The sequence below is a fragment of the Cricetulus griseus genome, assembly GCF_003668045.3.
Source record: "Cricetulus griseus strain 17A/GY chromosome 1 unlocalized genomic scaffold, alternate assembly CriGri-PICRH-1.0 chr1_1, whole genome shotgun sequence".
Taxonomy (NCBI): Eukaryota; Metazoa; Chordata; class Mammalia; order Rodentia; family Cricetidae; genus Cricetulus; species Cricetulus griseus.
The window spans coordinates 224,236,423-224,301,225 of NW_023276807.1; the positions used below are offsets into that span (position 1 = coordinate 224,236,423).

General features: G+C 44.2%; 1 protein-coding gene and 1 long non-coding RNA gene across 4 annotated transcripts; one reads left to right on the forward strand and one right to left on the reverse strand.

Moving 5' to 3' along the window:
* Positions 1 to 14,496: 14,496 nt before the first annotated feature.
* On the forward strand, positions 14,497 to 42,350 carry Entpd4 (ectonucleoside triphosphate diphosphohydrolase 4). 3 transcript variants are annotated; one of them, XM_027390247.2, is made up of 13 exons: positions 14,497 to 14,653; positions 22,955 to 23,048; positions 24,551 to 24,748; positions 25,448 to 25,653; positions 28,899 to 29,049; positions 29,927 to 30,030; positions 31,310 to 31,369; positions 31,596 to 31,750; positions 33,229 to 33,395; positions 36,717 to 37,041; positions 38,810 to 38,895; positions 39,607 to 39,768; positions 40,753 to 42,350. In XM_027390247.2, exons 2-13 carry the CDS (start codon positions 23,041 to 23,043, stop codon positions 40,970 to 40,972), a joined length of 1,842 nt encoding a protein of 613 aa, XP_027246048.1. In that variant the 5' UTR covers positions 14,497 to 14,653; positions 22,955 to 23,040; the 3' UTR covers positions 40,973 to 42,350. The 3 variants fall into 3 exon arrangements, with proteins under 3 accessions (XP_027246048.1, XP_027246050.1, XP_027246049.1); XM_027390249.2 differs by having other exon boundaries at positions 31,596 to 31,726; XM_027390248.2 differs by having other exon boundaries at positions 14,609 to 14,763.
* Positions 42,351 to 44,347: 1,997 nt separating this feature from the next.
* On the reverse strand, positions 44,348 to 48,397 carry LOC107977810. Its single transcript, XR_003480084.2, has 3 exons — positions 48,342 to 48,397; positions 44,907 to 45,045; positions 44,348 to 44,474 (listed from the first exon to the last, which is right to left on the reverse strand). It is a non-coding gene; the product is annotated as an uncharacterized LOC107977810 (long non-coding RNA).
* Positions 48,398 to 64,803: the final 16,406 nt, after the last annotated feature.

The window sequence follows — 64,803 nt, forward strand, 5'->3', positions numbered from 1 at the left end:
GCCCAGTAGGCGCTCCAAGTGGGCATAATGACTTGTTATCCCAGAGGGAGGGGTGGGGGACTCCAGGAGTCCTGTTAGGACCCTCAGATTCAAACCTCAGAAATCCCACTTAAACTAAACTATGAGAAAGAAAACAGTCTATTTGAAGTCAGTGGGCTGCTGGCTTGAGTCCTGTTTGGATGCAGAATACAAATCCTGCTCCCAGGAGCTCTCTCATAGCCTCCCTATCTGACTGAGCTCCCTTCTCAGCAGCCTCTCTCTCCTCACTTAACAACAGACAACCATCCAGCAGCTCCTTATGGATGTGGTCCCCATCTTGCTTTATCTTGGTCCTATCGAAATATACATTCCAACCTGGACTAGCCACACTGGCCAATGTGGTCACATCTCCAAGGGGCAGAACCCACAAGAACCACATGATGTCATGTGAGGAAATGGTTCTTCAAATGAAACGGCTGTCAGGGAATGGTGGTTGGATGCTGGGCACACAGCATCTGGTATGCTCATCACCTAGAACAAGATGGGATCAATGGTAGTCATTTTTAGTAAGTCCAGCAGTTGGTCACTCAAGAAGACAGAATCATAGTGGGTCGGCACGTAGTCCTGGAGCATTGTATGGGGTCTTGCCCATACCGCCATCTAGTGTTGTATCATGGCATAGCAGAGAAGCTAAGTGTAAAGCACCTGGATGGTGGCTCCCCCCATTCAGCTACAGAAAGGGTGGCAGGCTGAGAGACAAGGCATCATTGCACAGTAGCTTGATAGAAGTAGTGACATTTGGGAACACAAAGCTAAGATGTGAAAGCAGCCATTGACAAGTATAACTGGCATCCTGAAAGAGGGAAGAAACTCAGTCTATGGCTCTGGAATAGCACTACCTGCTCTGAGCAGAAACTAGAGGGAGAGTAGGGATTAAATGCCACTTAGAACTGTCTGGTGGAGGAGGGAATGCCTAGTGTGTATGAAGTAGTGATTCGATGACTCTAACTTAGAGATGTAAGGTGAAGGCTCCTTACACTGAGTATGGGGCCCAGACAGAATACTTCTGGATTTTAATTATGTAATTTTATTATACCTCGGAGGAGAAAGAAATCAACAGCCAAGTGGTGCAGAGACAATGGTATCTTCCCCCTTAACTTCTCTTTTCCAAGGTTTTTTTTTTTTTTCCTGTATCCAGGCACTCCCATTCCACCTCCAGGCAGCCAAGTGCTCTCCCAATGCTGCCTACACCCTAAGATCTGCCCCCCCACACACACACAGTGTCTCTGCTACATAATTGGTCCCCTTCTCCCCAGCTCCAGCATTCAACACAGCTCACTACTGGCAAAAGTCCAGTTATCAACTCATCCTGGATCTCTGCTTAAAAAATGATGTTTTGCCAGGTAGTGGTGGCACATGCCTTTAATCCCAGCACTCAGGAAGCAGAGGCAGCTCTGTGAGTTTGAGGCCAGACTGGTCTACAGAGTGAGTTCCAGGACAACCAGGTCTACTTGGAGAAACCCTGTCTCAAAAACAAAATTAAATAAAAAAAGATGTTTCACTCTAAACACCTCAAGTTCCACATTTTAGTCACTTCCCGAGTATTCCTTTCTGTGTTTGCTCTTAGTTTTTTAATTATTACTATTATATGTATGCATGATGGGGGAGGGGCTGTGACAGTGTGTGCTTTTGGATCATAAGACAACTTTGTGAACTTGGTTCTCTTCTACTTGTGGGTACTGGGGTGAAACTCAGGTTTCCAAGCTTGCAATGCAAGTGCCTTTACCTGCTGAGTCATTACACTGGTCCCTTTAGCTGTGTTTTAGTTTTGTTTCTACCAGTAAGATCACTAGAACTGTAACAGGCTCCTAGATATTAACACAACCGACTCCATGATGGAAGCACCATTTGGGCTGTAAAACTCAGCATGTACCACCTGCCAAAAATGAAAACAAAGACCTAATCTATCAAGTCCATGGTTATGGGAAGGTCTCTAAATATACTAACCTTGCTTTTTGGTTTCTGTAATTCTGTTCCTGGCTAACTATTCTTGTTAACTGAAGTTAAACTCACCCCGAGAAAGGCTCAGGCTACACTGGGATCCCAAACACCCAGTGTAGTCACTGACTGAGCAGTCTTCTCTGATGAATACCCCACAGGAACCATGTGAATTTTATAGGATATACTTCTTTGACCAGGAAGGATGTAGATAGGGTCTCTTGTGCATCCTGTAAGCCCAAGTTGATTTTGACTCAATATGTAGCCCTGCATGACTTTGAACTCCTCATCCTCTTGTCTCTGCCTCCTGAGCTCTGGGATCACAGGCATGCACTACCATGTTAGCCTAATACGATATTCTGAAACCTCCACAAAGATTTAAAAATAGTTAAAATCCATGTGCCCAAGCTCTAGTTGTGAGCTCGTTCCATTGTTTGTTAAAGACACACAAAGATGGCCACATTAAACCCTGTGATGTCCAGGAGGGAACAGTTGTAAATAAACAGGTTCTGGATCCCTCAGAAGTAGCAATGAGATCATGCGGCAACCTCTAATGAATGTCACACTCTGCTGTGCAAACTACATTGTGTCAAACATCGCCCTTAGCTCTTTCTGGTGAGTATTCTAGTTTCATTTAAAAAAGAGAGAGAGAGAGAGAGAGAGAGAGAGAGAAGTAGTAGTAGTAGAAGTAAGAACTCTGGGCACCAGCAAGATGCTCACTCAGCAATTTTAATCCCTGGAGCCCATGTAAAAGTGGGAAAAGAGATTCAACTCCATAAAATTGTCCTCTGATCTCCAGGCACACAGCATGGCATGCCTACCCTTTGGCATATCTCTCTCTCTCTCTCTCTCTCTCTCTCTCTCTCTCTCTCTCTCTCTTTCTCTCTCTCTCTCTCTCTCTCACACACACACACAGAGAGAGAGAGAGAGAAGAGAGAGAGAGAGACAGAGAGAGAGAGAGAGAGAGAGAGAGAGAGAGAGACAGAGAGAGAGAGAGAGAGAGAGAGAGAGAGAGAGAGAGAGAGAGAGATTTTAAAATAAGGACCTTAGGTCTGGAAAAAACTCTGCTCATAAAATAAGATCCAAACCTCAAACCCAAACCAGCCTTCCTCCTTTTGCCTACAAGCAAACAAACAAATCACAACGTATTTTCAGTAGAGAACAAATGTATTTTCAGTAGAGAAAGAGACACCTTTCCTTTTGGGACACATACCCACTGGGGAAATGGGAGGGGCATATTTTCCTTATGACTGCATCTAGGACATAGAACTAAAGCCTCCTATCTTAGCCCTGGTGGATTGAACACCAAACAGTAGTGGCCAGGTCTTCTCTGTGCAGAATTAGCATCTGAGAGTAGAAATGAAAAGATTGGAGTGAATGTCATGGAAAGCTGTCCAGTGCACAAGTGGACTTTCTTCCTAGGGAGTGCATTTACTATCCCTGAAAACTGTGTCTGGTGTTGATTTGGTTACCTCCTCTCAGAGGCATCCCTTGCTGGTTCCCTTGCTGAACCAAGGTACAGACACACAAACTCCAGTGACCTCTAGTGGCACATCCCTAGTCTCAGTGGAAGACCTCACACTACAGAGGTAATGCTCAGTTAGTTATGAATTCCAGCTCCCACCAAAGCATCTCAAAAGATGTCCATGTCACCAAAATCTATATCCCTGAGCCTAGAAGCCTCTCTTCACCACACTCATATCTTCCAGACTTCCAGAAAAGCCTCCAAATGCCCTGCCTTGCTCTCCTAATGTGTTTCCAATTACATTAGTCAACTAATCAAACAGCCTCTCCCTCTTCCTAAATACAGAGGGAGGCCAGCAAAACCTCAGCAGCCCTGGAAATGCAGGAACAAATGTATATGGGCCACAAAGTCCTGCCCATACCAACAAAGCCTGGAAAACAGGGCACTCTTAGCCATTTCTGTTGTCTGAGGAAGAGACTACCTTGAGGCCTCCTTTTTTTGCTCAGATCTCTTCTCCACCTTGTACCACAGTGCAGCATCACACCTTGGGCATGCCACAACCTTCTGAAAGAGGAAGGCTGCAGTGCAGGGCTTGAGAGTGGACCAAAACAAAACACTGGTTTTGTTGTGAGAATCTAGGTACAGGTCAGGCCACAGGGTCAGAGGCAATAGAGAACCCTCTTGGTATCTTAGGAATTGTGTGCATCAGCTGGGTGGTGAAGAGTTCTCTGGGGCCACACAGTAGTCAGTACTCCTTCCATCTCCAGTTACCTTTCAAGACCCCTGGAGCCAGTCATACATATACATACATACTAATATATATTAGTGATTTCCCAAAGCACATAAACCTATGGTAAATTTTAATCTATGAGTTAGGCACAGTAAGAGGTTCTATAAGTTAAAAATAAAATAGAACATTATAACCATATACCAGACTAGAACTGGTAGCATTACTTCTCTTGGGCTTTGGAATTGTTATCGAATACAATAAAGATGACCACAATAATCGATGTGATGACCTCTAAGTGATTAATGGGAAGGGAGTGTTCACAGCATAGATACACGTGGACAAAAATGGTGATCTGTATCCTGGGTGACAGAGCAGGATGGTGCAAGATTTCTTTGAACTACTCAGAGTGGTGTGCAATTTCAAACTTGTGAATTGTTTTTGGAATTTACCATTTGATATTTCAGACAGTGGTTGACCACAGATAACTGAAACCACAGCAAGTGAAACCTCTGGTTGGGGTGGGGGCCCGGTGGGACAGCATTTGTGCTTGATTTATCCAATGCAGCCACTCGTTACCTAACTGGATGAATAATGTTATGTGTTCCATGGTTGTATATATTCTTTAATTTAAAAGTTTCGCTTCCATTTCAGGTTTTGTAGTGGAAGTAATCCCTCTCTCTGTCCACCATCTCACATGGCAACAGTGAGCTTTGTTAAAGACCAGAAATAAGGAAGCTAGTTTGCAATTAAACTTGGGCACTCAAGCCCGTAAACCTCCACCTGGATTCCAAAAGTTTCCCTGGATTCCAAAAGAGATTAGGAAATAAATTGGTCTTAAAAAGTGAATTCATTTGCAGTTTGGACATAGGAGGAGAGAAAAGCTGTTTTCTCTCTGCGTCTTTGGCAGACTTACAGTTTATAGAAAGCATGATACAAAGGCCAGGTGATACTGATGTCAGATCGCTGAGAGCAACAGAGTCTTTCTTGGCTCTGGTGGGCTTAACCCAGGGGACTAGGGTACCCCATGATCAGAGGACCAGAAGCACACTGAGATAATGGCTCTCAAGCTGATGAGAAATAAGGAACTTGGACCAAGAGCTGAACAAAGTAAAAGTTTATTGAGACAAAATGAGAAAGACTCCCGAGAGTAGATGGGATCCCAAGAGAGGGTCACCCACTGAGCTGTGACATCTAGAGGCTTTTTATTGGACTTACAGTAGAAACTGAACAAAGACTAGGGTAATTATATTGGTTCTTTTCTGGGTATATCACGGGCTAAGCCAATGTGGGCTCATACATTATTTGTCCTATTGGTCCAAACAGGGAGATGATCACACGCTATTTACCCAATCATAGGAATAGTCACGTGCTTCGGTCATCTCGGTTCATTCTTTTCCTCCCTTGGCTTATCTTACTGATCTTTAATTAAACTATGTTCTCTCTTTGTTCCTAGGTTACATGCCTAGCTTGTAGTTGGCCATGGGCCCTTGCCGGAACAGGGAGCTAACTCCTATCCAATATACAGACTTGGCTGTGAGGCTCTTTATAGGGGAAGGCTGCTAGGCCTCAGGTTGCCTTCACTGACTCCAGCCTCTACATAGAGGAACACAGTGTCTCTCTTTAGAATCTAGAACGTCTCCTCTGCGCCCCCTGCCTCCAGGATTAGAGCCCATTCTCCCTCAGCATGGAATCACAGTCACATAATCGCCTTCTTAGGCTTTGGGCAGAGGGAGATCTGACTGCTGCTGGTTCTGAAGATGGAGGAAGGGGCCACAGATGAGACAAGGAACGCAGAAGCTGTCATCTCTGTAACCTACCTAATGTTTCCACCAATGTATCTGAAAAGTACCTTGCTTTACAAAATTCGTTGTTCTGTTACTGTTTTTTACAGCTCATGTGGAACTGCTTCCACATGGAAGATGGAATTTGAAGGAACCTGAATCTGTGTTCCTGGGTCATGGTCACATGGGCCTCATATTTGGTGCCAGAATGAATTTTTATCCCCTTTGAGGTTGGAGCTTTGCTTTTGCATAACAACATCAAGCCCCTTGTATTAACATTCATCAAGCTAGAGTGCTCCCTGCTCTTATAGGCTTTGGTATGCCGTTTTTATAACCATAAAGATGTAACTGATCTGTTTGGTGGCAGGTGGGGTGCTAGCATTGGGAGCCTATCACGCTGCTAAAACATGTTAAACCCTCTACTTAACCTTCTCATAACATCCTTCCAGGTCTAATCATTACACTAGAAAACCCAGGCACAGAGCAGGCAGAAATGTAAAACCTCTTGCCCCAGTCGTTGACAGCAGTGCTGGGAGGCAACTGATTCACTGAGGAGGAAGCAGGACTTTAAACATTGTTTAGTAACACAACAAACAACAGCCTGGCAGGTCAGAAGGCCAGCCCCTTTTCCAGCAAGGAGGCAGGAAGCCAGCTGTACACACAGGGCACTTCCCAGGTGGGGTCAGCTTTGGGAGGCCCCCCTGGAGAATGAACAGATGCTCTCTGGGTATATGAGAAACTTACCATGTTAAACCTGGCCCAGAGGGACAGCCACACCTGTCCCAGATCTGTCTCCCCTGATTCCATGAGGTTAACTGAAAGCAGGCGTGTCACATTGCCCCAGTTTCTATGCTACTATGTGTGAAAGGCCTCAGTTTCCCTGTGTGAAGCCTCGGGAGACTTCGGTTGTTGTCTGTGCTAGACTGACTGAAAAGAACCCCAGTTAAGGTCACATCATGACCATTTATGACCTAAAGACCTTTTCATGGTGATGCAGACACCAGTGTTACTGGACTTAAGGTCATAATCTGTGCCACAAGAAGCCAGCTTCAGTTACCTGTCTTGGATAAGTAGATTAATAGGTCTAAATTAATTGTAAAAGCAGAAAGGAGATTTTAATCCAATACGGCTACCCTAGGAGAGAGACAAAGAGGCCTAGCAGTCTTCCAAGTCCGTCTTCAGGGTTCTGAGCTGAGGTGAGGGTTTAAGTGGAGGGTAGTTTAACAAGTTCCAGGAGATAAGTTTCCTCTACAGCTGGTCCAGGCTTTAATCTTGCCCTTCTTTCAGCATTAGAGTTCTGGAGGAACTACAGTTTCTTCCAGTCCATTGTTTCAACAGTCTGACAGTCAAACAGAAGCACACAGTGTCTCTTTAGAACATCTTCATCTCGGCCAGCGGGTATACCAGGAACATTTAGACAACCATGTGACTATGAGGCATCTTTTTTTCTTCAAAGAAGTCTTCCTTGACAACTCACATTAGATTGTTCTTCTCATGTCTTGATTGGTTAATGCCCCCCTTCCCAAGTCTATGTCCACCCAGAGGCTATGAATGTGATCTCATGGGAAACAGGGTCTTTACAAATTCAATCAAGACTAGACTAGACTAGAGCAGGAACTAAATCCCATATGTATGATTAGTGTTTTTATAAAAAGAAAACAGGTTGTAGAGAATTAGAGGAGTATATACCCATATACTCTCCTCCAAGGCTCAAAGACCATTGCTGAAGAGAGGGATGAAAGAGAGTGAGAGCCAGTAACTACAAGGAGACATCTGGATAAGCCAGGCAACTGCATAGTGATTGTGACCACATGTACAAGACCTGTGCAAACCCAAGCCAGAGCAAATCCCAGCATGAAGAGGGAAGATGGGCACAAAGTTTCATCCCTAGCTGAAAGAGCTATTGTTAGTTGCTAGAAGAAGGGTAATTTGCTTTAGGATTTTCTCTAAGAGTGTAGCACTTAATTGAAGGCCACTCAATCAAAAATATTTGGGAGGCAGGCAGTGGTGGCACAGGCATTTAATCCCAGCACTCAGGAGGCAGAGGCAAGCCTGTGAGTTTGAGGCCAGTCTGATTTACAAAGCAAGTTCCAGGACAGGCCCCAAAGCTACTGAGAGACCCTGTCTTGAAAAACAAAACAACAAAAGAATATTTGAGTAGCACAAACTGACCTTGACAAAACTAGGTGGGAAAGTAAAGGGTGAAGCTGGGAAGAGTTGGGTGATGGAAGGTAAATATAGTTAAAACACACTGGTATTTCAAGGCATTCACGTGTGTGTGTGTGTGTGTGTGTGTGTGTGTGTGTACATATATATATATATATATATATTATATATATATATATATATAGTCAAACAAAAGATAGAAGGAACCTGATTGTTCTCTGACTTCCATAAGTGCACACATGTGCACACACACACACACACACACACACACACACACACACTCACACTCACACACACACACACACATCCCTATTCATGTGCATGTACCCACACATACAAACATGCACATAAATATACATGCACACATAAACATAATTTTCAAATGGAGAAATTTGTACAAAGCTAACAACAAATGGTGGTGGAGACTGAAGAGACACATCTACACCCCCCCCAGGAAAGACCAAGGGTACTGGGGGTTAGAAGAGAGGACAGAAGGATCCTCTCCTAGGATCTTCAGCTAATGCACCGCCACACTGGCACCTTGGTTTCTGTTGCTTGACGCTCCCTACTTCAGGGTAACTTGTGGTGGCATCTCTAAGAAATTAGTCCTTTATACAGTGTCACCTTTTCCTCTATGTTTTTCATCTTTCCAAATAACTGTTACATACTTATTACCAGAAAATAATGTGTGGTAGAATGATGTAAACTAGTCTAGAATATTAATAGAGGTTCCCTTAAAAGATACTTCCTAACCACTTATCTCTCTGAGTTCAAGGTCACACTGATCTGCAGAATGAACCCCAGGACAGCCAAGGCTACACCAAGAAACCCTGTCTTAAAAACCAATTACACTACATAATCCCAACCACTTCCTCAAATAATAAGATTTTTGTTGTTGCTGTTGTTGGTTTTGTTTTGTTTTTTGTTTTTTGTTTTGTTTTGTTTTTCCCAGACAGGGTTTCTCTGTGTAGCTTTGGAGCCTATCCTGGCACTCCTCTGGAGACCAGGCTGGCCTCAAACTCACAGAGATCCGCCTGCCTCTGCCTCCAGAGTGCTGGGATTAAAGGTGTGCGCCACCACCACCCGGCTTTTTGTTGTTTTGTTGTTGTTGTTTATTCGAGACAAGGTTTCTCTGTGGCTTTGGAGGTTGTCCTGGAACTAGTTCTTGTATACCAAATAGTAAGAATTTTAAAAGTCAGAATATTTTGAGGTACCCTGGTCCTTAAGTCAGAGCATCTTAGTGGCCACTTAGATCTGTGCCTAGATACAGCTGGTCTTAGATACACATCATTGGATTTTCTAATTGTAAATTATCCAAATTGGTGATTTTTAAATTTTTCATTAGCAACAGACTGTTAACAAACAACACAAAATTAGGAATCGAAACACTCATTTTGGAATCCATGAGTTCCCCTTGGGATCTTACACAATCACTCCAATCTCCCCAATTTCTAGGTTCCTTTATTGTTAAAGGAAGTAATAAAGAATGAGGTGGTTTCTTCTTTGGCTCTAATCTAATGTGGTTTTATGACTCTGTTACAGAGGAATAGTTCAAAGTTGGTACACTCTGCTTCCCATCCATGATTTACACTCATGGATTCAATCAACATTGGACTGAAAATATTTCTTATATATTGTATCAGTAGTAAACATGTACAGATTTTTTCCTTGTCCTTATTCTCTGACAATAAAATATAGCAACTGCATGCATAGACCTTATATCATATTAGGTCTTAAAAGCAATATAGAGATGAGTTATTCAACATATATGGATTTTGATAACCAAGGAAGTCCTGTAATTAATACTCCACAGATCCTGAGGGACAAAAGCCTTGGTCACTGCTATGAACAGCAGCTCTGTCTACCACTGGCAACAAAAAATGCAATTCAAGGATGGAGACAGGGAAAGCCCAAGTAGTCCTGTTCAGAGCCTCGGGCTTCTCCTCGAATGCTGCTGGCTCCTTGATATCCTCCACAGAAAAGAATTTCACAGTAAGTCAGAGTGGAGCAAAGTCAGAGAGTTTGTTGATTAAGTAGAAAAACAAGACTCAGTTGAAGAGACTCAAGGGCAGGCATCAGCCAGGTAAAGATAGAAATCAGAACCAGGAGATGAGGGGACCTTTCCTCATGTCTCCTCTATTTCCTATAAGCTATGTTAATTTCCTCTTATGGGACTTGAATGCCTTAAAGTTCAGGGCTGACCATGGCTGAAGATCAACGTTCTGAAGCCTGAGTGTGGGGCTGGGACACTAACCCTGACTATCCAGGAACTGAAAGTCTCCACCTACTTGATGGAAGGGAGGTGGAGAATGAGAAGGCCAGCTCTTGGACACTGGAGGGTCATCACTCCATGGGATTCTGGAAGAAATGATACAGTTTTCTGATACACTGGACTGTATAATCAATAAAGTATGGTGACAATTGTTATGCCTAGACTCAAAATCAACACCCAATATGAAAGGACCTTTTCCTACATGAGGAGCTTGAGAAACATGAATGCTAGTCATGACTCATGACTCATTGAACCACAAGACAGATGGGGCTGGAGAGATGGCTGAGCAGTTAAGAGTACTTGCTGCTGTTACAGAAGACCCTCCCCAGTACACAGAGTAGCTCACAGCTGTCTGAAACTGCAGTTCCGAGGGATCCAACACCCTCTCCTGACCTCTGTGGGCACCAGGCACACACATGGTGCACCGACATACATGCATACAAAACACTCATACACATTAAATAAAAAATCTGCAAAATGTATTTCATTTTATTATTTTGTGTATATGAGGCCAGAAGAGGGCACTGGATTCCCTGGAACTGGAGTTACAAATGTTTGTGAGCAGCCACGCTGGTGCTGGGGAGCAAACCCAGGTCCTCTGGAAGAGCAACCATGGTCTTAACCAACAAGTCATCACTCCAGCACCAAAATGAAATATTTAAAAGATAAAAAAAACAGCTCAAGACAGAGTCTGTCATATTTCCAGTTTAACTTACCAGTCAAGTGTGTAACAGTGTTCATCAACCAGATTGTGGAAATTTCATATACATACATATGTGTGTTGTGTGTATCTTTGGTCTGTTTGTGTTTTGATTGACCGGTTAATTGAGGTTAACTGAGGTCTCATGTGACAGGCTGGCTTTCAACTTGCTATGTAGCCAAGAGGCTGACCTTGATCCCCAATCCTCCTGCTTCACAATGCCAGAGAAAGCTTCTTTAATAGAGACTATTTTTCTGAGTACAGTCTGGGTCAACCTCAATTAAACAACTCCTCCACAGCTCCTCTTATTTGGCCAGATAATCACAGATACAGAGAGGGTATTTCCAGATTTGGGATGATTACAGAAAGATCACCTGTGATAGGACAGTTAGTTAGCTGACTCCCTTTCCAGAGGAACAAAGAAATCATTCCTTTGAAGAATACGGAAAATTCACCTGACATTTCAAATGGATCTCTGATGATGGTTGTAACCCAACCATATGACTAAAAGAAGTTGATTCTCTGATACTGAATAGATTTGGAGAGCTGAAACTAGATGGGCTTCTCTTAGTGGTTCCATGGTTTTGTGGTAGTAACCTCTGCCCATTGACAGATACTTCCAGAATGGATTGGTCAATGGACTTTAGTACATTCTTGGATGCAAGGACACTGGATAGAAACTGTAAGTCCTCCTGCAACTCTCCCTGCTGTATAACACAGACAGAAATCTGATTTCCATTGGCATAATCAACTAATTTCCAATTACATTCCTCAAATAGGATTAGTACATATACTGTGCCATCTGAGACTAGTAAGTACATACAAAAAGCCCTTAATGATCTACCTCAAGGATCTCACTGCTAAATTCAAAAGTTAACTTTCTGTTTGTTTGTTTTCTTTTTTATTCTCCATTTTGAGACAGGGTCTCTCTACATAGCCCTGGCTGTCCTGGAACTCACTATGTAGACCAGGTTGGCCTCAAACTCACAGAGATCCGCCTGCTTCTGCTTTCCAAATTGGGGTCAAATTGTGCATCACCACTTAAATGATGCTGACGACCACCCTACAAATTTATTTTGACTGAGCACAAGTGGGAACCTGTGCCATCTTTAATGTGGAATGCTGTGTATATTATACCACACGAGACTTACATACTGAAATTAAAGCAATGACACAGTGTTTTGAGTTTCAGTGACTGGTTAGCCTGATGGCTCTCAGATACAATGTAGTGAAAAAACGGCCCTCTTCTTTTAGCATTGCCCTTAAGACTAGCCATGACAATCTGCTCTATGGTCTACACAGTCCGATGTCACAGATAATAACATCTTTCCAGATTCCCAAAGAGTGATCCTCAAGTCTCTATGCTAACCTTCTCATGTTCCCCTTAGATCATACATGGGAAAACTTTCAAATCCAGAAAGTTCACTGTGCAAGTATAGGATCTGAACCAGATTCTCAGAACCTACATAAAAAAAGCTAGGTGTGGTGGTGGTGTGCAGTTGTAGCTCTAGAGAAGGGGAGGCAAAGTCAGGTAGATCCCTGGGCCTCAGTGGCCAGCCAGGGTAGCCAAATTAGTGAGCTCCACATACAATGAGTGACCTTGTCTCAAAATAAATAATAAATGAATGAACAAGCCAGACTAGATGGCATCCTGAGAAACAATAGCGTGCGCGCGCGTGCGCGCACACACACACACACACACACACACACACACACACACACACACACACACACACACGCTTACAATCCCTAGAAAGGCAGAAGCTACGCCATATACAGAACGCATATGCTTCAGGCATGTCAACTCAAGATTAAGAGATCAAAGTTTCAGAGCAGGGAATTGAAGCAGGATAGCTAGTTAGTAAATACAAGCAGACATGAAGCAGGGAAGGGTCCCCTCAATCCCCTGCTTCTCATTGTGTCTCTCCTGGATGAAGCCCCAGGAATCTCTTTGTAACTAACCAGCCACCTGCAAAAGAACTGCCCTCCCCTTTTGGAGAATCACCACAGACAAGACTGTTAAAATGGCAGTTCAACGTTTTTGTGACCTATGTACAAATAAGGGTCCTTTGGATCCTGGTTTCTATCTGTATTAGCATCCCCTTCTCTACCTGCAAGCCCGTATCACATACCTTTAAAAAGTCCCTTCTTCAAGGATAGAATTCTGAGGGTAACAAAAATAAATATACCAGCATATACTCTGTCAAATATCTAAACTTTGTTGTATGTGGGATAGCTTTAAGCCCAAGGTCACATATGCAGCTACTTCTGGTATACTGAGGAGTGCTCCTGTCCTGATGCTGGCACTGGAGTCTCTTCAACTGAGTCTTCTAAATCTGCTGACTTTGCTTCACTCTCACTCACTCTGAAATTCTTTTCTGTGGTGGAAACCAAGGAGCCAGCAGAATCTGAGTAGAAGCCACGAGGCTCTAAGCAGGACTGCTCAGGTTGTTCTGCCTGCAGTTTAACTGAATTTCAAGTCCAGTTGTGTAACATTACCAGAAAAAGGGCAGGTGACCCAAGCTGGTGCTAGACCAAGGATTCTTTTTTGAAGATGGAGAACTACTGGTTCTGTGTCAGCATGTTTTATTTGATAAATAGACTGTTATAAAGCTCTAAACAGAAAGGTATCTTCCTGTGTCTAACAGGATGGTTCCATCTATGTTCTATGCCCTTATTCCTAGGTCTCCACACAGCTCTGCAGCTTCAAAAGCAGTGAACTGAGATATGGAGAGGCCTTGAGCTAAGAACACATCATGGAGTCAGTATGCAAGTTCTACCTCATTTCTCCTCATAACTAGGGCACAGGATAAGTCATTGGCTTGGGAAAGAAAAAAAATTAACGACAAAGCACCTTCCAATTTGTGAAGCAAGACGTTACTGGCAGAATGGGAAAATATGCAGAACTGGAAGGTTGAGATGGCCCAGTGACTAAAAGTGCTTGTCATGTAAGCCTTGGGGACCTGAGTTCAATTCCTGTATCTTAGAGTGGAAGGAGAGACTCTTCTCCAGAAAGTTATCCTGGACATGTCCACACGCGAACTGCAGCACACGTGCCCCCTCATCGTGCACACAATAACAAATGAATGAATGAGTGAATGAATGAATGAATGAATGAATGATAGTATCCTAGTTTGAGCCACAAAGCATAGGCCTTGCTAGGCTGTGTTGTTTCCTGGAATCCTCTGTAACATGAAGAAAAGATAAACCGCGATCTCACCCTCACTTTGCGTCTTGGAGACTGCCAGGCCAGCCCGAGGTGGCCAGGAGCCACTTGAACCTCCTTCACTTAACCCCAAGAGAGCCCAGCGGGAGTGCAGGCTAGCGCTGGCTCGGTGCCAATCATCCGGCCGGCCCCGCCCCACGCAGGCCCGTTTCCTACCTTCCCCAGCGCGCGCGGTCTCGCTTCCTACGTGCGCGCGCCGGCGCGAGCTGTGACGTGACGCTGGCGGGTGCGCGCCGCGTGCCTCCCGGAAAGGAGCGGAATCTCAGGGAAGCTGGTGGCCGGGATGCGGTGCCCTCGTGGCCGCCCGCCCCCCCGGAGCCGCGGGCCTCCCAGCAGGTGAGGCCGGAGTCCCGAGGAGCTAGGGCAACGGGAGGCCGCGACCCTGTCCAGCCGTCCCCGCTGCTACATCCGGGCGCCGCGCCGCAGCCCCGTGACCCCGGTGACAGGTGCTTGTCCCCGGACACCGTGCCGGGTCTCCGGAGCTCCCTGACCCCCTGGCGATTGTGGGCTGAGGGAAAAGGGCTGTGGCTCCCGGGGCCGAATGACCCCTGCCCGCCGCCCGAAATCTGACACTGACGCATGGCAGTAGCATCATCGTGTATTTGCTCTGAGCTTTGGGGAAGTTTCCTGTTAGGTTTTTCCCGTGGAAAAATGGAGCTGATAGGGAGATAGAGTGGTGGTGCGCGGTTGTGTTTCTCAACTTGAGTCATACGTGGATTCCTTTGAAAGGGACACGTCTCCCCTTCTCAGGAATATAACCCCAGAACCTGCAGGACGCCGCAGACCCCGGCTAGGTAAACACAGGTGCGGAGACCATATGCCACTAGAAAACAAGAGATGCTTTATAAGTCAAGACCTGCGTGCTACACAGTAGACTAAAGGTCAATAACAATCCTAAATTAGAGGTCAGTAACAATCCCAAATTAATCACCCAGTTAACGTGAGGTTGCAGTCTTTAATGTATTCAACTTCTGTGAGAGAATATTACCTAAATTTTCATCCTTAGAGGGACCTGTATTATATCGTATTTTCGTCTGTATTGTGTTATGTTGGAGTTGTCTTTGTATCTGGTTTGCTAATTGTTTGACATAGATGCAGAACTGTGCTCATTTATACGAGTAGTTTGTTTTGTTTGCTTATCTTAGTGTTGATTTACCACCTGTTTTGAAATTTATATGTGTATGAGTGGATGGTGTGTGTGTGTGTGTGTGTGTGTGTGTGTGTGTGTGTGTGTGTGTGTGTGTTTTCGAGTATGTACATTTCTCACTCCGCGTCTAGAGTTGAGAGAGCAACTTTATAGGAAATGAACTCAAATAGTTAGGCTTGGACAGTGAATTACCAGCTGAGCTATCTTGCCAGCCTAGCCTACCATCTGTTTTTATTGCTCATTGAATCCATAGCTTACTTTCTTTTATACATACCAGGAAATGTGTGATCTGAGACTTTGAAAAGAGACAAACATGGGGATTGATCTAAAGATCTGTCTTCTCTATGTATTTGTTCAACATGTTTATATAAATTAGGCTACACATGAGTCGTGAGATTTGGAGTGGGGAAGACATTAGGAAGTATAACAAACTAAATCTAGATTTAAAAAAAATAGTGCCCAGTGACCTTGAAAGACCTGTAATAGTGCAAGCAGGATGTGAGGAGGGAGTAGCATTATTAAAACCTAGAGGCCAATATTAGAAGAGCTTGTGTGGAACAGGCCTGCCTTGCCAGAGCAAAGAGATACTGGGTGAGGCAAGAGCAGGTTGTTGATATTGCATCGGAACAGTTGATGGATTGAGGATTTCAAGTGCTTCACAGAGAAGCTGATATTGATCTGCAGGCTTTCAGGTTTTTCTCTGGGCACACTTTGAAGGGAGTGTTTCACAGAGAGTTTTGACAGTGAAGGCAGAGCGGCTTACCACAAGTTCTGTCTTGAAGTAATGTTTGCTGTGGTCACCCTAGATGTGTGGGATGCCCCATGAAGAACTGACAGGATCCTGCAGCTAGACAGGTGGCAAAGTTGGTGAGGTGTTTGCTGTGAAGTATGAGGACCCAAGTACAGATCCCAGCCAGCACTGGGGGAGGATGGGGAGCAGGAGATGCTTGGAGCTCATTGGGCTCCAGCTGATGGGCTCCAGATTCAGTGAGAGACCTTGTTTCAGAAATAAGTGGAGAGTGATTGAGAAAGATTGCCTGATGTTGACCTGGCCTACACACACACACACACACACACACACACACACACACACACTTGTATGTATATGAACATACACGGAAGAATTGACAGGAGTCATGAATGATGGAATGTTGATACAGAAATGAGACTCAAAGCTGAGGACCAAGTAACCATGTTAGCAGTGATACCACTTTTACTCCTGGAGAATTCAGAAGCTGACATATTTCACCCATACTTGGCTTAACTGACTTTAAGGTTTCAGGGCTTTGATAAACTGGATATATGGACCTGGGACTGGAGGAAAATCATTCTGGGGGAGACTGCAGAGCTGGTGCAGGGCAAGTGTGGTCTAAAGAAGGCTGTTCAAAGTGATGACCAGAATAGTACATGAGTCGTAGGGGTAGGAAAAGACTGACCAGGTCTTGCTACATAAAATAACCATTTGATATGAGTGTAGGGAGCATGCGTGCAGCTCTGTACATCTTCAACTTGTTTTGCTGTGCCTCTCACCAACAGCTGAGTCACTGCTTGCAGCAGCCTTCACCTGGAATCGCACTGGCAGTCAGTCATTTCTTACAGGCTCTTCCACTGTTTTCAACTGTTCAAGGCTCTCCTTTAGCCCTGTGATATTTAAATGATTCTGTTTTGAAGCACTCTGTGCCATCTCAAGTTTTCTGGCCCAGAAGTTGGACTCTTCTAGACCCTCACCTGTATTTGATTGGTTATATTCAAGTGCATTGTGATTATTGTCAGTTGTTAACTTGGTTAGATTGAGAAATTAATAAGGCATGCCACTTTCAGACATGTCTGAGGGAAACATGCAGGGTTGACAGAATGGGTTAGCACACCCTGAATATGAGGTACTACCCAGTAGGCTAGGAACAGAAATGGGGTCAAGAGAGGAAAGGAGAAAGCCAGTTAGGGCTAGCTCAGCAGAATTCTCTTTCTGCTTCCTGGCTGCCATGGTGTGCGCTGCTCTGGTATGACTCTGAAACTATGAGCTAAAAAAAAAAAAAAAAAAAAAAAAAGAGTCCTTTCACTGTAAAAGGCTTTCTCCCCAATGCTTATCACAAAGACAGAGTCCAACTAACCCGAGTCCCATAACACTTGCTTACTGTGTCTGTTTTCTCCTAATAAGCTTTGAGGCTGATGTGTATCTTTTTTTTTTTTTCCATAATGGGAGAGATGGGGCTGAAGAGATAGCTCAGCAGTTAAGAGTGCTTAGCTGCTCTTCCAGAGGACACAGGTTCAATTCCCAGCACCCATGTGGCAGCTCACATCTGTCTATAACTCCAGTTCCAGGGGATCTGACACCCTCCCTCAACATAATGGAGAGACTTACCAAGAAATTGTCCCATGGACCAGATGGGCTTTGTCTTAGCTACTGTTCTGTTGTTGTGAAGAGACACCGTGACCAAAGAAAGCAATTCTTATAAAACATTTAATTGAAGACATGGTTACAGTTTCAGAGGTTCAGTTCATTAACATCATGGCAGCACTTGTGGCACTGGAGCTGTAGCTGAGAGTTATATCCTGATCTAAAAGCAGAGAAAGAGAGTCTGGGCCTGACTTGGGCTTTAGAAACCTCAAAGCCACCCTCAGTGATACACTACTCCAACAAGACCACACCTACTAATCCTTCTCCAATAATTCCATTCCCTAGTGACTGAGCATTCAAATATATGAAGCTCATAGGAGCCATTCTTTTTGTTGTTGTTGTTGTTCATTTTTTATTTATTTTTTACACCCCAATCCCAGGTCCCCCTCCCTCTTTCCTTCCAGTCCCTCCACTTCCGCCCTACATCTGCTCTTACTTAGGGTAAGGCCTCCCCTAGAAAGTCTACTGAGTCTGTCCCATCATCTTGTTGAGGCAGAACCAAGGCACCTTTCCCCCAGCACCCCTGTGTCTAGGCTGGGAACGTATCTCTCCATATAGAATGGGCCATGGGAGCCATTCTTATTCAAACTATTGCAGGCTTTATTCCCTTAGTGATGCTCTGCTAGGGAGGACCCTGAGCTAAAATCACAAAGGTTCTTGCTCTCTCTGGTAATAGGTCTGGTGCAATTTAGAACTTGTTTGAAACATGAAAGCATTTTTAGGTGTTTGCCTGCCTGAGCTCTGGTGCCAAGATTCCTAGGTGCAGAAGCAGCAATTGGAATTTACATTTTAAGATCAGGTTATAGGGTTGTGACTTCTTGGCAACAGTCAACCTTAGGTGTGCCCTGAGTGAAAGTAATAAGTAATTTATGGACTGTCCTTTTAGTCAAAATCCTCTCATTCCTTAAAAGGAAAGTCCTGGGGATGAAGAAATTCAGTCATTCAGTGATTAGGAGTGCTTGCTGCGCTTCCAGAGAATTTGTAGTTCCCAGCACCCACATCAGGTGGCTCATAACCACTCCAGCTTCAAGGGATTTGATGCCCTCTTCTAATTGCCACAGGCATGCACACACATACACATAAAGAAAAATAAAATAAATCTTTTTTAAAATAAAAAAGTCCTAAGACAAATACCAGATGTCATAAAGTTTGCTAAGTATGCCGAGATCCTTGGTAAGGTGCATCTTAAAAATGTATTCTTTCTTCACCCCACCCAAATTCTTCCCCACCTCCACCTCCTATTGGCACCAGCCTCCTGGACTCCGAGCTCTCATAGCCAAGAGTCCATAGAATTTAACATTGATGTTAGTTGCCTTCTTCATCATTTCTTGGGTATTAGTGTTGTTTGGAATTTGGTCTGTTATGCTTATGGTTATGTTTATAGTGCTGAGCCATTAATGTCTTTTCTTCTCCCATGACTAGTTTATGTTTAATAGAAGCTTTAGTCATTTTCTTTTCTTTGGTTCTTAGCTCAATTGTAGCACACTGTCATTGATTCTTTTTGTGCTTGAATTGCAGTTCCTATGTCTTGAGGTTTGTTTTATTTATTTTCTTTTGTATCGATGAATTTTTCCCTGCATCTATGACTGCACTACATGCATACCTGATGCCCACAGAGGTCAGAAGAAGCCAAAAGCATTGGATTCTCTTGAGCTGGAGTTGCAGATGGTTGTGAGCTACCATGTGGGTCCTGGTACTAGAACCCAGGTCCTCTGCAAGGGGAACAAGTGCTCTCAGCTGCTGACCATCTCTCTAGCCCTTCTCTTGATTTTTTAAAGTAATCTTTCTTCATATTTCCAAACGAGGGAAGGCATCAGTCACAGATAGCTTGTCAAAACTAATTCTATAGTTTTTTCTGTTGATGAAGTTTATATGTGCACCTTAAAAACATAGGCAAGCCTAGGGAAAAAAGTACAGATGGTCATGTATCTGATTGCCACTCAGAAATAAACAGCACTGTTAACATTTTGTTTCTCATGTGCTTTCTCTGTGTGGTAAGATGTTCTCATTTATATATGATGGTATATGGTGGTGCTCTTGCCATGTCAAGTAGTAGTCATATCTTGTTCTATTGTGTAAATGTGCTCTCACCCATCATAAGTCACATTAGCTTTCCTCCTGCTTTTATAATGCTGGGAAGGAACCCAGGCTCTTGCATATGGAAGGCATATACTCATCCACTGAGTGACATCTTCAGCTCTGCAGTGGACATTGTTTCAGTCAAATTTACCTTATTTCCCAAAGGTAAGCTTCTGGACATATAAACATGTGTATGTCACACAAATGCCCCTAGGTTATTACCTACTCAGATTCTAGCCAACTATACTTTATGACCCCAAGTCCTTACTCCTAAAACTTCTGTAAGTCTGATAGTTGTCAGGTCTTGTTTTCCTTCTGTCTGTCTGCATACCCCTGAAGTTGCATCATTTCTCATGTTAACTTCAGTTATCCTTGCCTATTTTTGTGTTAGTGCATTTCTTTTATTGCTTCATGTGAATGTTTTGTAAGTAAAGAATGGTTACCTTTTAATATAAAAACATTTACTTTTATTGCTTTTAATTATGTGTAGGTGTATATGTTTGCATGTGGATATGTGTGCATGAATGTGGGTGCCTTTGGAGACTCCGGCCTTCAGACACTGGGCATCAGACCCCTGGAGCTGGAATTAGAGATACTTACTTCCATGTGGGTGTTTGGGATTGAATCGGGGTCCTCTGGAAGATTAACCAGTGCTCTTAATAACTGAGCCATCGCTCCAGCCTTAAAAATGTTACCTTTTGTCTCAAGTGGTACAAGTTATCTTTCCAAACTATTTGTGTTTGAAAAGGGTTTGTTGTTTTACATATGGAACGTTTAGAATTATATTTTCTCTTTTGTGGTTTGAGACATTGCTATCATTTGGAGAAAGGCCTTAATTCTTTTAAGATTATGTCAATATTTGCTTATATTATCACCTTCCCCTTTTAATGGTTATTTTAAATATTTAAATCTTTAGGGCATTGGATTTCTCACCACATTAAAATAGTTTAAAAGAGTCAGCTAAGGGTCCCATGTGGCATGCATTCTAGAGAAGGAATCAGGCACAAGAGAAATGAAGACAACACATGCACAGAGTGTTAGAGGACAGGGACAGCAGTGTGATTCACACACTTGAATCCCAGCCCCATGTCTCTGCCGCATTTGTAAAACATCACTGTAGCATTCTCTACCTGAGGGGGTGTTGGGAGACTGAATAACCGTGAACATTTGGAGCACAGCCTGAGCACAGTGAGCACTCTTGTGGGTATTTAGCAAAGAAGTAAATGCTATGTATGCCAGGTGTGGTGGCACATATTGTTAATACCAGCACTTAGGATCTACAAAAGTAAGTTTCAGGACAATCAGGGCTGTGTGGAGAGACCCCATCTCAAAAAACAAACAAAAACACCAAAAAAGTAAACGTTAAAGGAGAAAAATCAAGGATGACAGCTGGGTGGAAAGTAATGTATTTACTGATCCCTGAGAAGGTGACATTGAGTAAAGACCTGAGGGAGGTCAGGTGTTATGCTGTAAGGATTGCTCCAAGCAGAGGGTAGGGAGGCCACAGGCCCGAGTGAGTGACTGCTAGAAGTTGGTGGGGGCTGCCAGTGCAACTGGAATGCTGGAAAAATGAGAGGAGAGCAAATGATGACATCAGAGCAGAGAAGAGAAAAGATGATAACATCAGAGCAGAAAGGAGAGCAGATGATGACATCAGAGCAGAAAGGAGAGCAGATGATGATGGCAGAGCAGAGAAGAGAGCAGCTGATGACATCAGAGCAGCTGATGACATCAGAGCTGAGCGGAGAGCAGATGATGATGGCAGAGAAGAGGAGCAGATAATGAGGTCAGAGTACAGCATCTGGCCAGAGCCTGCAGGGCTGGAGTCACAGGAAAGCCTTCAGCATTTGTTTGAAGAGCTTGGGGCCACTGAAAGATTTTGAGTCTTGAGCTGTTATGGTCTGAGTGTATCAGCCTCAGGCAAATGGTGTCATGGTGTCTGGAAGTGGTGTCAGGAAGCACTGGAGAGTCCCAGTAGAAACTTGAGGGAGAAGACATTACAGATAAGAGCAGAGAGCCTAGCCTAGTACCATGATAAGTGAAAGGGACAGGTTTTAGGTAAGCAGGAGTTCAGGAAGGATTCTAGGAAGTTGGATGGGGACTATGGTGATACTGGAAATGAGAGGAGTCTGGAATGAGAACCAGGGCAGAGAGAGGTGTGGCTGATATTACAAAGAATGAGGAGTGCTGTTTAGAAGTGTGGATCATTGTGGTCTGTGCAGCATCTAGAACTCAGAAGAGCAGTTGGATGGAGGAAACAAGGTATCTGATGAGTGTTCTGGTTATGAGGCTGAGCCAGAGGCATTAGATTAAGAGGGAGAGGAATCAGAGTAGGAATGATCAACTTAGGAGACAATGGAGTCTGGGCAGAACTTTGGGGGACTCAAGAGCAGACAGCTTTGGTACAGAGCCAAGGATCCCCAACAGAATCCTAGAGCTGAGAAGCTTCCACTAGACTGTGGAAGGCCTCAGAAACTCCAGGAGGTAAAGACAAGGAGAACTTTGAAACCATCTTCAGGCTCCAGCAGCTTGGAACGACCCCCTGGCTTTGTGACATGAGGGCTGAGGCCTGGAGGAAGAGTGAGATGGTGACAGGAATGGAGCATTGTCAGGGACAGGACACCTAGGACACTTTGTACATTAAAGCAAAGTCTATCAAAGTATTCTATCAAATGAATGCATGCTTCCAATTGAGTTAGTTGAGTTAATCTGTTTATTCCCCACCTCTCCAAATCTTCCTTAACATCTCAGTGCTATAATTATTTCATGCCCTGAAATTTTGAGATTACAGGGATGTTTGGAATAAAAGCTTGCTCCAGGCTCTTAACATCTCTTGATTGAGGCCTATATCTCTAGCAGCATGAAATTGATGTACAAGCATGCTGCTGTAACCCAGTAGTCCACATAGGAATCGCAGTCAGATGATGTATGGCTGAGTTTAAACATGTACTTGGTAGCACTGTAGACATTTTATTTGATTGCACTGTTCTTGATTTTTCTCACTCTGAAACAGGGGGGCTCTGACTCCATGAAGACCCCAGAACTGATTTTGTCCAAGAGCTAATTCCCACAACATTGCCTGGTCCTCGGCCTTCCAGTATGGGGAGGTGAGTGATGGGCTTTGTCGCTAGCCTTAAACCCTGAGATTTTGATGTGAAGAAATAGATCTTAAGAGAGAACAAAATCTGAATCATACGTGAGAAGTGTTTGAAGTTGTGTTATACTAATCTAAAACCATTGCTGTTACAGAGCTTGGTGGGGTACTTGTCAGAGAAAGAACGTAGCCAGATGAGCTCTGTGGAGGTTAGCGTAAATTGCAGTCTAGACCTGCACATTGGCATCTTGGAATCTATTAGCACAGGATAGCTGTCTAAAGCCTCTGAGGTACAGAAGAGGGAGACACATGCAACAGGGTGTCCTCAGAACTCCTGTAAAGGGAAGCTGAGTTTCCAGTGGATTGGCAGTGTATCGCCTTCAGTTGAGGGGCTTTAGCCCATGAAGTACTCTTTAAAAAGTACAAAGATATGTTCCGCCAATAGACTTGAGGTAATGGCCATGCCTTAGGGTGTGGCTTCAGTGTGGATGTGACCCTTTATAGGGAAGAGGAGGGGCTGGCTTATGCTTTCTGGTGTTGAGGTCAGAGCATCCTGAAGGGCAGAGGCTGCGTCTCCAGGAGCAGAAGACTGAGGTGGTTATTTACCATCATTGTGTGAGTGCTCCCCAAATAAATACCTGTTAATTCTTTAAAAAAAAAAAAAAGGTACAAAGATAGAAACTGGGCAGTGGTGGCGCATGCCTATAATCCTAGCAATTGGGAGACAGATGTGAATTTGAGGCCAGCCTGGTCTACAAAGCTACACAGAGAAACTCTGTCTCAAAAAAAAAACAAAAACAAAAAAGCAAAAAACAAACAAACAAAACCCCCAAAGATAGAAAGTATGAAACATGAAATTTACCCTAAAGGCAATGCCTGCTGATGGCTCTCCAGTTGCCTCTTTTTCATGACATAAATTGAAACCCTTCCTTGTTTATAAAAGATGTCTCAGAGGACTCTTTCTAAAATCAGAGTTCCCTTATTGTCTTTGTTATGGTGATACTGTTGAAAGATAATGTCTCTCCCATTACTGGATCATTGGGGAGAAATTTACTTCTGAATTGGCTTGTTAAGAAAATCTTGCTTCTCCTAAGCCATTGACACAATGTTTTGTCCATTAGACTGCTGGCACTTATGGGGTAGCTTACAGCGTGCCATTGCTGTATCCTTAGTTTCCCCTTGGTGTCCTCATCCTTAAGCTGGATTTCATTATAGATTTATGTGTTTATCTGGCTAAACTTATGAACTGGGATTTCTTTTTTGGAAAAAGATAGGATATTTTTGTAATACTTCCAAGAAAAGGGGGATGTAGCAGAATACCATACCTAGCAGGGTGTCATTCTCATTATGTCATTTTATATTAATGTGCTCTATAACCAGGCAGCAACCTGGAGCATGGTAAGTACAGGTGCCAGCAGACAGGGAGCAGGGGGAGCTTGTGCTAAACACCTGTTCAGGTGAGGCCAGGTCTCATCCAGTCTTGAGGCTGTAAAATCTCTTTCTTTGGAATTTCAGGATTGGCATTTCCTGTCTCTTTCCTGCTTCTTGGCACTTTAGCGTCTCTCCAGTAGGCTGTCCTCGAATTCTGAACACCAGTTTACGCCAGATCATCGTCATTAGCATCCTGGCTGCAGCTGTCTCCCTCTTATACTTTTCTGTTGTCATAATACGCAGCAAGTATGGGTGGCTGTCGAGGGACAAGAAATTCCAAAGGTAAGAGATAAAGACTTGTTCTAGAAGGAATTCATACCTTCTGGCTGACTGTGTTCCAGTGGCTGTAACAGAACATGGGGCAGCTTATATAAGGAATCCAGGAGCTAGGTGACAGTAAAGTGTGTATCTGCTGAAGGCCATGTCCCAGCTTACATGGTGGGAAGGGGTGGGGTAGCTCTGAGGTCTCCTTCCTTCCGATCTGACCGCCTTCCAGGGTATAGTGCTGCACTAGTGGTTAGACTCTCAGCAAACCGACAGAGGGACAGGGACAGTCAGCTCTGGCACTGTTGTATTATGGCTGGACTAGCATATAAAGAGCATGTGGCTGTAGGAACTGGACCTGTGACTACCTGCTGATAAATTAGACTGTGTGGAAGTGCCTAGCAGCTGGCCACAGGGAAGGAGCTCCTTCTGTCTTTTGTAAGCTGGGTTCTGAGTTAATGCTTGCACTTCAGCAGTTTTCTCTCTGGAGCCTGTAGCTGTGTTAAGGAGAGAGGTAAGCAGGGACCTGAACTAGAGGTTCCCTGTGGGCAGCCCTTGTTTGGTCTTCTTTTGACTCATCATCTGGCCATAGGGGGCATGCCAGAGAGAGGCCATTACACAATATGGAGGTCACTGATGTGCTTCTGTAGTGTGCCTTCTCTGTTAGAGCGTGGTGATGCTCTGTTTAAGTGATAACACTTGTGTGTTTCTAACAAGGTACTTGGCCCGAGTCACAGACATTGAGGCTACAGACACCAACAACCCCAACGTGAACTATGGCATCGTGGTGGACTGTGGCAGTAGTGGGTCTCGGATATTTGTCTATTGCTGGCCTCGGCACAATGGCAATCCTCATGATCTGCTGGACATCAGACAGATGAGGGACAAAAACCGAAAGCCGGTGGTGATGAAAATTAAACCCGGTACGGGATAAGAATGGCTGAGAACTGGAACCAGGTCCTGGGCTCCAGTGTCCTGTGGTGCCACTCACTTCTTCCGCTCTCACTCCACACTGCCTAGCCTGCTTCTGAGTTCAAGGCAGGGCCTAGTGGCTGCCTTTGTTTCATCTTCCATTTCTATTTTGTGTATGTGACCAACATCCTGATCAAACCTCCACAACCTGTGTCTTTTTCATCACCTGTGGCCATTATCACGGTAGCCCCATGATGTCTGCTCACATGCTAGTTAACATTGCTGTAGAGGTTTGGTTTTGTTTTTCCTATTTGGTATCTCTTCCTTAAAGATAGACATTTTTGATAACTCTTGACAGTCTGTACTTTATATATTAGCATATTATTGGTTTAAACATTGGTATTAGTGATTTTTAACAAATTACTACCCAGATTCCTTCCTTCCCCACCCTCTTTCTCTTTCCCCTTCCCTTCCCTCCCTCCCTTGCCTCACTTTTCTTTTATGGTTGTGGTATTGCCCCTAGGAGTCACATATGTTAGACAAGTACTCTACCACCAAGCTATATCCCTACCAGTCTTTTTTTTTTTATTTGAATTAGAAACAAGATTGTTTTACATGACAATCCCAGTTCCCTCTCCCTCCCCCAACTAGCACCCTATCTACAGTCTTTTCTTTTAAAGACATTATTTTACTAAGATGCCCAGGCTGACCTTCAGCTTCTAGTCCTTCTGCTTCAGGTCACTAGGCTCCACTTGCCCAGATGTATTTCTTATGCTCTAGACTATTTATAAGGTTAACATTGGGACTTAAAAAGAGTGAGTGTAAATACACCAGTTTTTAAAGATAGTGAAGTGTGAAATCAAGACTTAGCTTCCTCACTAAATGATTTAAGCATCGGTCTCCACCCTTGTCATTATCTCTGCCTTGCTCATGATTGGCACCATGTCAGAAGCCTTGGGAATAGAGTATCTTCAAATGAGCTGTCTCATGCCCGGTACTTAAGAAGATCTGATTTAAAAGAGTAGGCTTTTATCTCTCACTAGTGCATGAACACTAAAATATTAAGTGCAGACTGTGCAGTGAATTTATCTTTTTAAATGTCAGAGAGACACAGAGAAATGGTAAGTGTTCAAAGAGATGGACATGCTGGTCTCTCCCTTTGCTCATTTCACATTGTGTTCATCGATCTGATCATCACACTCTACCCCATAAATACAGATAATTGTAACATGACATCTAAAGTTTAAAATAGAACACTGAAAAGTAATAACTAGTATAGCTTATTACCTACCATCTGAGAAGTATAAATAACACCCGTGGGTTTCCATAAACAAAGATTTTAATATTTAAGTAGTAATTTTTAATTTTCCATTTTTTTTTGTTCTGTCTCTTAAAATTATATGTATGCTTAATAAAGAAACATATCCAGGGTTGACATAATACTGCTCATATAAAATTTACCAGGAGACTCAAAGCTAAAGCTCAGTAAAACACTTTGCCTTTTGCCAAGCCTCATGTGACAGCTTCCAGCACTAGCTGAACACCTCCATGGAGAGGGATGAAACTCATGTCCTCATGGAGGTGTATGCCAGGATCTCAGTCACAGCAGGCTCAGCGTGGTTCTGCCTCACAGGGTGGATCAGCCTCCTTGAAGTGTATGCTAGCTCAGTTCAGTCTGACTTAGCATGGCCCTTGCCCAGGTGAGCATCAGTGTGCCTTTTTATAGCAATGCTGTCTTCACTCCTAGTCTTCCAGTATTGAAATAAGCAAGGCTCTAAGAGTTTTAAAAATAGATTCTTGTTAGTTTGGGATTTGGTTTTCCACTGAAATAGCTCTGTGTGCAGTCAAAAGTTTTGCCTTTTACTCCATTTTCTGCTGATTCCTTTCACATACCATCTTTCTGGGTCTACAGTTCTCTAATGTGTGAAGTAAGAAGTTGTGGAACTTCTTAGGTCCCCATAGTTTTGATATTGTAGGTTCAATGACAGTTGTACATACTCATTTACTTCTTAAACAGATGTATTTATTTATAATGTGAGTGTGCCTGAGTGTATGTATGTTTACCACATATCTGCACGTACTTAAAGAGGCCAGAGAGGGCATTGGAGCCCCTGGATCTGGTGTTACAGATGGTTGTGAGCCACCATGTGGGTACTGGGGACCAAACCTAGGTCCCCTGCAAGAGCACCCAATGCTCTATCTAACTGTTGAGCCATCTCTCTGTCTTCCACTCACTTTTAATAATAAACATTGAACAGATAGATGTTCCTGGGCACCTCCACTTGCCAGGCACTATTATGTGCTGGGATATGAACTAAACAAGACATAGTGTGTGCTCTTGACCAGTTGTAATGGGACTTGGTGTGTTGAATAGATAGATAGATAGATAGATAGATAGATAGATAGATAGATAGATAGATAGATAGATAAGGAAAGCTAGTCTAAGTAAGACTTCTGTGGAAGAAAGAGCTGAATAGACATGCATAAGTTGACTGGCTAAAGGCAGTAGGGGAAGAGAAGGCTCCTTCTGCTGGGGACTCAGAGACCTGAAGTGTTAGTTCAGTGCTTTGAGGTGAGAGGAAGAGACTTGGGAAGAGACAAAAGGTGGGCAATGGTGTGAGTACCTGTGTATCTCTAAGTTGAGTTTGTCTGGGTTGGTTAGAGGAGGTGTAGAAAGATTTAAAACCAAAAAGAAGCATCCTTGGAGTAGGGCATGGAGGAGCCAATGGAGCCTGGAAGGTAGTTGGTTATACTGGCCCAGCAGCAGATGGTGGTGTCCAAAGAAACAAGGAGAGTAGAAGTAGAACAAGCAGCAGAAACAGTTGCAGAACACATGTCATGTTCTGGGTGTCTGAGAGGACAAGCAGTGGCTATGTGCGTTAGACAATCACTGTGAGCTGATCTGAATGTTGGCAAAGAGCCCTGGGGACTAGTGCTATGATCTGAAGACCTGTGGTGTTTTGGTGGTATGGCAGCCATTGGAGTTTGCCTGAGGAGAGAGGGGCACATTTCTCAAAGGCAAGACTATGCTCCTGTGTGGGATACTTAATAGATGCTAGTTGGATCAGTATCCATAAAAGAAGAAGAGGACATGTAACAACCCTTCATGCCACAGCAGAGTGTGTGGAAGTAAGAGGAACAGGCAAAACTAGTAGAATACAGAGTGGAGCCTAGATTTCTCCCAGATTCAGCATACTGAAGAAATTTACTCTTAGCTCCACCATGTACCTGCTAAGCAGACTGTCCCTTTCTGCAGGCATCTCAGAGTTTGCTACCTCTCCAGAAAAAGTCAGCGATTACATTTCTCCGCTTCTGAACTTTGCTGCAGAACATGTGCCACGGGCAAAACACAAAGAGACACCTCTCTACATTCTCTGCACAGCTGGAATGAGAGTTCTTCCTGAAAGGTGATCTTTGGCCTGGAGGGTGGTCCTAGGGAGGGGTGGCTTCACTGCTCTCTTTTCACTGTTATCATCATCATCATGATCGAACTGAAAATCCTTTCTTGAGTCTAGACTAGTCTCAAACTATTCTTATAGACAGATCTCACTAAAGAGCTTTTAATCTACTTATTTCTGATTTAAATTATAAGGCTAACTTTGCTGGGATTGGTGGGAGAGACTCACAGGAAGTCTTTCTCAGTCCTGCCAGCCAGCTTGGCCTATATATTAGGCTTGTTCTAACTAGCTCTTGTAACTTAAATTAGTCCATTCCTATTAATCAGCATTCTACCATGTGGTGTTACCTCTCTGCACCTCCTGTTTCCTCTCCATATCTCCTGTGTGCCTAGATTCCTCTTCCTCTTCCTTTCTCTCCCTGGAAATTCCACCTATACTTCCTGCCTCATTATTGTATGTTCAGCTTTTTATTACAACAATCACAGCTTCACACAGTGCACAAATACCCATAACAGTTTCATATCCCAAGTTGGCCCCAAACTAAATATGTAGTTGAGTTTGCGTTTCCAGTCCTTCTATCTACCTCCACCTCCTGAGTACTGAGATTCTGGGCTTACACCACCATGTCCAGTTTATCCAGTGCTGGGGATGGAACTTGGGGCCTAGTGCATGCTGGACAAGCACTCTGAGCCAAAACCACATGATTCACATAACCTTTTCATTTGGAAAGAACATTCCTGAGATAAGCAATCTTTTCAATGAATCACCTTAGTTTTACAATTAACTATTTCATGTAGGATATAACAGAGCTTTTTTGTTGTTGTTATCAAAACAAAAAAAATCAAGCATATGGTTTTGATATGTAAATTTTGGGATTGCCTTGAAGCCAGCAGAAAGCCATCCTGGAGGACCTCTTGACCGACATCCCTGTGCACTTTGACTTCCTGTTTTCTGACTCCCACGCTGAAGTCATCTCAGGGAAACAAGAAGGTTGGTACCAGACCTTCAGTTTACACAGTGAAAGAGGCTCCTTCAGAAGCTCCCCTCCCCACTGTGCATTATATTGAACCAATGCACTGGCGACCATAGCTCTGAGATTCTCTTAAATGACTAAATTAGAGTTCTGTCTGGCCAGTCTTTATTATATAACCCTAAAGCTGTTAAACATACCTCATCTGTTCTTACTACATTTAGGGACTGTATTTTGAACAGACTGATAGAGGAAGTCTGTGTTCTTGCCTGGCTGATAAAGTGTTCTAGGCCGTGAACTTACTTCCAGCAAGGAGGAATTCTTGCCTTTGGTAAACTGAGAAAATATTAGTTCTGTTTCAGAGAAATCATCTCACTTGAGTAAGAAAATGACCAGTGAAATGGTTTGCTAGAAGCAGAGACCCAGAAGTATGGTATCAGTTCCTATGTCACTCACCACTCCAGCAAGTGTCCCTATGGAAAGGCATCGGGAATTACAGAATTTGTCTCATCAGAATTGAGCCCCTTACAAAGATGGCACTCAGAATTGTTAAGAGGTCACTTTTGGCACCCAAAGGAAGATACAGGAAAAATATCCTGGGAGTATGAAAGAGAAAGGCCTCTCTCCCTCTCCCTGCCTAGCTAGGAATAGTTCTAAGTGGGACCCTTGGTAAGGGAGCAGGGGAAGTTACCTGAGCAGGAGCAGGAAGCATGGTCCAGTTAAAAGAAAAGGTCACTATTACTGCAGGTAGGGAGAGATGCCACTGTGGATCGGCACGGGTTTTCACTTGGCTAGATTGTGGCTTTATGGAAGGATGGTGGTGATGTTGAAAGCTGGAAACATCTTGAATTATCAGCCTGTCACTTTGTATTTTGGATTGTGGACCAGCGCAACAGGATAGGATAGAGGAGGTTGCCTTGGAAGACTGATTAGCTTGTCATCTCCACTGCATAATGACACAAGTCAAGGTGGCAGTGAAAATGGATAAAAATTGGCTGTAGGGAATGTTGAATGTATAGGCTGAGATTTGGCAGCGCTGTGGGTGAGAAAGATACAAGAAAGATTAGGGAAACTTAGTTTTGGATCTCTGTAGAATTTATATTTTCATCAGTACACCTCGTAGAAGTATTAAAATTGAGAGTTCTTGTAAAACCACTAGGAGAAGATAAAACATCAGTAGATGTTTGGTGATTCTGTCTCCAGGCTGTCAGGGGTTCGATTAAATGAGAAGCTTGCACAGGCCAAATTGATTAGAGATTTAAAACTTGATTTCTCTTAATTTTGCTCTGCAATATCTAGGTGTGTATGCTTGGATTGGCATTAATTTTGTCCTCGGACGGTTTGAGCATATTGAAGAAGGTAAGCGCCATGTTTCCACTAGTGTTCTGGCTGGAATTTACAACCATAATTTACACTCAGGGGCAGAGAAGAAGTTAAGTGCTGTGAGATGGCTGAGCGTGTAGGGTTGGGTAAGCAGATCTGCTGTCTGCACTGCTGTTGAGCCCATCGGGAGGATGCACTGGGTGGTCTTCAAAGCAGATGGTGGCTCCCGAGGCAGCAGCTGAGTGGACACTTCTTTCTCCAGATGACGAGGCGGTTGTGGAAGTCAACATTCCCGGTAGTGAGAGCAGTGAGGCCATCGTCCGGAAAAGGACAGCTGGTATTCTTGACATGGGAGGCGTGTCCACTCAGATAGCATACGAAGTCCCCAAAACTGTAAGCTTTGCCTCCTCACAGCAGGTTATTATCTGTACAAATTGCCTTCTGTTTGGTTCCATTTTCATTTAACATGTCTCCATCCATTTTTGTTTTGTTTCCTGAGTCTGAACACATCCTTACTCTGCTTGCTGAGGTTCCATCTTCTCAACCCAGGAGGAAGGAGGCTGGAGAATGAGGCAGGCCTCAGCCAAGCCCATTACGTTTGTACATTTGAGCCTAGCTGGTTTGTTTTCTGAACTTAGAGTTTTTCTCTGGTGTATATGTCAGTTGCATGCATGAGCTTCTGTTTATATTTTCTCTTCAGTCACTTTTAAAAATGACTATATCATCGGGTTTTTAAAGTTATAATCAGGAGAACCATTTTTGTTTTTTTAATAAATTTGAACTCTTCTGGGAAATGTTGATATTAGTACTATTACTCCATATCTGGTTCACTTCATTTTCCCTCCATCCCCTCAGTATTGTCAGTCGGGGTCTGTGGTCCTCAGCAGGCCTTGCAAAGAGGACACCAGAGCCATCTCCATATGTGTCCCAGAATTACCACAACAAAGTATGGTCTCCTGCATTGTTTCCCCCAAAGTAAGGCTCATGTACCAGGTGGTGGTGTAGAAGAAGCCCAGCAGGCAGCATTGCCATGTTCTTCCTCCCTGTGTGACCTCATGCAAGTCCTATAACTTCTGTGAGCCATTCTCTTCTGAAAAAAATGCAAACAATAGTCCCTATAGCTTGGAGTCATTGAATGATGGGTGACCTGCACACACAGTTCCCTATGTGTGCTCAGAGGGTTTCATTGCTGTCTTTCTCAAGTCCTTGGAAAAATGCTTTAGAAATTCAAGTATTTGAGCCCATGTTTTTACTTCCCATTCCAGATATGCTTTCTCCCTTCATTGTAAAGTACCAAGTACTAACAAAGAAAGCTTAGGGCAAATAGGATAATAGAAATTCCCCCTGGATTCACCATCATAAAAAAAAAAAGCATTGTTGGTGTTTTGGTGAAGTTTTTTCCATTATTTTTATTCCTGTTTAGTGTCAACATGTGGTTGTTATGCCTTTATCTTTTGTGTGATTTTGTGCCTTTTATTTATAGTTCATAGTGTGTCCCTCTATAAATTATTATTGTTTACTGCCATTAACTTAACCCTCCCTTAATGTTGAGTACTCAGACGCTATTGTTTTTACTTTCTTTCTTTCAAATAAAGGTGTCTTTGTGTATCAGGGCTTTACTGTGTGGGGGTCTATTTCCTCAGCAGGGGCGCCGTAAATAGACTTGTGGGTCAGGGAGAGGAGCTGACCTCTTCCCAGAAAGCCCTTGACACCACCATATGCAGCACCTGCATTTCCCCTAGTTAGAATCAGCATTTTGAATTAGGAAAGCGCTCAGAGCATTCTTGTCAGGTAGAGAGACAGAATCTGCTGTTCTTAGATCCCCCCCCCTTTTTTTTTAAACTGGAGCCAAAGTTGCTTTAAAATGCCAAAATGTGTTGTCCTTGTGCCTACAGGAGGAAGTAGCTAAAAACTTGTTAGCTGAATTCAACCTGGGCTGTGATGTCCACCGGACTGAGCATGTGTACCGAGTCTACGTGGCCACATTTCTTGGGTTTGGTGGTAATGCTGCTCGGCAGAGATATGAAGACAGATTATTTGCCAACACGGTTCAGAAAAACAGGTACAGCAAGCAACTGCAGGCCTAGCTCACTCCTCAGCAAAACTAGACCAAGGCCAAGTATCTTCTTTAGCTGCCACCGTGGTGGAAGGACTGAGAGCCCACCAGCCCCCCCCCATCCCACAATTGTGTGTGCTTGCATGTTATCTCCCTCTCTAGCTCTCTCTCTCTCTTTCTCTCTAGCTACCTGATTTTTTGCAGGCATGGACCATCATACCCAGCTTAAATATATATGTGTGTGTGTGTGTGTGTGTGTGTGTGTGTGTGTGTGTGTGTGTATTTCTTGTTTTCTGTTTTTCAAGACAGGATTCCTCTGTGTAACAGCCGTGGCTGTCCTGGGGCTTGCTTTATAGACCAGGATAGCCATGAACTTAGAGATCCTCCTGCTTCTGCCTCCTAAGTGCTGGGATTAAAGGCTTGCACCACCACTGCCTGGCTAAGAATACTTTAGTGCCACTAAAATCAGTTCAAGATCGTTTATTACACTTAATCTCTTTCACTATGGTTCTCATCTACTGGTATCCAATGTTTGCAGAATGTTCCTTATTTGGGACTTTCTGAGGTGTGAGCCTCCGGGGCACCAGCAAGATCGTGTTGCTGTCTAAGCTTTCCCAAGTTTCTGCAGTCAGCCACAGTATCACCCAGGAACAACTAGTCTAGAGTGATGGTGAGGTTTCCACTCTATCAGTTAAGTAAAGAGCATTCCTAACTCGTTACCCCTTCCACTATTTTTATGAGTAAAACTAAAAATGAGTTTATGTGAAATTCTGGTGGAGAGTGAAGGAAAGGCATCCCTCCTGACAGTTTAAATTATGTAAGTTTAGCTTGGTGCAGTGGTGCACACCTTTAATCCTAGCACTTGGGAGGCAGAGGCAGGTGGATCTCTGTGAGTTTGGGTCTAGCCCCGTCAACATGGTTTCAGGCCACCCAGGGGTACATGGCAAGACCCGTCTTAAAAAAAAAACAATGTTTAACTATATAGCAATCACTTATAGAAATATGCCCATCAGCACAGGGAAATGGATTGGAAGCAGAAGAGCAGCATCTGGCAGATAAGACACCTTGCTCTTCCTGCATCTGGTTTGTTGGTTTTGATAGAACATTTTTAAGAAGTGCTGATTTTAGAGCTAAGTAATAGTATGTTTTCTTGGTCAATTTAATCTTTTTTTTTTTTTTTTTTTTTTTTTTTGGAGACCGGGTTTCTCTGTGCATCTTTGGAGGCTGTCCTGGCACTCTCTCTGGAGACCAGGCTGGTCTCAAGAACTCACAGAAATCTGCCTGCCTCTGCCTCCCGAGTGCTGGGATTAAAGGCGTGTGCCACCAACGCCCGGCCAAAATTTTTATTAGTTGTTTTTATGTGTATGGGTTTTTGCTTGCATGTATGTCTATACATCATGTGTGAGGCCAGAAGAGGGCATTAGATTCCCTGGAACTGGAGTTACAGATGGTTGTGAGCCGCCATATGACTGGTAAGTCTTCTGGAAGAGCAATCAGTGCTCTTAACCACTGAACCAACCATCTCTCCAACCCTGACCAATTTCATCTTAATATATCCATGAAGACCTAAAACTTAATAAAGACCAAGTTGTATCTACTTGTTATAAGTTTACCCAAAATTAATGTCCATAAGTAGGAAGTAATTCTCTGATTACTTTAAAAGCTAATTGAGAAATGTTAATTACAATAGCAGTAGTTCCATGGCGCTTGCTTTTTTGTCTTAAAATTGTGTCTAGAAAATTTTGTTATAATTTTTTATAATAGTCTTAAATTTTTAAATAGAAATATAAATTTGAATCTTACTTTCATAGATTTACTCAACACTTTCTCTGACTCCTATTACTAGTTGGGTTTTATTACCAATTTAAAAGATGTAGGTAGATGTAGGAAAACTGAAACAGTAGTATGAGATACAGAGAAGTCTTTGCTCAGAATTCCTGATAATTATAAGCATGTTGTTAACTGAGCTTTGAAATTCAGACCTATCTCTGCCACTTACAGTGGTGAAGCATTTCTTTAGAGTACGTAGTTTTGTGACCAAGACCTTGATTGATTGCACTCAAGTACATTATGAATAGCTCTGATGTAAGGGATGCACAGCCTGATAGAAAAGACTGTCAGTGAATGAGAGTGACTCCAGCAGTATTCAACTCCTAACAGTCAGACCCGTGAGTCCTTGTATGCAGCACGAACATCACTTCCATTTTCAGAAGTTTGGCTTTCTGTTTACTGATTACTTGAATATGCACACACAGTGGGAGGGCAGGGGCTAATTTACAGGGCATCTCTTTGGGATATGTCAAGCCTGGTGTATCTCAGTTACAATAAGGCTAATAGTTCTTTTCACAGGGCTCCTCAGAGCCTGTAGTGCAGCAAAAACAGCTACTACCTACTGCCATCCAGGCCAATAGTTGATTAATAACAACAGCAATAATACTACCTGCTGCCGTCTAGCTCAGTAGTTATCGATGGTGATGATGGTGGGCATAGTAAAATCAGATGAAGAGACTCAAGCCTTACATATTGTGTTTTCACTCCATATTCATTGGGTGATCTTTGGCTATGAATTACTGTCTTCCTGGACTCCACCCATTTCCTCCTGCACACCCTGCATCTTCATTGAGCTGCCTGTCAGTTTGGCTTTATTTAAAGAATACCAGCAAAATAATGACATTTTGCCAAGCAGTTTGGCACCACCTCCTTCTAGAATTTACTTTCCCCCAGTTTTCTAATCTTCCATGCACAGTCTGACAATAGCTTCCTAGCAATGTTTATGTATCTTGTTTTTCTGAAACATTCAACCTGGTTTTCTAGGGCCAATTACTTGTTTTCACAGTCACTCTGTACCCAGCTCTATACAGTTAAAGTCAACCAGTAGTTGCAGAGTCCTCAGCAGACATCCTGTCTGTATTGAGGGGAATGGAAAGCATCAGGTCAGGCCCTGAGATGGTTCTGTGGCTAAATGCACTTGCTGCTCAAGCCTGACAACTTGAGTTTACTCCTTGGGGCCCACATGTAGAAGGAGACAACCAACTTCCGCAAGTTGTTCTCTGATCTCCACACACATGTTACAGTGCATATACATGCATACACACAATAAATAAATGAGTCAGGTCATGGCTTCATACTTGGACTCAGCGATACCTGTGTATGTGATTGTGGATCTCCTCAAGAGGGTTGGGTGACCACTTTCCTAACTTGGTTTGGAACCATTTTTGTTCCCACACACAGTTCTGTGGACCTTGTTAGGAGAACACTGGCTTGCAGCCACTTGTCCAAAGCACAGTGTAACATGGATCTCATGGTAAATGGTTCTTTGTTCCACAGGCTCCTGGGTAAACAGACTGGCGTGACTCCCGACGCTCCATTCCTGGACCCATGCTTGCCTCTGGACATTAAAGATGAGATCCAGCAAAATGGGCAGACCCTGTACCTTCGGGGGACAGGAGACTTTGACCTGTGTCGAGAGACCCTCCAGCCTTTCATGAACAAAACCAATGAGACACAGACTTCCCTCAATGGAGTCTACCAGCCCCCAATCCACTTCCAGAACAGTGAATTCTATGGCTTCTCCGAATTCTATTATTGCACCGAGGATGTCTTGCGAATGGGGGGAGACTACAATGCTGCTAAATTTACTAAAGCTGCCAAGGTAATATGCCAAGAAAATTCCTGCTGTGCAGAGACCATGTGGGCTTTAGGTCCGGCCTTCATCATATTTGGAGGGAAAGGTGGTTATCATGCATCATTGTGATATCCTTTCCTTTCTGTTGTGGGGAGAGAAGTCGTCATAGAAGAAAATCTAAGCTCTGCTAACCACATTGGTTACCAGGAATGTACAGACAGACCAGAGTCTTAAGTTGACTTTTGATTGCCACATCTCAGAATTCTTTCAGCAGGCTCCCACCCACATAGCAGCCAGGATACTCCTATGATCTTGTTCTTTCTGCTTTCCCACTTTGTTAGAAGTTTCCCCTGTCATACCTCATCAGCCTTGATGGCCGTTGTCTTCCAGCAATGGCCCATTGCCCTTCAAGTTCATAGAGACATAGATGCTCCCATCCATGCCATAGTTGTCTGGCTGCTGACATTCAGTCTCTACCTTAACCCCTTTTGTAATTCCAAACAAATCTACAGTTTTCCCTTTTCTTTCTCTCTTGTGCCATCTTAGTTAACAGCATCACCAGCCATCCAGTCCCCTTCCTCAGCCATGGCTCTTGTAATGTTTTCTTTATGCTGCTGGGAATAGAAGAACCCAGGGCCTTGTACATGCCAGGCAAATGCTGTTTCACTGAGTCATATCTCCAGCCCCTTTGCTTCTCTCTATCCCTCTTTCAGCTGCCCACCCCCATAATCAGTGATAGTATCTCTCATGGGTATTTCTCAAGTCTATCCCTGCTTCCTGTTCTGCTGTCATTGTCCTTGCCAAGCACTTAGCTCACCAGGAGCTGTCCAATTGGCCTCCGTGTCTCGTCTCTCTAGTGTTCATCCTGCATACTGTCCAGGGTGTTCTATCTGAAGCACATACAATCACCTTGCTGAACTGTTTAAAGTCTTCTGCAGCTTCACAGGCTGAATCCCACTGACCTTAGCCTGTCACTCCCTCCTCCTACCAGCTCAGTGTCCTCTCAGCATGGCAAGCAGCCATAGTCCCTTACTGTTTCTTTTTTTTTTTTTTTTAAGATTTATTTATTGTGTATGCCTGCACACCAGAAGAGGCTACCAGATCTCAATACAGATGGTTGTGAGCCACCATGCCACCATGTGGTTGCTGGGAATTGAACTCAGGTCCCCTGGAAGAGCAGTCAGTGCTCTTAACCTCTGAGCCGTCTCTCCAGCCCTCGATAGTCCCTTACAATGTGCACCTTCTCTCATGTGCTTCTTCACTCCTTCCTGACTCTTGTCCCAGGCCAAGCACATTCCCCTGTGCTCCCTGTCACACCATGTTCTAAGCCCCAGCTTGGTCATCCTGTAGACAGATGAGGAGAGATGCTGTGTTGGGAGGTCAGGTGTCCTTCAGAAGGACACGGTGCTCAGTGGGTGTGAGCAGTTAATGTGACTCCAGATCACCATCCTCACCCAGTATTAAGTCTGCCCCAGACCCAAGGACTCAGTTTGAACAGACCAAATGCTTTATCATTTTGCCAGAGTTTATTCTGTTGCAATGATGATGGAAGAAGAACTAAATCCTGCATGGGCAGGATTTCCCTGACAGGGTTTCAGGACACAGAACAAGTACAGAGTTTGCTGGTTGCCAGGGATTCAGAGACTAAGTCTCAAGTTGACTGTACAGACATTCACTCTGCTTGTGTGTTTCTTGTGCTTGTTATGATTATGAACATGGTAAACCATTTGTAAGAGGAAAAGATGATTTAATTATAGCTTTCAGGGATGATTTATTTGGGGTGAATTTTTTTTAGGATTACTGTGCCACAAAGTGGTCTATCTTGCGGGAGCGCTTTGACCGAGGACTGTATGCCTCTCACGCTGACCTCCATCGGCTTAAGTAAGTAGTGGACAGTCGAGTCCTGATCTGCCTGCCGGGTGACCCGCCTTAGCCACTGTCCTTCTCCACCCTCAGCCTCTTCCAAATGGGACAAGTTCTCATTATGGGAATTCCCCATTGCAGCTGTTTGCTCCTCTCCTGCCAACTGTCCAGTTGTGTGAGCTGCTGTCCCTTTGCATCTGTCCCTCAGCCAGACTCCATCCCTCCCCAGAACTCCTCTGATGAACTGAAGCCATTCTGATTTGGTTTATAAAGTTCTTTTTTGTTTAAGTCACTCAAGTGCAGTGACTAGGTCTTATTATTTATTGCTATTTTTTATCACCTACTTAGTTCAGTACTTTATAAAGTCTAATGAACATTTAGGACTAGGAAATAACAGAGCTGAGAAGGATCCTCCTACCTTTTCATTGTGTCATAAAGAGACTGGGGTTTAAAGGGGATGGAACTTTGGGAGTGTCTGTTCAGTAAATGATGGACATGAAGGTGTGTGGAGGGTGGTGTCTCACAGTAGTGATTAAATGACACTGTTTCTGGCTAATCAGTTTTGACAGGTGAACCATTCTGTGGGGAGTGAACCTGAGCCAGATGCGTCACTCAGTAGCATATATACAGTGGCCTGCTGAGAGCAGCCTGCCGAAGGCGGAGACAGTCTGCCTGGTGCATTCTGACAGGGATGCCTGTCTGACTCGTGCCTGTGCTTGGCATTTGTAGGTATCAGTGTTTCAAATCAGCCTGGATGTTTGAGGTGTTCCACAGGGGCTTCTCCTTTCCTGTCACATACAAAAACCTGAAGACAGCCTTACAGGTGTACGATAAGGAAGTGCAATGGACCCTGGGGGCCATCCTTTACAGGACCCGCTTTTTGCCCTTGAGGTAGGCTATGAACTTGGGAGAATCACAAAAGATGCCTCTCTGAAGCACAGTGCCTCTTAATGACTGCGTTTTGTAGACATATTTTCAGAGCTGTGAGACCAGCCAGACTTAACTTGGGTCTTCTCCGCCTCCCTCCCCAAGTGCTTCCTGTTCTCTCAAACTGCCCATCTCACAGCACACAATCCTGGTGCCATCCTGTGTCCCAACTGTCTGTTCCCTGACCCCTGCAGAAGGGTCTACTCCGTGGTGACCCTTATGGCTTTGGGCCCCTTCATTGGATATTACAGTGTCTAGGATTGCAGAAAAAATCATATTGAACTACATTTATGACACTGTTGTAGCAAACAGATTTGTGATATAGGAGGACATCTTTATTTACACACTAACTTATGATGACTGGCAGCAGAACTATCATGTCCATTCATTCAGCTTGATCATGACTGACAGCTGAGATATTAGCTGTCATAAGAGGCCAAAAACATCAGTTATTGCCCTTAGCATTGAAGTCTCAGTTAATACTTTTAAGACTGTCACGTTGTCTTCATCAATTCATGTCCAAAGAAAATACTAAATTCCAATCCACGGTTGGTCAAATGGACATACAGATTTCCCCATTCAAGTTCACAGAACTAGTTCTGCTGACACACATTAAAAACTATATTTATCTGATATTTTTAGTTAGGTCAGCTCTAGAAATTCTGTGCAGTAGCTATTACTGATTATACATAGTTCCATGTGAGTGTGTTCATTCCATTAACTTCCTTGTAACAGCAAAACCCTGGCCCTTGTATTTATTGGATTTTAATTCTGGGGTCTTGTAGGCATGCCTTCGCAAGTCACTGTCTTAGTATTGAGAGCATAGTGTTGGCAGGGAACTCACTTTGGGCCTGCTGTCCCCTGTCTCATTGGTAAGGAAAGCAGGGACAGCAGTCCCTGTCTTGCACCCTTCTAACTGTTTGTTTCTGTTTGTTTCCATGCCTGCAGAGATATCCGGCAGGAGGTGTTCCGGGCTGGCCATGGGCACTGGCGGGGTGTGTCGTTTGTCTACAACCACTATCTGTTCTCTGGCTGCTTCTTGGTCGTCCTGCTGTCCATCCTTCTCTACCTGCTTCGGCTGCGACGCATCCATAGCAGGGCACCCCGAACTGGCTCTCTGTGGATAGAGGAAGGCCTGCCCTCCCAGAAGGGCCCTGGCCCCTTGTGACACTATGTCAGCTTAAGGAGGCCTCTACAGGAAAAGCCATTTTTGCCTCAGGGTTTTTCTGTATGCTCAGATGGTTTTGTGATCCCTTTCCTTTCTGTTAAAATGAAACCCACTGATTGTAAACCCTGCTGTCTAGAGGCATTGCCATTTGAATACAGCTTTAACTGGAGGGGTGGGAAAAGGGAATTCACCTGATTTGTGCTGCATAGTATCTGCCATAAATAAGTAAGGTTTTTTGTTTTCTTTAAGACGTGCTACATTTTCAACACATGCAGTTGGATAGTGGAGGGCAATGGGCAGGTTTGCATTAGCGTGGATGGGACTTCAGGTGGTCCTGGGACAGAACCAAGAAGTTAAGTTAGGTCTTCTCTCTCCTGTCTGAAAACTCCAATCTAGAAGACGGGTAGTTGATTTTATTTACTGCTCAGGTTTGTCACTACCTGTGTTTTCTTTGCAATTTAAGTATCCAGTTATTCATAGCAAAAATTGACAAATGTTGGCACAGGGGAGTAATCCTGAAGAGTTGTGAATGATAAGAACTACTGAGGAGAACCTTGTCTGGCTGCAGCCAAAGCACACGCCTGTAAATTAGCCATTCTTGTCCCTGGGTTTAGGAAAGCCCGTTGCCCTCTTAACAGCAGTGTTAGGGTTTTTGTTTGTTTGTATGTTCATTTGTTTTGTTTGTTTTTAAACCAGAGAGTTGTTAAAGCTCCCCTGGCTTAGTGGTCTGAGAACTGGAGTGTCCCTTGCAGGCACTCCAGCTTCTGAGAAGCAGGCCTGTGCTGTTCAGCTGCTCCCTCGTCCACTTTCAAGTTGGCTTCGGTGTTTTTCTCCAGCACACTCCACACTGCTCGACAGTTCTCATTGTCAACCCTGTGGTTGCATTGTCTCTGGCAGTGCCACTGTAAGCCCATACCATGGAAGAGCCTGGATTTGAAACAAGAAATAAATACACATGTTGAAAACAAATTTGACATTTTAAGCAGAAACCTGAGAAGGACAACTGGGGGACCCTGTGAGACTGGTGGGGGGGGGGTTCATTTATTCGTTTAATTTATGATATTCATTTAGTTTAGAAATCTGGGGGATTAAAAAAAAAGTAATCCAGAGGATTCTTATCCATGGGGTTTGTTTTTGGAAGGCTTTGGTTTTGGTGGTGGTGGTGCACAAATTCCCTAGCTCCACAACACCTAAACTGAAGTAGTTGGGAGCCAATGGCTATTTTGAGAACCTTCAGCTACATTTTTAAAACTCTAAGACTAGAGAAGAATGGTGATTCCAAAGCCCTGTTACCTTTAGAGAAAAGATGTGATGTGGGTGTGTGCTGCATTGACCACTTAAAAGACTTCAAATTTATTAAAGAAATGCAGGTTCCTCATCTCTTCAAAGTGTCTATTCTAAATGAAAAACACGGGTGGGGAGGTGGAAGCGTGTGGCGTTGAGCAGCCCATGTCTGGGAATATTCCAGAGGACGTACATTGGAGTGAATGCTGCTGTATATTTGAGAGGGGCCAGTTTCTGAAGTGCTGGCCACCAGCAGATGAGCCTGTCATTGGAATTCCAGCGATCATCATGCTGGCATCTTTTCCATGAATTCCTGCAGTGGGGCATACCCTGTGAACTATCTGTGGCCTTGGTACTAAAGAGGAAGTGTGTTAGAAGGCAGTCTGTACTCCTCCCCCACTGCTGGGCTGTAGGAATGGTGAGTAGAGGCCTCATCTGTGCAATGAAAATCTGTAAATGCCTTGAATTTGGGGGATTTGCCTTTAAGACCGAGACAAGGAAAAGCCAGTATAAGACTTAATGAAATCTGCCTTTCTCGAGACTTCCTTCCCTGCAGAGCCAGTCTCTACAGAGGGTGCTGGTCTGCCTCTGCTCCTGCAGTTTGGAGACAGAATGGAAACAACCAGGCACTCTCAGCCTGTAACAGGATCCCTGCTACAAGGACCAACCTTACTCACCAGAGTAACCCCCAGCTGGGGTTCCCAGGACCACACTACCCATGTTTTCCTGACAGTTCCCCTAGCAAGACCTAGCAACCTTTAGAAATCTAGGAGACTTTTGAGTTCAGAATGTTACTTGCAACTTTTGAAAGGATTGCTTTAGTTGGCTTGATGGTATACACTGTTTATTCCTCAGGAGGCAGGGGTAGGCAGATCTCTGTGAACTCAGGGCCAGCCTGGTCTACATAGGGAGTTCAGGCCAAAACTATCTCAAAAAAGAAAAGGATTGTTTCTTTTAAAATAGAAAAAAAAAAGTTAGACAAAGTGGCATGCATTAGTAATCCCAGCATGGGGAGACTGAGACAAAAGAATAAAGATTTCAAGGCAACTGGAGCTACACAGATGCTATTCCCACCACTATAGCAAGCTAAAGAATGTGCAAGAGAGACTCTGAGTGGCCTCGGAAGGTCTAAAATATTTATAACATCCTTTATAGAAGTTTGCTGACCATTGCTATGTGGGCTTCCTGTTACTATAACAAACTCCCGAGACAATCAGCTTAGAAGGGTTGCTTAGGTGACTGAGCCTGTGGGTGGAGGACTAGGTTAAGTTGTTTCTTTTCTTGAGCTGAGGTTCTAAGGAGCTGCTATGTAAAGGTTAACTATGTGGCCTGCCAAGCATCGCCTAGGATCTCATGCTAAGCCCTGAGATTTGGCCCCCAACACATCTTAAAAGTTCCTCTGCCTCCCCTAACACCGAGCCAGGGACCAGCTTCTAACACAGGAGCCTTTGGGGACATTTCAGATTCAGACTGTGGCGTTCAACCGGCTCTTACAGGGAGCTTCGACTTTGTAGGTTGGGTTTTTTGTTTTTTGGTTTTTTTTTTTTTCTCTTTTGGCTCTTTTTTCTCTTTGTTCTTTTGCCTCTTTTTTTGGTGGGGTGCAGCTCCCAAATAAAGCACACACGGAAGCTTATTATTTCTTATGAGTGCCCAGCCTTAGTTTGGCTTGTTTCTAGCCAGCTTTTCTTAAATTAATCCATCTATCTTTTGCCTCTGGGCTTTTGTCTGTCTCTATTTCTATATCCCTTCTTTCTCTGTGACTTGCTGTGTAGTGGGCAGCTGGCTGGCTGGCCCCTGGTGTCCTCCTCCCCTTGTTCTATTGCCCCTTCTCCTTCTGCCCTTTTTCTCCTCCCATTTATTTTCTCTGCCTGCCAGCCCTGCCTATCTCCCCTGCCCAGCTATTGGCTGTTTGTTTAGCTCTTTATTAGACCAATCAGGTGTTTTAGACAGGCAAAGTAACCCAGCTTCACAGAGTTAAGCAAATGCAGCATAAAAAGGAATGCAGCATATCTTTGTATCATCAAACAAATAATCCACAGCATAAAAAGTAACACATCATAAAATAACATTCTACAACATAACTCACTGAGTTACTGTTCAGTTTCCACATGGGAAGTGACCACAGGTCAACCTTAAAATATCTGCTTGGATACATTTCACTTCCTTGCATGTAGATTGCTTCCAAGGTCTGCTTTTGCCAAATCAGGAAACCTCTTCCCTAAATGTAAGAACAACAACAACAAAGAAAGCTCTTTAGGAAGCTCTTGTGGCCCTGAGGGGTTTCTGAGTGAGAGCAGTCCTCACAAAGGCCACCCAGTGCTTCTCTGAAGATGGTGGTGAGTGAGAGGCAGCCAAGGATAAAGTTGCTTTGGGGATGGGATGCCTGTCACTTGATAGCTAGCTGTCTAGAGCCAGTGAATTGTGCATCTGGAGTAGAAAGCAGAAGACACCAGACTGGGAAGTTGCTAGAAAGCTTTATCAGATTCCTCATGAACACCTTTCGAAGAGACCAAGCAGTAAATGCACACTTAACACGGCCTATTTCAAGATGTATCTATAACCACACAGGGGTGTTCAGACTTAAGGCACTCCACGGGAGAAGGCAAACAGATCTGCACTTTCCAGGCTATCCATAAACCTCTGGATTTACCTGTGCTTCCTCTTTAGGTGTAGGTGATGGAGAAGCTGGTGGCCTAGGCGGAGGTCATGGGTCTCATCCTGACTACCCTGAAGGTCCAGCCCTTGAACAGACAACTCATTTTAACCAAGGCCAGCATAGGATAGTGTTCCTGTTGAGAAGCGTGTATCAGCGAGAAACCAAAAAATATTTTTTTTTTAAAAAAGGCAAATATGTTTGCCAAGCTTTAAAAAGAACACCACCCACACTTTCCAGTCCTCTGTGATAAAGATGTGCAAAGCAGCAAAACTGCCTTTCATAAATTATTCATTTATTTCAGTGCTCCATTTTCTCCCATGTTGAATATCCCTCTAGGTCAGTGGTTCTCAATCTTCCTAATATTGTGACCCTTTAATACAGTTTCTCATGTTTTGCTGACCCCAACTATAAATTTATTAATAACTGTAATTTTGCTACTGTTTTGAACCATAATGTAAATATCTGATATGCAGGTGGTCTTAGGTGACCCCTGGGAAAGGGTTGTCAACCCTCAAAGGGGTCTCAACCCACAGGTAGAGAACCACTGCTCTAGGTGATGTGCCCAACCCGGGAGAATGCTCTGTCACTGAGTTTACAGTTAGGGATTGCAAAACTAAGGGAGCACCTTTAAATGTTTTTTGTTTGTTTTGTAAGTGATGGCTTTTCTTCCAGAGTAAGAATCATTATTTTGGGAAGCATGTGTGTGCGCCTTCCGTGTTAGGCATCCTCCCGTCACACTCTTGGATGTGGGTGGAGGTTGATAATAAAGGCTCATCCAGTGAACCAGAGCCATAGATACTCATCCTCTTGTGACTTCAATAGACTTCCCTCTGGTGTCTGAATCTCATTAGAATGATTAAATTCAGCAAAATAAGCTGAGTCTGCACACACTTTGTTTTCCCTATGTTGAACTTGCAGCAAGGAGCAGTTGTAAGGATAGCAGGTCCTGTGTCCCATAGCACAGAAATCAGGAGTGTCACAGGGAACAAGGCTTACCAACGTGCGGTGGTAAGCCTGTGATGGCCAACCTGAGGTAGCCACTTACACGGTTATTATGGTCTGGAGAGAGAGTTCAGTTGGTAAAGTGCTTTGCCATGCAGGCATGAGGACCTGACTTTGATCTCCGGAAACCATGTGTAAAAACCAGACACAGTGGCACATTTTGTAATACCAGCATGGTGTACAGACACAGGCAGTTCCCTGGAGCTCCCTCACCTGCCATTCCAGCGTGGTGAACTCTAGGCCAGCAAGAGATTCTACCTCAAACAATAAGGAGGACAGCATCTGAGGGACAGCACAGGAGGCTGATTGCTGGCCTTCCCACACATGGAAACACATGCCCATATACACACAAAATTAAGGTTTCCATTTTGAAGTACCTGTTCACATATAGACGGAAAGGAATGGCTGGGCACTGGAGCGGTGGCTCAGTAGAGAAGAACGTTTGCTGCTTTTGCAAAACATCCGAGTTCAGTTCCCAGCACCCACAGCCGTCTGTAACTCTAGTTCCAGGGAATCCCATACCCTCCTCTGACCTCCATGGACAGGCACCACACACATGTGGTACACATATATACATATAGGCAAAATTCATAAAATATTTTTTGAAAAAATAGCTAGTATGTGTTGTCGATGAAAAATCAAAATGGAGGAGCATTGGTTTGGGCACTTAACATGGTGTTGGGAGGCCATGGTTCATCAGATCTTGGACACATGAAATGGAACCCTTGAATGGAGCAACAGCTACCTGAAACATGGTTAACTTGGGCTGACCAACAGACCTCTTCCACCAAACTACACAGACACTGAGAGAGCACCCACAACTGTTTCTACAAGACAGCCTGACTTTTCCCAGCATCAGTCATAATTTCTGACAAATAGTGTAATTTCCAACTGCCCTGTCAGCAAAGCTATCAATACAGCCACTGTTTTGGAACATCTCAGAGACCATTTTCAAGACCGTGAATCTGTGTCTTTCAAGTTACAAGCCTGATTAGCACCAAATTAAAATTTTTTTATTCTTGACTGGACTAATTTTATTCTCAGTCAATATCCACAGATAGTAACAGCAAATGCTTTTTAGTTCCTTGTGTGGAGCCAACTTTCACTGTACCCTTTCTAAGAAATGCCCAGTAGGTTCTGGCTGTTCCCTCCGGTTTGCCAATGGCAGTGTGAATTCCACCTTAAGCCAGTTTGCAGTTCTAAGTGTTCTAGTTGTTTTCTGTTGCTGTGAAAAACACTCTGACCAAAAGCAACTTTGGGGAGGAAAGAATTTGTGTCAGCTTACACTTGTCACAGGTCACAGTCCATCACTGAGGGAAGTTAGGACAAGAACTGAAGCAGAAACCTTGAAGGAATGTTCCTTACTGACTTGCTCTCTGGCTCGTGCTCAGTTGGTGTTTTATACAGCCCAGAACCACTTGCCCAAAGGTGGTGCAACCCACGGTGGGTTGAGCACTTCCACACCAAGCATCAATCAAAACAGTCTCTCAAAGACATGGCCACAGGCCAATGTAATCAAGGCATTTTTTTAATAGAATTGTCACCCTCTTCCCAGGTGGCAAGAAAAACAACAGCACACTAAGATTAAAAGCCTTTATTTCTAGAGAGTTTCTAATATTACTATTACCAATACTGATGCAGAATACTACTGTGTTGTTTGGTTTTCGGTTGTGAGCCCAACCTTTAACAGCGGAGCCATCTCTCCAGCCCACTGGATGACTTTAAATGTCAACTTGCCACAACCTAGAATTACCAAGAAAGTATCAATTGTTCAGTTGCCTACATTGGGCTGGCATGTCTGTAGGAGATTGTCTTGTTAGCTGACTAAGTAAAATCCAGCCCACTGTGGGCAGCACCATCCCCTAGATTTGGGTATAGAACACTATAAAAGGGGAGAAAGCTAGCTGAGAACAAAAGCAAGCAGGCATGGGGTACAATAGTTTCTCTCTGCTCCCGACTGTTAATGTGATGTGACTAGCTGCTTAAGTGCCTGCCTTGGCTTTCCCTCAATGGTGAACCTGTGACCTAGAATTGCAAGCCAAATCAACTCTTTCCCTTCCCAAAGTTGCTTTTTGTCAGGGTATTTTACCACAAAAGAAGCGAAACTAGGGTGAATCACTTTTTGCTCTGCGTTTGTTGTGAGCTAAATATGAACAGACGTGGCCTAGAAGCATGGATTCAAGTTACTCTGGATGATATGTTGTGTTGTGGAAGTGGTCATATAACCTTTTATAGTCAGAGGACAAAAGTCACAAGTCTGTATTTGCTGCATTTGTTGGTGGCATTATCAGTTACTCAAGTTACAGCAGGAGAGGAAAACCTCTCCTGAAAGATTCAAATGTTACTATTAATCCTGGGATTCTTGAGAGAAAAAACAGTTCCACAATTTTGAGCCAAATTTGAAGCAAGCTCTAATTAAATACTAACCAGGTTGATGGGCTCTGGCCAGGTCCACCTCTGGGTTTCCAGGAAATGGTCACAAGTCACCCTTTTGCAGGGCTTAAAAAGGCAAAACCCATAATTCATTGCATTTCCAATCAGGTCCAATCAGGGGCAAGCTTACATCCTGACATATTTCCTCCCACCCACATGTGGTCAAGCACATTCAGTGCAGATGAGTCAAGCAAACTTGTTTAGGTGAGTGAAAACATGTGTTTTGTTATTTCCCAAGAACTACAGCGCCCAGCATTCCATGCAGTGACCTTGCCCTTAGGTAAGTGGAACTTACAGGTTAACCTTGGCTCTTACAGTTATGACATTCTTAGCTGTAGAGTTGGTGAAGGCTGGAGGTCTGCTAAGGTTCAAAGTGTGTTCCCAAAGATTTACCCAATAGTCACAGAGATGTGGAGGTTGGTGATAGCTAGTGGGAGGACCAAAGAGTACAAGATAATGTCGCCTTTAATCGGCAACATTCCACCTCTCCATAATCAGGAAGCTGTAGTCAGTCAGATCTGTCTGACAGATCTTCACCACACATGTGACTTCTTCAGAGAACTTCAGTTCACCAACTGCCAGAAAAGATCAAATTAGAAGCTAAACCTCTTCCAGCCATCCTTAGAATATATAAACAGATTTTCTTGAAGGCAGAGGGTGGGCCTGAGCCGCGCTTAAAAATAGACATGGAGACAGATGGAAAGAGAGGGTGGGTGGTTGATGGCAGCTACAGATAGAAAAACCCAAGGCATGTGTTGGAAAGAATGTGTGAGAGAGAGAGAAGCAAAGGGAAATAGGAGTAGGGAGAACATAGCCTACAAGCAGGGTACCCAAGCCATTGCTGGGAAGAATAGTATAGAGTGTGAAAACAGACAACCCGTTTTGAGACAGTGCAGTCAGTACAGGACTTAGTGCTTAAAGGTAAATAACAGGAATCAGCTGGCGGTGGTGGCGCACGCCTTTAAAAATCGAAGCACTCGGGAGGCAGAGGCAGGTGGGATCTCTGTGTGTTCAAGGCCAGCCTGATCTACAGTGCAAGTTCCAGGACAGCTAAGGCTACTTGGAGAAACCCTGTCTTGAAAACAAACAAACAACAACAAAAGATAAATACCTGGAAATACCTATGTGAGTAAAGACGTGTCTGTTATTGATTTGGGTAGATGGGAAGTGCCACATCCAAAAGCTTAGCAATGTTAATATCACAATGCACAGCCTTGGTTTTTTTGCTTGGTTTAAGTATTTTTCCATTTGTCCTATGACTTTAGATTATACTTTGCTTATTTTTATTGCTTCATTGTTTGGTTTGCTTTTCTAGATCATGAAACGCTAATAGTTTGCATGGAGGGTGGGGAGTGGTGGCTCACACTGGCCAAGGAGCCGAGAAGTCCCAGCCATGCCTGTCAGCATATCTGCTTTCAGAAATGTCGGAAGACAAGGAGCTGGCCTGCTAATCCCCAAACACAACTTGGAAGATGCACCAATTTGGAAACATAATACCACAGAGAGTCTTTGCCCACACAGCATGTCTGGGGTCTGATGGCCTCAACTGTCTGCTCCTCTTCACAAAGGAAGAATTTGCTGACATGCTTTCATTCAGCAGTAGAGGCCCTCTTTCTATTAAAATCTCCATTAGGAATGGCTGAGCCCTGCTGCAGGGCCACTCTGGTCTTTGATCTTCACCCCTTCCCCCAAATCCTGTCAGGCTGGGGGATCATACTGGGCTCCACACTTCACAGCCACTTGAACACTTCTTTCAGCAGTTTGGGTCTGTAACTTGTAAAAGACCGAAACAAACAACAACAACAACAACACAAAATCAGGCCTTGGGGATTTCTGACTAGGGAAACGTTCAGAGAGCTCTTTACTGAATATGGTGTTGATAGATTTCAAAGTCATACTCTTTGTTTAAACAGTAAACTCAGCTAAATGGAGGGTGAAGGAGGGGACTTCCTTCCTGTCCAACCACTCATCTGATAAATGTCCTAGGCATCATGTTGTTTTGTTGGGAGACCGGAATTCTAGTGACCGTGACTGACAGGAAGGGGACAAATTGATGTGAGACAGTTTCCAAAAGACAAAAGATGCATCTTGGGAGTTCTTAGCAGAGGGCTGATGTTTATTGAGTTATTACTTTATTACATTGATTGGTGCGAATGTGGGCGAATGCACACAGTACAGAATACATTCGGAGGTTAGTGCACAACTGGAAGGAACTGGTTCTTTGTTTCTATCATGTAGGTCTCAGGGATGGACTGGGGTGGTTTATCTTGGTGCCTTTCCCTGCTGAGCCGTATCACTGCTCCTTATTGTATTATTTCTAAAAAGAATTCCAACTCTTTCAGGTTTACCATTAGCTGCATGAATTTCACTTTCTACCCTTTTTGCACTAGACAGTTCTGAAAAGACTACCCACCCCGTCTTGCATAGGCCTTGACTCCAGGAACCAGACTTGGCATTTTCTTCTCTTAAAGAGTGTATTTTCTCTCACAATAAGCTGTATTACCCAGATTTTAGAACAAAAAAAAAAATTCAGACACTTAAACATTTAAGGAGCTCTTGTTACGATAAATCTTTCCGCCAAAGCTGCCGAGCCCCACCGCCACATGTGAGCTTTACGCCAGCCGCCCGCCTGAGTTAGGGCCCAAATGAATACACAGAACTGTGGCCTATAGGCTGAAGATGGATGCCCCAACGTTACAGAGGAACTTTGGGTGACTGTCCAGGTAGCAAGATGTCCTGTCAATTCTAGAGTTTATATATTATCCTTCTGTGGTCTTTGATAGAGTTGAAGACAGATAGTTATGGTTATAGTTTTCTTCAGTTATTATAAAAGATAAGTTACCCTTCTTTTATTTAGACAGAAAAGAGGAGATGATGGGGAATGTACTGTGTATGTTTACCTTACTGATTGTTAAATAAAATATTGTTTGGCCAATGAGACAGCAAGTTAGACGGAACTAGGAGTCAAAGAGGATTCTGGGAAATGTAGTAGAGAAGTGCTGATCCAGGCAGGAGTGACATAGCAAGGAGACTCATATTTAAGCGAAGGAGTAACAGGAAGGGACCCTTTTTTTCCCCTTGCTCCTCCAGCAGCACAATGTGATCCACCGGCAAGGAGGGACGCCAATAAGGCATCTGATAAGATAAGTCTTATAAAATATATAGATTTATGATAGTTAAGACTGAGCTAGCAGATGAGAATCCTAGTCATTGGCCAAGCAGCTTTGAACCTAATACAAGTTTCTGTGTATTCATTTGGGCCCTAACTCAGGCGGATGACTGGCATAAAGCTCACATGTGGCAGGGGGCTTGGCAGCTTTTGGCAGAAAGATTTATCGTAACAAGCTCTACTCAACTTTGTGAAATCTTTTTATCCTGGTTATGATAGCACAGAGTTTTCTGGAACACCACAGCCATTTTTCTGCTCTGACTTGAATATGTCCCCAAAGAGGTGTTTCATTGTAGCATAGAGAGCTGGAGTTTGTGAACATTAGCCAGACACAGAATTGCATTCTTCCCTACATAAATGATCTCAATCTCTAAAGCAAGCCTAGGAACCACCAGTTACTGTCCTTTTCTATATCAGATGAAGGATTGAAATTTAGGTGGAGCACATGATTAGTGAGGGAAGAACTTGGACTTGAACCAGTCAATGTCACCATGGCAAACGATATGGGGCTGCACAGAACTGCCTGGAGATGGCCACAGGGAATGATTAGCAGATTCACACCTCCATGGCAGACTGAACACACCATTGAGATGTCTGCAATGGGAAACACTGCAGTAATATGAGTGAGTTACCTCCAAATGCATGAACTCTGAAAACTACCTCTGAGGTGACGTAGTTAAAAGTAGATAGGTAATCTACTTTTTAAAATGCTTTACTCTTTGCATGTGTATGTGTGTCTGTGTGATGTGTGTGTGTTCACATGTGTGGGTGTGTGTATTTGTAGGTATACATACACTTGTGTGTGGAGGCTGAAGGTTGACATTGGGTGTCTTCCTCAATGGCTCACCACTTTAATTATTGAGGCAGGGACTCACTGAACCCAGAACTCATTGGTTCCCTGTCTCTGCCTCCCAAGTGCTGGGATGACAAATGGACTTCCATGCTGGACTGACATTTATGGCTTTTCTCTGGGCTCTTGGGATCCGAACACTGGTTCTCACATTCACACAAGCAAGCCCGTTATTCACTAAATCATCTCCCTAGCCTTACTTTCGTAATTCGATCCACTTTGATATGTTTATATTATATATAAAATAATGGTATTTCTGTGGTTTGAGTATTTAATGTTCCCCACATAGTCATGGAGTGTGTGCTTGGTCACCAGATAGAAGGGTTTAGGGAGGTGATTGCACCCTGACAGTTCTGACCTGATCAATAGATTAGTCCATGGATAGATTTTTAATATGATGGCATTATGAGGAGGAGATGAAAAGTAGGCAGTAAGGCATAGTTGAAGGAAGCAGGTCCCTGGAGTGTGCTAATTTGAAGGTTCTCTCTTTCTCCCTTTCTACCTCCTTCTCTCCCCCCTCCACTCTTCTTCCCCCACCCCATCCTCTCTTCTCTGTCTCTGTCTGTGTGTCTCTCTCTCCTTCCCATACCCCCCTCTCCTCACCCTGTCTACCCAGAGATTAGCCTGCCTTACCATAGACATGGAGCCAGCCAGCCATGATTGAAATCTCTAAAACCTTGAGCCAAAATAAGCAATTCCTCCCTTTCAGCCGTTCTTTCAGGTATTTGGGTCACAAGTTCTGAGAGTTACCTAACTTGGCATTCATCCTTTTGGGTTATATTTCTTACAACTCTATTCTCTTTAAGCTGTGTTTTGGTGGATGGCTCTTCATTTTAATGCAGTAAAATGTACCATTACTTTTTGTAGTTGTTGCTTTTGGACTTGGTTTAAGCAGGCAAAGATTTCTCACTGTCTCAAGGTCCTTCAAGACAGTACTGAGAGCCAGAAACATCAAAGAGGTCCATCTATTCATTTGACAGCTAATAGGACTGGGCGCTGGGTACTTGAAACATCAGTGAAGGGAAAGAGAAAATAAAAAGAAAGAAAACTGGGGCCTGGTAGAGCTTCCTTTCCATTGAGGAAGAGAAACAGAACTCCATAGACAGCATGCTAAGGAGCTTGGGCCCGAGAGCAAGAGAGCAGGGAAATGGATCAGGAGTTCCAGGAGAGTAGCAGTGCGAATAGGCAGCCAAGAATGTTCTTCCAGATAAAATGTTATCAAGCAGAGATTTGAAAGAGGAGAGGGAGAGAGCCCAAGGAGGCCCAAAGAAGAGGGTTCTAGAATGAGAGAGCAAGATGTGTAGCCTCTGGGCCAGGAGTGGACTGGGGCACTGGAGGAATAGCAAGGAGTGTGGTGGGGCATGCACAGAAAATCAAAGCAAGCGAAGGTTGGGAAAGTGTGCACAGATAGAAGAGGGTAGGAGCTCGTGGGCTTTCACACCAGTGTCATAAGGGAAGGAAGCCACAGCAAAATGCTCATCAGAGGAGTGACATGACCAGACTAATGTTTCAAAAGAATTATTTGGTTTTGGACTTGAACATGAGAGCTGGGACAAAGAGAGAATGCAAGAATTGGATGGCTGGTCCATGATAGGATGCAAATGCACCAAGCAAAGAGAGCCTCAGAAGGTTCTGGGGGGAGGGGCTCTGAAGGCAGAGCCAACAGGGTTTGGAGTGGACCTGGGGGTTCAAGGTCAATAATTCAGGTTCAAGAAGGACGGCATAGCGGGGCTGAAAGACTGGAAGAGAGGCCATGGGATTGCCCACCCCATCTCTGAGGGGATTGTGATTTAAGAGATAGATTTCTTTTCTGTGAAAGACTGTAGGGCATCAGAGGGGACGTAAGAGACTCAGGAGTAACTGTGTAGACAATGGTACCATGGTGGCCATGGCTGACAGGCTTCCCCTGTGGAGGAGGAGCATCCCCTGAGGGGTCTTTCTGTCAGCCCTGGATACTGTCACAGAACACTACAGCTGGGGGGTCTAATCAGTAGGCATGTCTGTGTCACACTTCTGGAGACTGGGAAGTGCAGTGTTAAGATGCCGGCCCTGAGCTTCGTAAAAGCTGCCTTACCAGCAGAGAGATATTTTGTCCCTTCTCCCCTTTCCCTTCTTACACACTTGTGAGTCTCACCAGGAAGGTCTCTTCTAAAGACCCTACCCAAACCTAATTGCCCCTCCAAAGCCTTACTTGCTAATGCCATTCCATTGGGACTTAATGGTTTCATCATAGGGATTGCAGTTCCCACATGGTGTCCCTGCCAAGTTGGTGGTTAATGCTGCAGAGGTTGGCAGTTTCCTCTTTATGTCCTCCTTGTTCCCAGATTCTAGCAGACCAGGGACCACTTCAAGCAGTTGTGAGGCTCCTCCTTGGCTGCAGTACCTAGTACAGGTCTGATTTCATCTGAACTCAGAAATCAAAGGAGCAGGGGGCACAGGGCACGACAGGATTTACAACCTTCCACCTCTCCTGTGGTGCTGAGCTGGCTCTGGGCACAGAGCAGCCTCATAAATACCAGCAGCTGGAATGGAAGAGCCAGACGCTGTCCTCAGCCAACCCTGAGCCACCTGGGCAAGCTGCTGGCATACCTTGGAGAACCCCGAGGTTAGCTGGCCTGCAAGCTACAGCATGGACCCTGCTCGATGCCAACCCATTTCTCTTGGTAGAAAAGCTCTTGTGATCTTTCCCTGCTTCAACTGCGTCTCAGGGTTGGCAGAAATCAGGGGCCTGGAATAAATTGAACCAGTTCGTATATACAACAAAATCCTATTTAGTCAAGGCAGATACACGTGGACCAGGTTTAAAATCCCAGAACTTTCCAAATAGCAGTTTTGTTGTCTGAATGGCACTCATTACAGAAGTGGGAATGTCAAAAGGTTGACTGGCTTTACAAGTCAAGAGAGTTACAAGTCTCGATGCACACTGCATAAAAGTACTACCCGGTTACTCTGCATGCATAAACTTGCATGTTTTTTACTCTACCACCTTTTGCATACTTTTAAAATGACGTTCACATGTATGGAGCTGCACACCTCTAGTCACAGATACTTTGGTGTTTGTTCTAGTTTCATTCTATCATTGTGACCAACACCATGACCAAAAGCAACTGAGGGGAAGAAAGGATTTATTTGACTTCCACTTCCAGGTCACAGTCAGTCCTTGGAGGGAAGTCAGGGCAGGAACTCAAGGCGGAAATTTGAAGGCAAGCCTGCTTGGTACTCTATAAAACTTGGCCTCTAACTAAGGATCTCACGCCAAGTTAAAGTATAGCAGGAACCATGGAAGAAGGTTGCTTGCTGGCTTGCACAGGGTTGTGCTTAGCTAGATTTTGTATACAGTCAAGGACCATCTATCCCGGGAATGATGCTGCCCATAGTGGACTGGGTTCTCCTGCATCAATTAACAATCGGCACAGTCCCCCACAGACATGCCCCTTCAATTGAGACTCCTTTTTCAGATGACTCTAGGCTCTATCAACTTGACCATTGAAGCTAACCAGGAAACTGCTGTGGTACAGTTTTCTCCTTCAGGCATACCGCTTTGGAATAAAATTACGTTGGTCTCAGCTTTGTGTCTTATCCATAAGCAGCCTTGTCAGGATTGCCCCTGAAAATGCTGCACCCTCAGATATTTCAGTCTCAGTCACGTGCCTTTCAACTACCCACAGCAAGGGCAATGTGACCACTCCTCCCAAAATCATCTTTGATTTTCACGCCCCACATTTGTGCATCGATTTGTTGCATTAACTTTCCTAGGGAGACACGAGCAAACATTTATTCACCTAGATGGGGAACTAGTGGCAGACAGTTCCATCAAAGTCCAACTCAGTAAACCAGTGGCTTACTTAGAGAGGACTGGTAAATGGGTTACTGACAGGAACGTGAAGACCTCACCCCCAACAGCTACATCACTGCAAAGTCTAACCCCAGCACAGACGATGACCTCATGGGAGCCGCATCATGGAGTCACCTTGCAGTCAGCCTTCCCTATGTGCTCCAGCACCTCTTGGGATTACTTGCAGCTAGGGTGGGCAGTAGCAAGAAGTCATGGCTGGCATCTCAGGCGAGGGTGCTGTAACACCTCCCTTCTCCCACCTTTGAGGGCATGTCAACAGCTCTGTTATTAGTTAGTGTCACAGCCCCAGCATCACTGATTATTCTGTTCAAAGACTAAATTCTGCCCTATGGCAGATGTCCTGACATCCCCAAACACACTTGCTGCTGGTGTTACATAGCCAGAGCTGCACCTCTGCAGGAAATCCACAGACAACAAAGCTTTATAGTGGCAACACAAGGTTAACTGAATTATTGTAAAGAATTGACTGTTGGGGTGGTGAGGTTGCCAAAGCATTTCTTCCCTGGAAACACACATGCAACAATAAGACATTAAATGTACCGGGGCAACCTTAAAGTAATAGTTGTTTATAACGTGACCATTAGAAGGGTTTAACATACTCAAACAATTAAACGAACCTCCAGTTGGTTAAGATTCGGTTTCCTGAGTAGTCAAAAGCCTGACAAAATCAGCAGAACACACGAGCAATTGTCTTAACAGAACGTAAAATTTTGTGCTCTAAGCCAATTCTCTTTTGCAAATGTTGTCAAGAGCAGAATAGTAGTTTTAAGAACAATTTTTCTTTTTTCTTTTTGTTTTGTTTTTCAAGACAGGGTTTCTCTGTGTAGCTTTGGAGCCTGTGCTGGAACTCTCTCCGTAGACCAGGCTGGTCTCTAATTCACAGAGATCCACCTGCCTCTGCCTCCCAAGTGCTGGGACTAAAGGCATGCGCTGCCACCACCACCCGGCCAAGAACAATTTTCTTGATACCTTTTCTACTTCATCATGTACCCTGGAGAGAAATTGCTCCGTTTGTTGAGCAAGGATCCAGCCACTAGAGGGCGCAGCCTCCTCATAGGTAGCTACCTTCATTCTCAGTTTTCAACTAAAATTGATTGTGATAGATTTGCAGATTTGTGATCATGAGAACACAGAAGTCAGATCACAGGGATGATTAGATGTCTGTCCATCATGGAATATGTATATAACTGGCCATGATCCCCTCCCTGAGGCCAGATGAGGCAGATAGCCCTCACTGATAGACATTTCCAAATCTCCCAAACATACAGACCAATGTTTGCATAGTTGCTTGCTTGCTCGCCTTTTGTATTAACAACTAGGGCACTGAATGAAGATGTTCAGATGTGTGAGCTTACACCTCTTACTTCATTCTTAGGAGTTGGGGAATCAATAATAATCCCAGCTGAAGCCATTTCTACTTCTGTCACGTTAGAGGTTCATGTTTTCAGTTTGATCTGGTGCATATCACAAACACTGACTGCCTGCCTGTGTGAGGTGCACAGCATGCTGCTGGCTCCAAGGGTGGCTTCAGAGGTCAATAAAAAGGTAATGGAGGTATTAGAAACCCCTTGGGTGACCAAGACCTAGCTACTGGACTGGTGGACCCAGAGGCAGATAGCTCTAATCCCGGAGAGCCTATTGGTCCAGGCTTTAGATGCCAGAGATTCCTGGACATAGGCACTCAGACTGGGAGCTTTTCACTCCAAATTTCAACCTCCATTGTGCCTGTGTCAGGACAGAAAGAGAAGAAAAAATGAGAAGGGAAAAAAGTTGCTTCTCAACTGATGGGTTGCAACCCCGTTGGAGTTCAAATAACCCTTTCCTAGGGGGTCTCAAATATCCTGCATATCAAATATTTACATTGTGATTCATAACAGTGGCAAAATTACAGTTATGAAGTAGCAATGAAATAATTTTATGGTTGGGGTCACAGCAACATGAGTGATTGTATTAAAGCATTGGGAAGGTGGAGAACTACTGCCCAAGAGTCTACTCCCAGCCTCTCACCAGCTGCGAGTCCAGCATGGCTAACAGTTCTGTGAAGTCTGCCTGCATCGAGATAATATTCCTTTTGTATAGTGATGTTTTAAATGAGAATGCTGAAGTAGCAATGAACAAATGCTTCAAGTCCACGTGCCTATGATGGAGTATGGCTTTTCTCCTTTCCAAGCATCAAATATTTCCAGGAATCTTTCAAGGAATCTTATTTACAATCAAAAACAGGTCTTAACCCCTTTATAATCCATGGTTGTGTCGTATCAGATTGCAGAAGTATCCAAAGCACCTTGGAGCCACTCTGTAATCTTATTTATTAAAAATGAGACCATAGAAAGTCCCTTAACAGCCCTTCAGTATGTAACTTGAGAAGGCCTACCACGGTGTGCATGCCTTTAATCCCAGCACCGAGGAAGCAGAGGCAGGGAGATCTCTGTGAATTCCAGTTCATCCAAGGCTACATGACATCTCAAAAAAAAAAAAAAAAAAAAAAAAAAAAAAAAAAAAAAAAAAAAAAAAAAAAGGTAAACTTGAGAGCCACCAAAATTTGTGTGTGTGTGTGTGTGTGTGTGTGTGTGTGTGTGTGTGTGTGTGTGTGTCTTCTAGGGCACTTCAAGTGTGACTCTCTCCTTAGAGGCTCACACCACACAGCCACGTTTGGATGTGTGTTATTCTTTCCATGAATGCCTCCTTTTCTATTCTAGATCTTGTTTATTCTATAAGTGTGGGGCTTGCTAACCCTGACCTTGACATTCATCTTTAATGTATAATATTTATTTAGCGTTTGTATTTGGTGAGTTTGCACATACAAAAGTATATGTTAGGGAGGTCAGAGAACAACTTGTGGGAGTCAGTTTCCCCCTTTTACCATGTGAGGCTCTAACTCAGGTCAGCAGGCTTAGCAGCAGGCCTCATTACCCACTGAGCTATCTTGCTGGTCCCCCAAAATCTCTTCTCAATAAATTCCAGCTCTGCCTCATATTAGCTCATCCTGCAGTAAAGCCAAGAATCCCATCTTTGCCTGACTAGAGTGATCTTTGCAAAAGACCCTTCAGGCTGCTGTAGGGGGTAGCCTAGGTCTGTGAGTCTCTGGCCTGAGCCTACTGTTCCTCACAGACCCCGGCACTGTAATCCTCCGTAACAGTATGTTGGCATCAAACAGAAGCCAGCAGCAGTAGGCAGCACCTCTGTCCTGGTTTGTTTCTGTTGTTGAAAACCACTTGGGGAGGAAAGGATTTATTTGGTGTCTACTTCCATATCACAGTCCATCAATGAACGAGGTCAGAGCAGGAGCTCAAAGCAGGAATGTGGAGTCAGAAACTGAAGCAGAGACCATAGTGGAATTATGCTTATAGGTTCACTTTCCATGGCTTGCTCAGCCCACTTTCTCATAGGAGAACTGCTGGAATTGGCTGGGCCCTCCCACATCAACCATTAGCCCCAGTAAAAGCTCATTGGTTTACCAAGTTGGACTTTGGTGCAATCATTACTTTGTTTTATTTGGGTGTTCTATCTGGGGTAAGTAGGAGTGTGTTTGTGTTTGTGTGTGTTGGGGGTGGGGGTGTCTCCTTGGGAAAGCTTTCTCATAAACATTGGGGAGTCAAGGATTGGGTTTACTGGAACAGAGGTGACAGAGGAAAGGGAAGGCCTCAGGCTACAGGCAGCCATGCTGGGCTGCCTCCCCACCGTGTTGCTGCTGACAGATGAAGGGAGCCTCTCTTGCCTCTGCGGAGCAGCCTTCTCCTTTGCAGTGAAAGGTTTGGGATTCTGTGACCTCTCAGGTCCTTTGTGTCATGTCAGGGTCAGGGTTAGCAAGCCCTACACTCATGGGATTAAAGATCCAACGAGTGGGGGATGGACATTGTTCAAAAAGACATAATAACATTCCTGGCTCTGGTGTTCACAGTGGTGGCAGGTCCGAGTGAGTCACCATAGGAAGACAGGGAAAACCCAGGGAACATGGAAAACCACTCCTCAGACTCTGTTTGGGAGTATGAAACCTTATCACAACTGATAAAATCAAAATTGCCTACAAAAATAGTGCTTGCTTTCCTAAAGCCATCGCCAACAAGGATGTTAAAAACAGTAAACCGTGCTGATTTAGGGCTAGAACGTTTGCAATGTTAAGTTTAACTGTATAGCCTTCCTTATATCCTTAATCCAAATAATGCAGCTCATGCAGCCACCTACCAGTTTCATTTTAAAAGATTTTTAAAAAGATTTGTTTTTTTAACTTGATGAGTATGAATGTTTTGCTTGTGTATTATATGTGCCACATGCATGCCTGACGCCATGAAGATCAGAAGAGGGTGTCTGATCCTTTGGAACCAGAGTTACAAATCGCCGTGAGCCACCATATGGGTGCTAGGAATTGAACCTGGGTTCTCTGTGAGAGCGGCGGGTGCTCTAACTGCTGATCCATCTCTCCAGCTCCAGGAAATTCTTCCAAATAAGCAAAATAAGTAAACCAGCTTACTTAGTTTTTAAATTTAATTTCAAAATAATTTTTAATTACGTGCATGGGTGTGGACAGGAGTGCAGGTTCCTGTGGAGGCTGTAGGCTGTAGAAGATCACGAACCGCTTAAGGTGAGTGCTGGGAGCCAAACTTGGGCCCTCTGAAAGGGCAGCAAGAAGCAGCAGGTGCTCAAACGTGGTAGGAAAAGCGGTGATGGTGGAGGCAATAGTGGGGCTGGCAGTTGCCCCAGGTGTGGGACTTCTTAAGAAGCAGCTGCAACAGTAGGTTAGTGGAAAAGTGTGATAAGTCTGTAAAAGTTTCTAAGTGGACTGAACCAGCTATGAGAAACTCTTGGGATGTTTCCATGGTCCAAAGGGAACTTCTAGAAAAGTATGAGCATGTGTAGAATTTCGGTCTAAATGAAGGTTGCCTTGTCATCAGTACTATCTCTTCCTCCTTTGCCGTAGTGGCTGGGCTGCTGGAGTCTCTTCCACAGGCAGCTGTTTCTGCTTCAGAGCATGGTGGGCAGGCAGGGAGGGATCCTGAATCTTACAAGCTCAGACTTGTGATGTTTGTTTACTTGCTGAGTCTCATGAGTCTCCCACCTGTTAGAGTTTCCTTTGCTGTTACTTTGATAAAAATACCCTGACCCAAAGCCACTATCAGAAACAAGGGCTATTTCAGCTGATCCGATACAGTCCATCATTGGGGAGGGCAGGGCAGGAACTCAAGAGCTTGGAGCAGAAACCATGGGGGAAATCTGTTAACTGGCTCACTCACAGGCTCAGGGGTGGCTAGCTTTCTTATCCAGCTCCTCACTACCTGCCTGGGGAATGGCATCCACACTCGGCAGGGCCCCCCTACATCAAGTAACACGCACAACAGTAAGCCACTAGTGGTTATGAGTCTCTGCAGTATACCATTCATGGCAAAAGGAAGTTTCCTTCCATGGTGGGTTGCAGCTGACAGCAACTGTGTGATCAATGATAGTAGCCACCCCATCCCAGAGGTCTATGATCTCCCCAGTCACAGGGTTTTGTCTGGGCTTTCAGCACCAGATGTGAACTCCCCCCCTGTGGAGTCTCAAATCCAGTCAGAAAGCTGCTGGTTATAGCCATTATAGTCATGTCACCACTATACAAGCAGGGACAGCTTGCCTGCAACACACAGGATGCATGGCTGAGCAGGATTGTTACTGGCCATCCTTCCTGCAGCAGTTCACATAGCACTTGCATGGGACACCATGAAAGCCAGATCAATCCCAACTTTATTTCCCTATGTCTTGTAACCAAAGTATATGGTGTCTTTATCAATAGAGTCTGTCTAGTTCTGGAGTGCACCTGACAACAGCAAACATATATATACTTCATGGTTTATGGGGTCTCGGGCCTCCCCCCGGCCAGTATAGAAGTAACCCACTTCTGGTACTGGGGTTTTTATCTAACAACACTATAACTTCTGGAGTACCCCTTCCCACTTGTGCGGGGAACCTCCTCTACTTAAGCTCTTTAGTTGTTTTTCTGTTACTGTTTAATATTAATTATGTGTTTGGATGTCTGTGTGTGGTATGCACATGTGGAGGTCAGAGGAATTCACTAGAGCTGGAGTTACAGGTGTTTTTCAGGTAACCCAGTGGTAGTATGATTGTAAGGAAGGTGGAAGAACCATTGCACTTTGTCTGTCTTCAGCCCAGTTCTGCACATCAGGGTTGGTGAAATGATTAGCCAAGTCATTGTCACTTTTCTGTGGGTCCCAATACTTAACACTCAGTTGGGTGAGACCCTGATAGTGGCTTTACCTGTTGCCCGCTTGCATAGAAATGCTTGTAAGAGGCCTCAAAGGTGAGGGCATATTTGCATAGGCCCCATATAGTCTGTTTGCCAGTCCCTTTGGGGCTAGTTGAATTATGTAAGTGTCATTTCCAGATTTATTGTCCCTACTGGAGTAATGGGTCACATGACTATTTAGCCTGTCTTACAAGACTCTTAGCCGGCTCAAACAGCTCTTGACACTCTTTGTACTGGTCCCACATAGGACCCATGTTTGTCAAGTTATACAGAGGACAAACAACTTGGGTAATGTGGGGTATAGAAATCCACCAACACCCTAGGAGTCCAAGTATACCTGAAGCTCTTTTATATTAACAGACACTGGCTGTTGTAGAAGTCTTAAAGTAACCCTGCCAGGTATTATATGTGGCTTAGCAGACCATAATGCTCTCTAGAACTTTACAACTATGCCAGGCCCTCCCTTGCATCTTCTGTGGATTTTCCCCATCCTCATTCCTTTAGGTGCACCTGTGTGTCTTTTAGATGCTCCCTGAAAAATCTGTTTTATTGTCTTTAAAAACTACAATCAAGCATCTACTCCTTTAGCAACAGGGAGCAGGCTGAGAATGAGACCAATAGAGGAGACACAATATCAACACACTGAATTTTGAAGGCAAAGTGTCAATTGCTCCCTGAATACTAGATCTGTAAATCTGTAAATCCGTAAAACACTCAGAAGTTAGCATTATCGTGTCATCTATGTGATGAAGCCATTTTACAGAGGTCAGACAGGACAGAAGAACAAGGTCCTGGACCATCATCATTCCATGACAAACAATGAGACTGAAGTAACCTTGGGACGGCACTTTAAAGGCCCATTCCAAGTGAAAGTAAACTGGTCTCCGGATGCTAAGGGAATACAAGAAAAAAATGTTTTGTAAAGGAAAAGATACCAGCATTTGTATCAGTCTGAGTCCGGCTTCCTCATCCTGGGCCATCTCCCTGGGGCCTTGTATATTTCCTCACTCCAGTAGGCTTTGTTGGACCGGCCCAAACTGTTTAGTTTAGCTCAGGCCTGCCTGGCTGTACCCCACTAGGGGTCTGATACACTCGTGGCCTGAATTGCAGCTGGAGTCATTCAGCCACACTGACAAAAGCAGCCCTGCCTGCTGGGATGCTGCACTCTCAGTGGGACAGCCTCCTCAGTTGGGACAGCAACCACCGAAAGGGGTGGTGCATCCACTCCCTCTCAAGTCATCTTTTATTCTGTTGGTCCCCATTTGGGCATCAAGTATTGCATGTGTCCTGTCTTCCCAGGAAGTCTCTCACATGAACCCCAGTGAAAGAGTAAGACCCAGGACACATGGAAGACTGTACTGACTATGAAGTTTCCTCCCTGGTGGCTGATTTCATAGTATTGGAGGGTCTATGAAGGCTGCCCAGGGAGAAAATTCAACAACAGTGTTACCCAGCAGTGAACCCGGAAAGCTACAGTGAGAAGGCCTGGCAAGATGTGTCCATGAGTGGCTGTAATAGTCACACAAATATTAAAGGGGTAACCAACTGTTTTCTGATTGGATTTATGGCCCACCGTACAGGAGAAAACACATACCTGGTACTGTAAATACTGCCAAGAATCCATGACTGGGGAGCTCATAGGCTCCAGGGGCAAACCTACTACCATCATTTTGCTATAGCAGACTGCCCTCAACATTCGTATCTCTATACCCATAGGTCAGTGCAGCTCTTAGACCTTGTAAGAGAAGCTTCTCTGTGGGGTGGATGGCAGTTCATCCAGAAACTCAGTTGCTCAGAGTGCAGAGAATAAATATACGTGGAGTGCTCAGCCATTAATGAGACACCTATATCATACCCTTCCTCCTCAAAGCTTAAGGAATATCTAAAAGGAGAGGGCAAAAAGATTCTAAGAGTCAGAGGTCAGGAAGGGCTGGGTGAAACAATGCCACTACAGCAGCTGCACTTGCTTGTACATAAGACCAAGGCAGTCAGTATTCCAGCATGGATCAGGGAAGTGTGATTAAGCCCCTAACCCTAGCTGAGGACCTACTAAGAGTTGATGGCTTCAGGGAGAGGGAGGGAGTGTCGATTTTTGTTAAGGTTTGTTTGGTAGGTCAGCTAGGCTCCAGTGGGTGCCCCAAATCCTTGCATATATGGGCAGCACCAATTGGGCTCATTGAGTTAAAATTTATTTTTCAAGGAGAAAATGAAGCTGGGGAGGTGGGAATGGATCTAGGAAGAGGCATTAGGGAGAGGGGGATATGATCAAAGTACATTGTGTGTGGACATGAACTTCTCAAAGAATCTTCATTTTTTTAATTAAAAACAGAAAAAACATGGAGA

Bases quoted from the DNA above. Each gene is read 5' to 3' on its own strand.
- Entpd4 (XM_027390247.2), top strand. The intron at 25,654-28,898 runs GTACGGGATAAG...CCCTTTCTGCAG, and splicing joins GGTGATGAAAATTAAACCCG to GCATCTCAGAGTTTGCTACC. The intron at 31,751-33,228 runs GTTATTATCTGT...TTGTGCCTACAG, and splicing joins GCTTTGCCTCCTCACAGCAG to GAGGAAGTAGCTAAAAACTT.